Source organism: Pseudophryne corroboree, chromosome 8 (genome assembly GCF_028390025.1).
Source record: "Pseudophryne corroboree isolate aPseCor3 chromosome 8, aPseCor3.hap2, whole genome shotgun sequence".
NCBI lineage: Eukaryota > Metazoa > Chordata > Amphibia > Anura > Myobatrachidae > Pseudophryne > Pseudophryne corroboree.
In genome coordinates, this window is record NC_086451.1 from 454,900,655 (window position 1) to 454,968,290 (window position 67,636).

The 67,636-nt window shown below is 47.5% G+C and overlaps 2 protein-coding genes across 2 annotated transcripts; one reads left to right on the top strand and one right to left on the bottom strand.

Annotated features, from left to right (window-relative positions):
- The first annotated feature begins 9,430 nt into the window (after window positions 1–9,430).
- On the top strand, window positions 9,431–36,204 carry LOC134949618 (zinc finger protein 391-like). Its single transcript, XM_063938316.1, has 5 exons — window positions 9,431–9,526; window positions 11,642–11,758; window positions 12,464–12,625; window positions 13,802–13,892; window positions 32,708–36,204. Exons 2-5 carry the CDS (start codon window positions 11,672–11,674, stop codon window positions 33,697–33,699), a joined length of 1,332 nt encoding a protein of 443 aa, XP_063794386.1. The 5' UTR covers window positions 9,431–9,526; window positions 11,642–11,671; the 3' UTR covers window positions 33,700–36,204.
- A 1,365-nt stretch (window positions 36,205–37,569) lies between these two features.
- Window positions 37,570–38,502, bottom strand: LOC134949958 (olfactory receptor 5V1-like). The gene has a single exon (XM_063938639.1). The coding sequence runs from the start codon at window positions 38,500–38,502 to the stop codon at window positions 37,570–37,572; it is 933 nt and encodes a 310-aa protein (XP_063794709.1).
- Window positions 38,503–67,636: the final 29,134 nt, after the last annotated feature.

The window sequence follows — 67,636 nt, forward strand, 5'->3', positions numbered from 1 at the left end:
GCGGAGCCAGAGCAGCTTCCTGCACCTTCAGAGTGAACTGTTGACCCGGGCTCTTCTTAGAGGATTAGTTGTGCTCTGACCATGACCTATGCCTTGGTGACGCGGCGGTGTGAAATCATAGGTCACGGCCGCCGTGTCTCACCACTCAGCCAGCCAGCCCACCCGCACACACATCTTCCAGTTCCTGCTGCATCCACAGCTTTCCTTGCCCACCCACATCCTCACCTGCCCGACCACCCGCTGCTCAGTATTCGCAGCACTCCACTATGAACAACCCCCGCCACTGAGGGACAGGGAGGAGGACAGCTGACCGGTAGGGGCTAATATTTGTTATTTTATTTCTCCTGTGGGGGAGCAATAGGATTTATGGGGGGAACAATGGCCCTCATTCCGAGTTGTTCGCTCGCAAGGCGATTTTAGCAGAGTTGCTCATGCTAAGCCGCCGCCTACTGGGAGTGAATCTTAGCATCTTAAAATTGCGAACGATGTATTCGCAATATTGCGATTACACACCTCGTAGCAGTTTCAGAGTAGCTTCAGACTTACTCGGCATCTGCGATCAGTTCACTGCTTGTCGTTCCTGGTTTGACGTCACAAACACACCCAGCGTTCGGCCAGACACTCCTCCGTTTCTCCGGCCACTCCTGCGTTTTTTCCGGAAACGGTAGCGTTTTTTCCCACACGCCCATAAAACGGCCTGTTTCCGCCCAGAAACACCCATTTCCTGTCAATCACACTACGATCGCCTGAAAGAAGAAAAAGCCGTGAGTAAAAATCCTAACTTCATAGCAAATTTACTTGGCGCAGTCGCAGTGCGGACATTGCGCATGCGCACTAAGCGGAAAATCGCTGCGATGCGAAGATTTTTACCGAGCGAACAACTCGGAATGAGGGCCAATGTGAATAATTCATGTGGGAAGCAATAGGATTTATGTAGTGAGCAACATGATTTATGTGGGGAGCAATGTGATTGTTTTTTCTGTGTAGGTCAATGTATGTGTGGATTTGTTTTTAACTGGGAATTTCCTACCAGCACCCCAACCACGTGTTGGTAGGAACCCGTGGCGCAGAAATGTAACACAGCAAGGAATTGTGTCAATGCTGGTATTGCTGTAGGATACCGAATTGATGTAACTAGATCACTCTCTGTTATGGAGAGAGTTTCTAGGATGACACAGGGCAGCCTGTAGCGGCGCACAACCTCATCATCTGGCATACCAAAAAGGGTGACATGGGTACGGAAAATACAAGGCCTTGCATGCCTCCATTGCCTTCGAGGATGAGGGGCAGGTTGGGGTTGGACGGCTTCGGAGGCTAGATATGTGGCAACCAGCATCTTGAAAATGAGCAAAAAATGTATCAATACAACATCCAATGTGTTACCAACATTACAACATTTAAATATATGGTACCTCAACCAAAAAAACTTACTTCCGTCTTATAATACATATCTAAATGTAGGACACCAGGAGGCAAGAATTAGAATAAATTAGGCAGAAAGTGAATTCCAAACATATGGCACAAATACAACACACACCCCAAACACTAAAAACACATACTTTGCATGCATATACTTACCTTAAACATACAATTAACACACAAAGATACAAACATGGGAGGTCATTCCGAGTTGTTCGCTCGCAAGGCGATTTTAGCAGAGTTGCTCACGCTAAGCCGCCGCCTACTGGGAGTGAATCTTAGCATCTTAAAATTGCGAACGAAGTAATCGCAATATTGCGATTACACACCTCGTAGCAGTTTCTGAGTAGCTTCAGACTTACTCGGCATCTGCGATCAGTTCACTGCTTGTCGTTCCTGGTTTGACGTCACAAACACACCCAGCGTTCGCCCAGACACTCCTCCGTTTCTCCGGCCACTCCTGCGTTTTTTCCGGAAACGGTAGCGTTTTTTCCCACACGCCCATAAAACGGCCTGTTTCCGCCCAGTAACACCCATTTCCTGTCAATCACATTACGATCGCCAGAACGATGAAAAAGCCGTGAGTAAAATTACTAAGTGCATAGCAAATTTACTTGGCGCAGTCGCAGTGCGAACATTGCGCATGCGCATTAAGCGGAAAATCGCTGCGATGCGAAGATTTTTACCGAGCGAACAACTCGGAATGAGGGCCATGGCTAACTGTAATAATACATTAAAGCATACTTACCTACATTTTAATTCTCCTTTCCGGGAAAAGCCCGGAGAGGAGACGCAGCAGGTGTCTTCGGGGGGCGGGGCCGGACTGTGACATCACCAAGCCCCGCCCCGCATCGGGAAATGCTGCGATTCGCGGGTCCGCGGGAAGGGGGCGGGGCTAAAATTACGCGATTTGCGTAATTTTAACCCCTTCTCCACCCGACGGACCCGCGAATGCGGGAGGTTATCTCTCATCCTGCTCGCATCACTAGGGTGCGAGCAGGATGCGGGAGACCTGCCCACTCTTCCGGGGGTGCGGGGGGCTACCCCAAAAAACGGGAGCCTCCCGCAGCTTCCGGGAGAGTAGGTAAGTATGCATTAAAGCAAACAGGCATCCACCCAAAACACAGCAATCAACATGCACATACTTACCAGCAGATAGAAGAAATGGACAAAAGACAACAACAAAGGCCTCACTTGGCAGAGGAGTGGGGGGGGGAGGGTCAAAATAAAACAATGCACCCTACAGAAGAACAATAATAATCAGGCAATATTTGTATAAAAAACACAAAGGCCCTCATTCCGAGTTGTTCGCTCGTAAGATGTTTTCGCAACGGAGCGATTAGTCGCAAACTGCGCATGCGCAACGTTCGCAGTGCGCCTGCGCCAAGTAAATTTGCAAAAGAGTTTGGTATTTTACTCACGGCCTAACGAAGAAATTTCATTGTTCTGGTGATCGGAGTGTGATTGACAGGAAGTGGGTGTTTCTGGGCGGAAACTGGCCGTTTTATGGGTGTGTGCGAAAAAACGCTGCCGTTTCTGGGAAAAACGCGGGAGTGTCTGAAGAAACGGGGGAGTGTCTGGGTGAACGCTGGGTGTGTTTGTGACGTCAAACCAGGAACGAAACTGACTGAACTGATCGCAGTGGCAGAGTAAGTCTCGAGCTACTCAGAAACTGCAAAGAAATTTCTATTCGCAATTCTGCTAATTTTTCGTTCGCAATTCTGCTAAGCTAAGATTCACTCCCAGTAGGCGGCGGCTTAGCGTGTGCAATGCTGCTAAAAGCAGCTAACGAGCGAACAACTCGGAATGAGGGCCAGACAACACTAAACTCCTCCACCCAAAACACAGCACTCATCAACATGCACATACTTACCAGCAAATATATATATACTGTTGGTCACATTAGAATAAAGGGAAACAGATTACAATTAGAATGGAGGACAACCACCACAAATGTTTTTCAGTACATTTAGTTACTATATTATAAATAAATGATCACCATAGAATTAATTAAAGATAGAAATAAAAAATAAAAAACGTGAGGCGTATGCAATACAATAATTCGCAGCATCCAAAGCGGATAAGCATGAGTTTGCTGTAAAACACAAACATACATATCTTACCTCTCACGCCTTCTCTGCTTCACAACACTCACTCACTCACTTACTCACTCACTCATTCACTCACTCTCTTCTCTCCGTTCCACTCCACTACACTCCACGCAACTCCTCGCCAACTCCTGTATACACCCACAAACACAGGACGCATGGAGCCCGTTTAATTAGTAAGTAATCAAAGTACGTCTAAAAATTGTGTATGCATCACCTGTGCAATTTCCCGCACAAAAAAACATACGCGGGTATAAAAACCCCACACACATGCAGACGCATAAGCCATCACCATCATGGATCTTCTCAGCAAAATGGATGCGGAGATGGCTGAGCTGCAACAGCAGATGAGGGAGGTTGCAGCGAGGAGATGGAGGCTGCAACAGCAAAGTCTACTCCACAGACCTGCCAGTGCAGAGGTTGAAGGAGCAGGAGCCAGTAGTCAAACCCCCCCATCTACTGTTCCCCAAACAGAAGAAGAGGCTGGTGTGAGGGCACTGCCTGAGGAAGATGTGGCCCAAACTGAGGGAGATTCTGGGGTCAATACTCAAACCCAGCAAAGCCATGGCCAAAGTGAAGAGGAAGGTGGTGACAATTTGCAGGCTGATGCATCACAGGCAGCAGCCAAAAAGAGAAAGCACCAGCCCCCATTTTCAAAGAGGTAGTTGGCGATTTTGGTCCTACAAGCCATACAGAAAATACATTATGGGAGCAAAAACATGGGTGCTGCGGCAAAAGACCGCATCTGGAGAGAGATTACTGACCGCATAAATGAAGTTGGCCCAATTGTCCATACCCCACAGGAAGTACGAAGACGGTAAGTACATACTGACACACAATTACAAACACTAAATTATACCAAAAAAACACCAGCCCAGCCACACACTGGCCCCCCCACCCAACCCTCGCTCCCGGCGATTCTGGCGTAAATTGCCTGTCATTGAGTTGAGAACACCAAATTCCATGACGTGATGACCCAGGAGGTACGTGAGATGTCCTTTCGGCTCACTGATCTGACCACCTGTGTTGGGCAAGGTGTGGACGAACTCAGGCTAGGCTCACCTCCTCTGTCCAACAATTCAACAACACAGTTGGACAAGCTCTACAGGCCATCGCTGCCCTTCTTGACCACAGTGTCAAGGAGGCACCAACACCTGTCCCATCCCCTACCACAAGATTCCACTGGGCAGAGCCCTCAAAGGTCACTTCTCAGACCAACCAGTGACCATCCACTTCAGGCGGGGTGAAAGAAGAAAAGGTAATTTCTCTCCAGATGCGGACACATTTCCCAGCACCCATGTTTATTATGTTCCCAAAATGTATTTTCTATGGCTTGTGGGCCCAGAATGACAAACTCCCTCATGCTGAATGGGGTTTGCTGGGTTTTCTTTTTGGTATTCGCCTGTGATCCATTATCCTGTGAACTTGACCCATCTTCCACTTCATATAGTGGTGTGGCTAGTTGGGTTTGGGTATTGTGCCCCGAATCTTCGTAAATTTGACCCACATGATCCTCAGGCAGGGTCATGACACCAGTCTCTTTTTGTGTTTGCTGCCCAGTAGATAGAGGGCCCTGACTGCTGGCTTCCTAATTTCTGCACTGGCAGGCGCTTATTGCTATGCCATGTTTTTATGTTTGATTGTTACAAATTTTAGTTACGAGAAAAGTAAAAGTACTTTATTCAAAGATTCTTTGTGTGGATATTGGGGGTCATTCCGAGTTGATCGCTCGCTAGCTATTTTTAGCAGCCGCGCAAACGCTATGCTGCCGCCCTCTGGGAGTGTATCTTAGCTTAGCAGAAGTGCGAACGAAAGGATCGCAGAGCGGCTACAAAAAAAAATTGTGCAGTGTCAGAGTAGCTCCAGACCTACTCAGCGCTTGCGATCACTTCAGACTGTTTAGTTCCGGATTTGACGTCACAAACACGCCCTGCGTTCGGCCAGCCACGCCTGCATTTTTCCTGCGTTTTTTCGATCACTTCCTGAAAACGGTCAGTTGACACCCAGAAACGCCCACTTCATGTCAATCACTCTGCGGTCAGCACTGCGACTGAAAAGCTTCGCTAGACCTTGTGTGAAACTACTTCGGCCGTTGTGAAAGTACACCGCGCATGTGTATTGCGCCGCAAACGCATGTGCAGAAGTGCCATTTTTTTGCATCATCGCTGCGCAGTAAACATTTTCAGCTAGCGATCAACTCGGAATGACCCCATTGTGTGTTTCTTATTGTGGGTGTGTTTTTTTTTTTTTTGGGGAGGGGGGTAAGCAAAAACTTTACATTACACATATTAAGCTTGGGGACAAACCCCACAATCATTGCATCTCGCCTAGCTCTAAACTTGTCTGTGGCTCCTTACACAATATAATGCCACAAAGCTGTTTGGTTACTATCATAGGCGTGCGCAGAACATTTTATTAGGCGGTGCACCGTCGGAGGGGTGTATTTAGCACCATCTACTGGGCGTGTCTAGCACCACATATTGGCACTCAAAGCAATATAAACATATGCCCCCAGCGGTGCACCTTACTCAATAACCCCAGCGGTGCCAGATACACACTTGCCCCCAGCGGTGCCAGATACACACTTGCCCCCAGTGGTGCCAGATACACACTTGCCCCCAGTGGTGCCAGATACACACTTGCCCCCAGTGGTGCCAGATACACACTTGCCCCCAGCGGTGCCAGATACACACATGCCCCCAGAGGTGCCAGATACACAAATGCCCCCAGCGGTGCCAGATACATATGCCCCCAGCGGTGCCAGATACATATGCCCCCAGCGGTGCCAGATACACAAATGCCCCCAGCGGTGCCAGATACATATGCCGCCAGCGGTGCCACATACATAAATGCCCCCAGCGGTGCCAGATACATATGCCCCCAGCGGTGCAGATACATATGACCCCAGCGGTGCCAGATACATTATGCCCCCAGTGGTGCCAGATATATAAATACCCCCGGTGGTGCCAGATACATATGCCCCCAGCGGTGCCAAATGCATTATGCCCCCAGTGGTGCCAGAGATATAAATACCCCCAGTGGTGCCAGATACATATGCCCCCATTTGTGCTCACCCTCGTCTATCGCAGCGTGCGTCTCTCCTGTGCTTCACTTCACTGAGTCCCTGGCTGTGCACAGCGGCCATTTGAAATATGCCTCTGTCTTGTGAGCCAATCAAAGCTCACGTGCTGGCAGCCAATTAAAAGCCGGTCCGCGAGCTCTGACTGGCTGACAGCCGAGAGACATTGTACATGACTGCCGGAGACGGGGACACACAGTGAGGGGCAGGAGAGACGCGCGCAGCGCTCTCCTCCCTTCAAGTTCAGTGTCAGACTGAGAAGGGAATTGGCGGCAGCAGCAACTGGCGTGCGCGTGTGTGCGGGGGGTGCACCAGGCACCCCCCTTGCGCATGCCTATGGTTACTATGGGCAACATGCCATATTAAAATTAGCTGAGAAGTGTCCGAATTCATCCATGTATTACGTACATCAGCAGGTGAAACATTAGAAGTTAGCCTGCATTATGTGGGTAATGGCCCTCATTCTGAGTTGATCGCTCGCTACGGATTTTCGCAGCGCAGCGATTATGGCAGAAGGGGGCTAATCTGCACATGCGTAGGCACTGCAATGCGCACGTGCGTCGTACAAGTACAAAGATCAGTGTGGTTTTGCACAGGTTCTAGCGACGCTTCCAGTCGCACTGGCGAACGCAGGGAGATTGACAGGAAGTGGGAGTTTCTGGGTGGCAACTGACCGTTTTCTGGGAGTGTTTGGAAAAACGCAGACGTGGCCGGGCGTTTGCAGGGCGTGTATCTGACGTCATTACTGTGTCACTCGTCGCAGCAATCATCGCACAGAATAAGTAACTACAGGGCTGGTCTTGTTCTGCACAAAATGTGTTTGCTGCCGCGCGGCTGCACAGGCGTTCACACTCCTGCTAAGCGAAAATACACTCCCCCGTGGGCGGCGACTATGCGTTTGCACGGCTGCTAAAAACTGCTAGCGAGCGATCAACTCGGAATGAGGGTCAATGTAGTTATATGAGACACAAAACTAAGGTTGGATTATGGAAAACATGGCATGTATGTGGGTGGCCTTTTAAGGAAATAAAATGTGTTTAAACACGTATGCAATGGCCATAGGTTCTACACAAAGCAGACATATGGGACAAAGCAAATACACATGCATATGCTAATTAGACACATGTGTGCTGCTTGTCAGTGTATCCTAATTTGATATGGGTTAACATTTTAACATTTCCTAGGAGTGTAAATGTACATACCGTCTGTGAGAGTGAGACAGCTACAACTGCAGGGTTGAGGCATTTGCTGGTCACCAGCTGCGTTTTATTAGCAATTATTAGCTAGCTACGCCCTGTCAGCCACTTGTAGCAAGAGTTCGCTTGCTCTACGTAGCTCAAACTCTACTCCTGTGCTGCGGACGCTTGTTGTGTAACAGCTACGATCAGCTTTGCAGCGGTGCGAAAACCACACCCGCTACCCTTAGCACACTCCCACAGTAGACACTCACCTTCACGCCCCTTTTTACTAGCCAGCGGAGCCATTCCCCGCACCGACTTCAACACGTCTCTTTGTCGTTGGACCACTGCGAACACAAAAAGCGTTTGTATTTCTGCACATTCGTCGCACGGCTGACTTGCCACATGCACATTGAGTGTTTTGCGCGTGCGCTTTTGGCTAAATCCCGCTGCTTGCGATGCAACGAGCCGCTGCGATCAACTCGGAATGACCCCCATTGTCCGCAGAATGTCAAATTCTTTGCAGGTATTTTGGCAGCGGCCACATTTACTCAGCTGGTAATATATCGCCCACAAGCACAGTGTCCTAGTTGTGAAATTACTATGAAAACAACACAGTGAGCTGTCTGTCTGTTGCAGGCGGTAACTTAACGCGGTCACACAGGGCCCGATTCAGAGGAGGCCGCTAACTGAGCGAAATGTTGGCGGAGTTTGGCGATTATTTGCTACTGCGCATGCGCAAACTGTTTTTTTTAAACCCCTATGGCATATGCACACAACTGTGCTGAAAGTGGAGTGCGCTACTGTGCAGACTCCATGTTGCTGCTCCTCCAGGGAAGCTTCATTCCCTGTACCAAGATGGCCACCCAGGCTGCTACTGAGCATGTATGGGACTAAGGGGGTCATTCCGACCCGATCGCTTGCTGCAGTTTATCGCAGCGCAGCGATTAGGGCGGAACTGCGCATGCGCTGGCGCCACAGGGCGTCGGCGCATCCCCGCCGGCTGAAGGCCGTCGTTTCCTAGCGATCGCCTCTGCCCAAACAACATATGTCATTTGTGTGTTGACCATTGTCATGTTGACCTTTTGAACCTTACGCACTGTCTACTTTTTACCTGCCGACCTAATGCATGTTGACCATATGGCGTTGACTGTTAAGCTAGACACTGTGGACCTATACATTGGAACCTGCGGCTGGGACGGAAAACATATACCCTGCCATGAAGTGCTACAAACTCAGGGGTCTATTTACTAAGCCTTGGATGGAGAGAAAGTACCAGCCAATCAGCTCCTAGCTGTCATTTTTCAAACACAGCCTGTAACATGGCAGTTAGGAGCTGATTGGCTGCTGCTTTCTTGATCTCCAAGGCTTAGTACCTTGACCCCTCTGACCTTAAGGATACTGTTACATTGGCCTCTCACAACTTTGTAACTATTACTTCCACACTGAGTGCGTCCCGTCAGCATAGAGAATGCAATGAAATATTAAATGATAATGATGACATGCTGACATATTACATTATTCGCCCTGCTTCAGTTCCCAGGTGCGCTGCTGCCCTCTGCTGGACAGCTAGGAGAACACCGCTCTTGCCTGCTGCATACGACCCACAGTTATTAATAGAAAGAACTACATATCCCGGCATCCTCGCCGGCAGAGGGAGGTCACATGACGCGCTGCCGCCAATCAGTGCAGCCGTAGAATGAGGTCGCTGCACACAAAGGGCCCCAATACTGCAGCAGCAGGTAGGACTCTGTTATCAGAGTGTACAGTAATAGGGAGATATACTGATGTGTGTGCCGGGCTCTTACTGCTTCTGGCACTGCTCACCGGGCAACATGGGGGAATGGGGAGGCTGAGTGTGAGAGCAGGGGCTGCATGTGTGTGCACAGGATGTATATAGTATTACTGGCTTATATATATGTCCCACTACTTCCCTGTATCATTCTGTGATTACTAGTATCTATCTATCTATCTATCTATCTATCTATCTATCTATCTATCTATCTATCTATCTATCTATCTATCGCCATCGTGTGCTAGGTGCAATTATATTGCATTTCTCTGAATAATGGGCATTTGCACAGTACTACTTCTATCCTGTATGTGCTGAGTAATTCTTAATATCTGATCTTTATGTCTCTAGTATACCCTCTTATTACCTTATGTTTCCAGCATTTGTATGCAAGGTCCAAAAACAGTATAATGTTGGACAGAAACATTAAGGGGGTAAAAGTTCAGAACATGGGGTACACACTAACCCACAGGTTCTCAAACTCGGTCCCCAGGACCCCACACGGTCCATGTTTTGCAGGTCACCTGTAGATTTTTAAAATGTGGCAGTTGGGGATATACAGAGCAGCTGCTGGGTGACATGGAAAACGTGAACCATGTGGGGTCTTGAGGACCGAGTTTGAGAACCACTGCACTAACCTATCATACGTAACATTGTAATAAAACCTAACATCATGAGTGGTGGAACTGCCGTGCTGATGGTAGTGTGGATACTATGGCACTTGGAGGCAATGTCAATCTCCCAAGACCCCAGATATATATTCAGAGCAGGCGCTGAGGCCTCCTCTTACCCTACGCGTGAGTGGCACGTGCAAGTATAGCCGAAACGTGACTTCGCTGCTCATGTGCAAGAACTGTGTCACATACTTAGGAAAGCAAAGGCCTCATGAGGGCGGAATAGCATCACCAGGGCTCCCCACATTGGGCTATAGGGTCCACAATGTCAAGTTCACTCGCTATCAGAGAGTGGAGAAGTGGATAATAAGAAACCAATCAGCTTATAGCTAGCATTTATCAAGTGCATTCTATAATATGATAGGTAGAATCTGATTGGTTGCTATGGGATACTTCTGTCCACCCTCTACTCTTAAGAAGACTTAAACTTATTAGCCTAGATTTGCAGAATGTCCTCCCAACATAGGTAAGATGAGAAGTTACACTGTGCACATTGGGGGTAATTCCGAGTTGATCGCAGCAGGAACTTTGATAGCAGTTGGACAAAACCATGGCCCTCATTCCGAGTTGTTCGCTCGTTGCCGAATTTCGCTATATGGCGTTTAGTCGCTTACTGCGCATGCGCTTAGTTATTTTACTCAAAAGTTTGGTATTTTACTCACGGCATTACGAGGAATTTTCTTCGTTCTGGTGATCGTAATGTGATTGACAGGAAGTGGGTGTTTCTGGGCGGAAACTGGCCGTTTTATGGGTGTGTGTGAAAAAACGCTGCCGTTTCTGGGAAAAACGCGGGAGTGGCTGGAGAAACGGGGGAGTGTCTGGGCGAACGCTGGGTGTGTTTGTGACGTCAAACCAGGAACGAAACTGACTGAACTGATCGCAGTGGCAGAGTAAGTCTGGAGCTACTCAGAAACTGCTAAGAAATTTCTAATCGCAATTTTGAGAATCTTTCGTTCGCAATTCTGCTATGCTAAGATACACTCCCAGTAGGCGGCGGCTTAGCGTGTGCAATGCTGCTAAAATCAGCTAGCAAGCGAACAACTCGGAATGAGGGCCCGTGTGCACTGCAGGGGGCAGATGTAACATGTGCAGAGAGACTTAGATTTGGGTGGGGTGTGTTCAATCTGCAATCTAAATTGCAATGTAAAAATAAAGCAGCCAGTATTTACCCTGCACAGAAACAATATAACCCACCCAAATCTAACTCTCTCTGCACATGTTTTTACATCTGCCCCCCCTGCAGTGCACATGGTTTTGCCCAACTGCTAACAAAGTTCCTACTGCGATCAACTCAGAATTACCCCCACTGCCAGGTGCCACAATCCTCTGAGCTTCTCTGTGACATGAGCAGCTGCTGTCACTAGGTCTGACTGGTGGTGAATGTCTTTCAGAGCCATCGCAGGACACCCCGGAGGCGGCGGATGATGGAGATGACCCGAGACAAGAAACACGTGATAGAGAGGATCTTACATCACGCCATAGACATGGTCTTCCTGCTGACCGGAGCGGTGAGATGTGCTGGAGATATGTTACTCGTGGTTTCACCACCTTTTGGAGTTTGTTTGATTGAGGGTATTACCTGTCAGTGTGCTGCTGACTTCATCTTCGTTGAAGTAGTATTACTTTAGACCCCTGAAGAAGGTACAGCGCTTTGGTATGGTCCCTGAGTGGTTATTTGTTCAGTCGTCTTCATCAAGGGAGTCAATTGAGACCGGCTCCTTTCAGTTAAGCTGCCTTGCTCTAGGTGACACAGGGAGACTTCTTCAGACGTATTGTGCTTCTTAAGCCTGAGGAACACACGTTGTAATGAGAGAAATACAGGGACTGTCCTATTTGATTGGTAGATCAGGAGACTTTACTGTTCAGTTGGGCATTTTAAAAGCAACTACGATGTTGTGTTATGTGAAGACACTGACTAGTCTACATCCGCTCCTCGCACACCCTTCTTGTGGTATGTCTGCGGGCCTCCTAAGATCTGCAGTAGAGTTTTATTGATATATCCTAAGAGCCATGGCTCAGAAGCACAAACCGCCAGGCCTGGCTATGTTTCATGAAGACGTTTTGATTTCTCTGTGCTTGGTGTAGATGACTTTACTATAGTCTCCCTCTGAGAACAGATAGGTGAAAGTGCAGCTGATGAAGCTGTTCTATAGGGAATAGCTGGGATCACTCGCAGTTCCCGTTGAAATTCTGGGTTTGTTTTTCGTTTCCAGGATTATTTAACCATGAAGAGAAATGGGGAGCAGGTCCAAGAACATTTCTCCAAGAGCCAGAAGCGTACGGATGACATACAGGAGAAGCCAGACGTGACCACGCTTATGTTGGAGAAGATAGTGGAACACGCCTCCGTTATCATCCATCTGCTGACTGGAGACGTACGTTGGAAAATGTCACAATAGAACAGATTTGTGAAAGGTAGTTTGTAGGCCTTGGCCAACTTGTAGCAGACATACATGTTACATGGAAATTCTATCCATGAGCTAAGATAGATAGATAGATAGATAGATAGATTCTTAGCAAAAGGTGACTTGGCAACATTACCAAATAAACAGAGGTAAAGATATTTTAAAGTTCTGTTTGGCGACACTGGGGGGTCATTCCGAGTTGTTCGCTCGTTATATTTTTCTCGCAACGGAGCGATTAGTCACTAATGCGCATGCGCAATGTCCGCAGTGCGACTGCGCCAAGTAAATTTGCTATGCAGTTAGGTATTTAACTCACGGCATTACGCAGTTTTTTTCTTCGTTCTGGTGATTGACAGGAAGTGGGTGTTTCTGGGCGGAAATTGGCCGTTTTATGGGTGTGTGCGAAAAAACGCTACCGTTTCTGGGAAAAACGCGGGAGTGGCTGGAGAAACGGGGGAGTGTCTGGGCGAACGCTGGGTGTGTTTGTGACGTCAAACCAGGAACGACACTGACTAAACTGATCGCAGATGCCGAGTAAGTCTGGAGCTACTCAGAAACTGCTAAGAAGTGTCTATTCGCAATTTTGCTAATCTTTCGTTCGCAATTTTGATAAGCTAAGATTCACTCCCAGTAGGCGGCGGCTTAGCGTGTGCAAAGCTGCTAAAAGCAGCTTGCGAGCGAACAACTCGGAATGAGGGCCACTGTATGAACTTGGTCTTGTGACCCCTTAAAAACAGAATTTATAAATATGAATCTTAACAAATATTTAATGAATTTATTTTATTATTCAACGTTCATCATAGTTATGGAAACAGGTGGACGATCTATCTTTATCCAATCTCCATTTGGTCATTGGACTTGGTTATACGTGATACAATTTCATGTTGTAAATTATTTTCAGTTTGGTTAGAACCTATAACCAGTTCCTGTCATGTGCAGTGTTTGACATGTGTCCTTGTATACAGGGGTAAAAGTATCATCTGTTGTAAAGGATGAGGAGGTCACTGTAGATTATAAGGGTGTTACTGTATCAGGTTGCCCATTGCTGGTGTAGACTGTTTCTAAACCATCCTGACATGTCCATTAGGAAACCAAGGACTACCGAAGACTCTTGTGTTGTCTACCAAACCGTCTGTTGCTTTCTAGGTCTTCCTGAAGGAGTGGGAGTTTATAGAAGGACGCAAGGAGGTGTTCAAGTTCGTGACGCTGGAGAATAACCGGCTACTTGGATCTCCGGGTAAGAGCTACGGCCACCGTTGCCGTGATATAGGAATTAAACGCAGTCCACATGCGCAGATGTGAGAAGTAAGCTAGACAGGTTGTACAGTGTATCCCACAGGAAAACACTGGAGTCATAGCATGACTTGGGGGTCTGTTCCTGTCTGCGCTGGGCCGCCCCTGCTGTCGGCATTTCCCTGCAGTGGCTTCCTTGCTCTGTGTATATAGCTGCTGTCTGTGTGGCTGGCAGAGCATTAGATTAGTAGATCTGTATGAAATAATATTTCTCTAACGTCCTAGTGGATGCTGGGAACTCCGTAAGGACCATGGGGAATAGACGGGCTCCGCAGGAGACTGGGCACTAAGAAAGATTTAGTACTACTGGTGTGCACTGGCTCCTCCCTCTATGCCCCTCCTCCAGACTTCAGTTAGAATCTGTGCCCGGCCAGAGCTGGGTGCTTTTAGTGAGCTCTCCTGAGCTTGCTAATAAGAAAGTATTTTAGTTAGGTTTTTTATTTTCAGAGAGCTTCTGCTGGCAACAGACTCTCTGCTACGTGGGACTGAGGGGAGAGAAGCAAACCTACTAACTGCGGCTAGGTTGCGCTTCTTAGGCTACTGGACACCATTAGCTCCAGAGGGATCGAACACAGGACCTGACCTTGTCGTCCGTTCCCGGAGCCGCGCCGCCGTCCCCCTCGCAGAGACAGAAGTCAGTAGCCGGCGGGTTGAAGAAAGAAGACGTCGAAATCGGCGGCAGAAGACTCCTGTCTTCATATGAGGTAGCGCGCCATTGCGCCCACACTAACCCACACACTCCGGTCACTGTAGGGCGCAGGGGGGGGGGGCGCCCTGGGCAGCAATTAAGTACCTCCTGGCAAAAGCAGCATATATACAGTTGGACACTGTTATATGCATGAGCCCCCGCCATTAATTTCACACAAAATCGCGGGACAGAAGCCCACCGCTGAGGGGGCGGGGCCTTCTTCCTCAGCACTCACCAGCGCCATTTTCTCTCCACAGCTCCGCTGAGAGGAAGCTCCCCAGGCTCTCCCCTGCAGACTCACGGTAGAAAGGGTAAAAAGAGAGGGGGGGCACATAAATTTAGCGCATTTAATATATATACAGCAGCTACTGGGTAAACACTAAGTTACTGTGTGATTCCTGGGTCATATAGCGCTGGGGTGTGTGCTGGCATACTCTCTCTCTGTCTCTCCAAAAGGCCTTGTGGGGGTCCTGTCCTCATATAGAGCATCCCCTGTGTGTGTGGTGTGTCGGTACGCGTGTGTCGACATGTTTGATGAAGAGGGCTATGTGGAGGCAGAGCAAGTACAGATGAATGACGTGTCTCCGCCGACGGCGCCGACACCTGATTGGATGGATATGTGGAAGGTGTTAAATGATAATGTAAACTCCTTACATAAAAGGTTGGATAAAGCTGATGCCTTGGGACAGTCGGGGTCTCAGCCCATGCCTGATCCTACAGCGCAGAGGCCGTCAGGGTCTCAGAAGCGCCCACTATCCAAAATGGTTGACACAGATATCGACACGGATTCTGACTCCAGTGTCGATGACGATGATGCAAAATTGCAGCCTAAAATGGCTAAAGCCATCCGCTACATGATTATAGCAATGAAGGATGTATTGCACATATCAGAGGTAAACCCTGTCCCTGACAAAAGGGTGTATATGTATGGGGAGAAATAGCAAGAGGTGACTTTTCCCCCTTCACATGAATTAAATGAAATATGTGAAAAAGCGTGGGATTCCCCCGATAAGAAAGTGCTGATTTCCAAAAGGTTACTTATGGCGTACCCTTTCCCGCCAACGGACAGGTTGCGCTGGGAATCCTCCCCTAGGGTAGACAAAGCTCTGACACGCTTGTCTAAGAAGGTGGCCCTGCCGTCACAGGATACGGCCGCCCTAAAGGATCCTGCAGATAGGAAGCAGGAAAGTATCCTGAAGTCTGTTTATACACACTCAGGTACTATACTGAGGCCGGCAATTGCGTCGGCCTGGATGTGTAGTGCTGTAGCAGCATGGACAGATAATCTGTCTGAGGAAATGGATACCTTAGACAAGGATACCATTTTACTGACCCTGGGGCATAAAAGACGCTGTCCTATATATGAGGGATGCCCAGAGGGACATTTGCCTACTGGGCTCTAGAATAAATGTAATGTCAATTTCTGCCAGAAGGGTCTGTGGACTCGGCAATGGACAGGTGATGCCGACTCCAAAAAGCACATGGAGGTGTTACCTTACAAGGGTGAGGAATTGTTTGGGGAGGGTCTCTCGGATCTAGTTTCCACAGCTACGGCTGGGAAGTCAAACTTTTTGCCATATATTCCCTCACAGCCTAAGAAAGCACAGTATTACCAAATGCAGTCCTTTCGATCACAGAGAAGCAAGAAGGTCAGAGGTGCGTCCTTTCTTGCCAGAGGCAGGGGTAGAGGAAAGAAGCTGCACCATACAGCTAGTTCCCAGGAACAGAAGTCCTCCCCGGCTTCCACTAAATCCACCGCATGACGCTGGGGCTCCACAGGTGGAGCCAGGAGCGGTGGGGGCGCATCTCCAAAATTTCAGCCATCAGTGGGTTCGCTCACAGGTGGATCCCTGGGCTATACAGATTGTGTCTCAGGGATACAAGCTGGAATTCGAAGTGATGCCCCCTCGCCGTTACCTCAAATCGGCCCTGCCAGCTTCCCCCATAGAAAGGGAAGTAGTGTTAGCGGCAATTCACAAGTTATATCTCCAGCAGGTGGTGGTGAAGGTTCCCCTCCTTCAACAAGGAAGAGGATACTATTCCACAATGTTTGTGGTACCGAAACCGGACGGTTCGGTCAGACCCATATTGAATTTAAAATCCCTGAACATTTATCTGAAAAGATTCAAGTTCAAAATGGAATCGCTCAGAGCGGTCATTGCAAGCCTGGAAGAGGGGGATTTTATGGTGTCTCTGGACATCAAGGATGCTTACTTGCATGTCCCCATTTATCCACCTCATCAGGAGTACCTAATTCCAGACGTTGCCGTTTGGGCTCTCCATGGCACCGAGAATATTTACCAAGGTAATGGCAGAAATGATGGTGCTCCTTCGAAAGCAAGGAGTCACAATTATCCCATACTTGGACGATCTCCTCATAAAGGCGAGGTCCAGAGAGCAATTGCTAATCAGCGTAGCACACTCTCAGGAAGTGTTGCAACAGCACGGCTGGATTCTGAATATTCCAAAGTCGCAGCTGATTCCTACTACGCGTCTGCCTTTTCTGGGCATGATTCTGGACACGGACCAGAAGAAGGTGTTTCTCCCGGCGGAGAAGGCTCAAGAGCTCGTGACTCTAGTCAGAGACCTCTTAAAACCGAAACAGGTGTCGGTGCATCGCTGCACGCGAGTCCTGGGAAAGATGGTGGCATCATACGAAGCCATTCCCTTTGGCAGGTTCCATGCGAGGATCTTTCAGTGGGATCTGTTGGACAAGTGGTCCGGATCGCATCTTCAGATGCATCGGCTGATCACCCTTTCCCCGAGGGCCAGGGTGTCTCTTCTGTGGTGGCTGCAGAGTGCTCACCTTCTCGAGGGCCGCAGGTTCGGCATACAGGACTGGGTCCTAGTGACCACGGATGCGAGCCTCCGAGGATGGGGGGCAGTCACTCAGGGAAGAAACTTCCAAGGGTTGTGGACAAGTCAGGAGGCTTGTCTGCATATAAATATCCTGGAACTAAGGGCCATATACAACGCCCTGAGTCAAGCGAAGCCTCTGCTTCGCAACCAACCGGTGCTGATTCAGTCAGACAACATCACCGCAGTGGCTCATGTAAACCGCCAGGGCGGCACAAGAAGCAGAGTGGCGATGGCAGAAGCCAGCAGGATTCTTCGTTGGGCGGAGAAACACGTGCAAGCACTGTCAGCAGTGTTCATTCCGGGAGTGGACAACTGGGAAGCAGACTTCCTCAGCAGGCACGACCTCCACCCGGGAGAGTGGGGACTTCATCACGAAGTCTTCACTCAGACTACAAATCGATGGGAACTGCCACAGGTGGACATGATGGCGTACCGTCTCAACAAAAAGCTACAAAGGTATTGCGCCAGGTCAAGAGACCCTCAGGCGATAGCTGTGGACGCCCTGGTAACACCGTGGGTGTTCCAGTCGGTCTATGTGTTTCCTCCTCTTCCTCTCATACCCAGGGTGCTGAGAATAGTAAGAAAAAGAGGAGTGAGAACAATACTCATTGTTCCAGATTGGCCAAGAAGGACTTGGTACCCGGAACTGCAAGAAATGCTCACAAAGGGCCCATGGCCTCTGCCTCTCAGACAGGACCTGTTGCAACAGGGGCCCTGTCTGTTCCAAGACTTACCGCGGCTGCGTTTGACGGCATGGCGGTTGAACGCAGGATCCTAGCGGAAAAAGGCATTCCAGATTATGTTATTCCTACGCTGATAAAGGCTAGAAAGGACGTGACAGCAAAACACTATCACCGTATATGGCGAAAATATGTTGCCTGGTGTGAGGCCAGGAAGGCCCCTACAGAGGAATTCCAGCTGGGCCGGTTCCTGCACTTCCTACAGTCTGGAGTGACTATGGGCCTGAAGTTGGGGTCCATAAAGGTCCAGATTTCGGCCCTATCCATTTTCTTTCAAAAGGAACTGGCTTCTCTTCCTGAAGTTCAGACGTTTGTTAAGGGAGTGCTGCATATTCAGCCCCCTTTTGTGCCACCAGTGGCACCTTGGGATCTCAACGTGGTGTTGGGTTTCCTGAAATCCCACTGGTTTGAGCCACTTAAGACCGTGGAGCTAAAGTATCTCACGTGGAAGGTGGTCATGTTATTGGCCTTAGCTTCGGCTAGGCGTGTGTCAGAATTGGCGGCTTTGTCATGTAAAAGCCCCTATCTGGTTTTCCATATGGACAGGGCAGAATTACGGACTCGTCCGCAATTTCTGCCGAAAGTGGTGTCATCTTTTCATTTGAACCAACCTATTGTGGTGCCTGCGGCTACTCGTGACTTGGAGGATTCCAAGTTGCTTGATGTAGTCAGGGCTTTGAAGATCTATGTAGCCAGGACCTCTGGAGTCAGGAAGACTGACTCGCTGTTTATCCTGTATGCATCCAACAAGCTGGGTTCTCCTGCTTCAAAGCAAACTATTGCTCGCTGGATCTGTAGCACGATTCAGCAGGCTCATTCTGCGGCTGGATTGCCGCATCCAAAATCAGTGAAAGCCCATTCCACAAGGAAGGTGGGCTCTTCTTGGGCGGCTGCCCGAGGGGTCTCGGCATTACAGCTTTGCCGAGCAGCTACTTGGTCGGGTTCAAACACATTTGCTAAGTTCTACAAGTTTGATACCCTGGCTGAGGAGGACCTTGTGTTTGCCCATTCGGTGCTGCAGAGTCATCCGCACTCTCCCGCCCGTTTGGGAGCTTTGGTATAATCCCCATGGTCCTTACGGAGTCCCCAGCATCCACTAGGACGTTAGAGAAAATAAGATTTTACTCACCGGTAAATCTATTTCTCGTAGTCCGTAGTGGATGCTGGGCGCCCGTCCCAAGTGCGGACTTCTTCTGCAATACTTGTATATAGTTATTGCTTAAATAAGGGTTGTGTTATGGTTGCATCAGGTTTGTCTGATGCTCTGTTGTTGTTCATACTGTTGACTGGGTATGTTATCACAAGTTATACGGTGTGATTGGTGTGGCTGGTATGAGTCTTACCCTGGATTCCAAAATCCTTTCCTTGTAATGTCAGCTCTTCCGGGCACAGTTTCCTTAACTGAGGTCTGGAGGAGGGGCATAGAGGGAGGAGCCAGTGCACACCAGTAGTACTAAATCTTTCTTAGAGTGCCCAGTCTCCTGCGGAGCCCGTCTATTCCCCATGGTCCTTACGGAGTCCCCAGCATCCACTACGGACTACGAGAAATAGATTTACCGGTGAGTAAAATCTTATTTTCCGTGTAGCCCTCCATTAAAGTACTACTCACACGGCTACATCCTATTTTTAATATTACACCGAGCAGCCATGGGAGTGGAAATAGACTCTGGGTTACTCACCTGCTACACCTGTAATTTACACAATAACTCCCACTCGCACTTCCCTATCTTTGTGAAATGAAAACGAAGTGGGCAAAAGATTTCGATAGAAAGAAAGTTGTGATATTTTTTATTTAAAATTGTCTCCAATTTCTCTTATGTCCTAGAGGATGCTGGGGTCCACATTAGTACCATGGGGTACAGACAGGCCCACTAGGAGCCATTGGCACTTTAAGAGTTTGAGAGTGTGGGCTGGCTCCTCCCTCTATGCCCCTCCTACCAGACTCAGTTTAGAAAATGTGCCCTGAGAAGCTGGTCACAGCTAGGGGAGCTCTACAGAGCTTCTTTAGTAAAAGTTTATTTTAGAGTTTATTATTTTACAGGGAGGCTGCTGGCAACAGCCTCCCTGCATCGTGGGACTTAAGGGGGGGAGTAGTGTCCGCCCTGCGGGGTCTGAGCCACTATCTCCGCTGACAGGACACTGAGTTCCTGAGGGGATAGAACGTTCCCCGCCACAGGGGATCGCTCACCCCAGCAGCATGCCGCCACCCCCTTACAGAGCCAGAAGATCAGTGGCGAGTGAGTCACCGGCCCCCCTAGCAAGCGGGGAGCTGGTGTGAAGATGGCGGCAACAGGGTATGGAGCGCAGTACTAACTGCGCTCCGGGGCTCAGCGGTACATAGTGTGGCGCTGTGGGGGGCGCCCTGAGCCAGCGCCTACACCCTACACTGGTCACAAAGCCTGTCAGGGTCCCAGGATCGCTGCCAGCATTAATCCTCAGGCCAGTATAATCTTCTGAAGAGCGGGAAGACAGCGCCATTAAGGGGGCGGAGCTTCTCCTCAGAGCGGGCCCAGCAGCGTTCGGCTCCATTTTCCTGCCTGCAGAAACGCTGTCAGTGAAGAGCAGTCCCTCCAGAGCACCTCCAGCTATCTCTTACGGTACTAGGGGGTTGCAGAAGAGAGGGGAGGCTGTATACAGGCTGTGTATCCTATTAAGGTGCACAGTCAGCGCTTGTTGGGGTCTCCCTATACCTTGAAAGTGCTGTGTGGGGGTTGGCTCCAATCTCTGTGTCTCTCTTGCCATTCTTGGGGGTGAAACTCTGTCTATCCTCCCCAGTGTGTGTGTGGAGTGTTTGGTGTCTCCTTTTAGCTATGTCCAGGGACTCTGTGTCATATGCTGAAGAGGATATGTCCTCTCAGGATGATCTCATTCCATGTAATCAGGATTGCACTGTTTTAGCGCAGATACCAGCAAGGTAGCCTGAATGGTTATCCTCTATCAAATCCACGATTTCTCAGATTTCTACTAGGAACAGAACTCTATGACAGTTTGGTCTGGTTCTGTTACTTCAGGGCCCCCCTCTGTAGGTTCCCATAAACATGCTCTTGCCCAGATTATGCAAGATGACACGGATACCGATTCTGACACGGCAGAAGGTGATGGGGATGTGCTCAGGGGGGCCGCATCTCTTGCTAAAGGGGTGCAGTTAATGATAGAGGCTATTACAGATGTGTTGAATATTGCTGATACAACACCTGAACAGGTTGAGGAGGCTTACTTCACTGACAATAAGAAAGCCTCGCTAACCTTCCCTGCGTCCAAAGAATTAAATGCTATTTTTGAAAAAGCCTGGGAAAACCCGGAGAAAAAATTCCAGATCCCTATTAGAGTTCTGGTTGCTTTCCCCTTCCCCGAGGAGGATATAAAGAAATGGGAAAACCCACCCAAAGTGGACGCGTCTGTATCCAGACTCTCGAAAAAAGGTGGTTTCTCCTGTCCCAGGATCTATCGCCTTAAAGGAGCCGGCTGATCGCAAAATTGATACTACGCTCAAATCCATATACACGGTTTCAGGGGCGATACCACGTCCTACTATTGTCTGTGCATGGATTTCCAAAGCTATAGTAAAGTGGTCAGGCACATTATTTGAGGATTTGAATACAATGGATAAAAGTGACGTTGAATTGTTTTTACGTAACATTCAGGATTCTGCAGGATTTATGGTGGAATCCATGAAAGACCTGGGTTCAATGGCTGCAGGAATATCTTCCATGTCTGTCTCAGCTCGCCGAGGCCTATGGCTGCGCCAGTGGTCTGCCGACGCGGAATCCAGGAGAGGAGTGGAGACCCTACCATACACAGGACAGGCTCTCTTTGGGGAAGCGTTGGGTGCGTGGATCTCCACGGCTACAGCGGGTAAGTCACCTTTTCTCCCCTCAGCTGCACCTGCTACGAAGAAACCTTTTTCTTCGGCTACATCACAGTCCTTTCGGGTTGCTAAAACAAGAAAGGCCAAACCGTCCAACACCTTCTTTAGAGGAGGTCGACCAAAATCCAAGAAATCTGCTGCTACAGGTTCCCAGGAACAGAGGCCTGCTTCAGGTATGCCAAAGTCCTCAGCATGACGGTGGACCGCGCTGCCTGGAGGTTGGGCCGGGAGGGCGAGACTCAGACATTGTTAGGCGCCGCGGTCCGGGACTTCCTCCCGGCCCGGCGCCAAGCAACTAGGGACGCCGAGCGCGCTGAGCCGCCGGGTCCCTAGCAACGCTGGGACGCCGTGCGCGCTGAGCCGCCGGCTCCCTAGCAACACTAGGACGCCGGGCGCGCCGAGCCGCCGGGACCCTAGCAACGGGGACGCCACGGACGGACCGCGTTCCCCGTTGCTGGGTTGATTATTTAACTGTGCACACATGTTTTCTGGTCGTGCAGCAAGGCAGCTGCACGACATTCACTGTAATCAGGCTCTGGACTCTGATTGGAGGATTCCCTGCTAAATGCCTTCTCAGTGCCTCACACAGACGCCGGTGATAGTTTCCTGCATGCTGCTCATGTTGGTGAACGTCTGTTCCTGGTCTGCTGTGCCCGGTCATTCCAGTCCTCTGAGTTCCTGAGTCTTGGTGTTTGTCATCTCATCCCAAGGAGTTCTCCTGGTCCTCATTTACCTGTGACAGTCTTTAGAGGATCTAGTTTGGTTTCGTGAGTGGCGGCTCTGCCGCGTGCTGCGGCCTAGGCCGCTTAATATTGTGTTCTGGTTTTGGAGCATTTGCGGAGGTATCCGCTTCCACAGTCCTCTCCGGTACTCGGCGGTGCCGTGTAGGAGAGTGGACAAGTGGAGTATTTTGGTTGTTCTTTTCCCTGGCGGTAATCCGCGCATACTTTAGTTTTAGGTTTGTTAGTAGCCCCTGGCCTTGTTGTTTAGTTAGAGGGCCCCTTGTTATCACCCTGTCTCGGTTCACTCTTTGTCTCTCATTAAGACCTGAGGGGGCATCACAGTTGGGCAGACGTAATCCGCCCTTCAAACGCAGCTGCCATGGGCCCAAGCAACCATAGTCTTGCAAGAGTGTACTGACAGCACGGGCGAGACAACGGAGATAGGGTGCCAGGGGCTATTCCCATTCCTTTCCCCTTTCCCAGCATTACGTTCTGGCATTCAGGTCCTTTCATATAAGATCACCCCAGACCTGAGTATTAGAATCATAACATTATCACCGGCCCAAAAACTTTAAAAAAAAAAAGAGGGGTTTTAAATTTTTTCCCATTCAGTTTTGGTAAGGGTTTACCGGCTTCATGAATCCGGCAGGGTTAGGACCAAATCCCGGTCAGCTTTTAGTTAACCAAATTCAAGAACTTACTCAGATGGTTCAGGACCTTTCTCTTCGGGTGAGATCACAGGAAGATCTTTTGCGAGCCTCCCCGAGGGTGGTTCCAGAATCAAAGATGCATTTACCCGACCGTTTTTCGGGTAACCGAAAAGATTTTTTTAATTTTAAAGAAGCTTGTAAGCTATATTTTCGTTTAAGGCCTAGTTCCTCTGGTACTGAATCTCAGCGGGTTGGGATTATTATGTCGTTACTCCAGGGGGATCCACAGACCTGGGCGTTTGGGTTAAAAGCTGAAGATCCTGCTTTGTTATCTGTAGACGCCTTTTTTAAATCATTAGGTCTGTTGTATGATGACCCAGATAGAGAGGCGTCAGCTGAGAGTCACCTGCGTGCTCTCAAACAAGGTAAAAATCCAGCAGAGGTGTATTGTACCGAATTTCGCCGCTGGTCGAACGACTGTGGCTGGAATGACCCGGCCCTGCGCAGTCAGTTTCGCCTCGGTTTATCTGAACTTATTAAAGACAGTCTCCTCCAGTACCCCGCTCCTGAGACTCTCGATAAACTCATGGAGCTTGCTATAAAAATAGATTGTCGTCTCCGAGAGCGGAGGGCTGAAAGAGGAACAACTGTTAGGCCTAGTCCTTGTGTTTATACCTTTCCAGAGGACGTCGAGGAGCCCATGCAGATGGGTCTCTCCCGGCTGTCCCCAGAGGAAAGAACCAGAAGATTAAGTTCTGGTCTTTGTTTGTACTGTGGTGGTAAGGGACATATTGCTCGCAACTGCCCGAACAAGTCGGGAAACGCTCTGACCAAGTGAATTGTGAGGGGGTTCACTTAGGTCTGCAGCTTATCTCCTCAAATGACTCTCTCTTAGTCCCTGTTAAGATTTCCTTTGGCAGCCTCAGTTCATTGGTGTCGGCCTTTGTCGACAGTGGAGCTGCAGGATTTTATGGATTTAACTTGGGCTAAGGCCTTAGGCATTCCACAGATACCGTTGGATAAACGTATCACCATGCACGGGTTAGATGGGGGTCCGCTTTCCAATGGGATAATTACTCACCGCACACCTCCAGTATTACTTACAGTAGGACCCTTACATTCTGAAGATATAGAATTCTACCTTACACATTGTTCGGCAGTTCCTGTAGTTTTGGGTCACCCTTGGCTTGCCTTTCATAAACCCACCATTGATTGGCGGTCCGGGGAGATTTCTCAATGGGGTCCTTTTTGTGTTAAGGAATGTATTTCTTTTCCAGTCCGGGTTGCAGCAATCGTCCCAGAGCTTATTCCTGTGGAATATCAGGATTTTGCCGATGTGTTCTCCAAAGGCAATGCGTACATTCTGCCTCCCCATCGGTCCTACGATTGTGCAATTGAGTTAGTACCAGGTGCCACTTTGCCTAAGGGGAGATTATATGCCCTGTCCGGGCCAGAAACCACGGCCATGAATAATTACATTCAGGAAAGCCTTAAAAAAGGTTTTATTAGGCCTTCAAAATCTCCGTTGAGTGCAGGATTTTTCTTTGTTGAGAAAAAAGATGGGTCACTTAGACCATGTATTGATTTTAGGGCTCTGAATAAGATCTCTGTGAAATCTATCTACCTATCTACCTATCCTTTGCCATTAATTTCAGTGCTTTTTGATCAGTTACGCTCCGCCGTGATCTTTTCGAAAATTGATCTTAGGGGAGCTTACAACCTCATCCGAATAAAATCTGGGGATGAGTGGAAGACGGCTTTCAGCACTCAGTCGGGTCACTATGAATACCTGGTGATGCCGTTCGGCCTGTCAAATGCTCCAGCGGTTTTTCAAGACCTCATTAACGATGTTCTCCGTGACTTCCTTGGGAAGTTCGTGGTCGTTTATCTTGACGACATTTTGATATACTCTGAGTCTATGGAACAACATGTTACCCAGGTGCGTCTGGTTCTTCAAAAATTACGAGAGAATCATTTATATGCCAAGCTTGAGAAGTGTGATTTTCACATCACGGAGGTGGCTTTCTTGGGGTACATTATTTCTCCCCAGGGATTTTTCATGGAACCGAAAAAACTCCAGGCCATCCTTAATTGGGCGCAACCCACTAATTTAAAGGAAATTCAGCGCTTTTTAGGGTTTGCTAATTATTATAGGCGGTTCATTCATACTTTTTCTGACCTGGTCGCTCCCATAGTAGCTTTGACTAAAAAAAGAGCAGATCCCTCCAATTGGTCGCTTAAAGCTGAGTTAGCCTTCCGGGCCTTGAAGCAGGCCTTTGTCTCAGCTCCTGTCCTCAGACATCCTAATCCGGAGCTTCCCTTTATTGTGGAGGTTGATGCCTCAGAGGTTGGAGTGGGGGCTATCCTTTCTCAGGAAGATCCGGAGTCTCAGGAGTTACATCCTTGTGCCTTCATGTCCAGGAAATTCTCCGCTGAATCCAACTATGACGTTGGTAATCGGGAATTACTGGCAGTAAAATGGGCTTTCGAGGAATGAAGGCATTGGCTGGAGGGAGCTAGGCATACTATTACTGTTTTTACTGACCATAAGAACCTGCAATATATTGAATCAGCTAAACGGCTTAATGCTCGGCAGGCACGTTGGGCATTGTTTTTTACTCGTTTCAGGTTTATAATCACCTTCAGGCCTGGTTCCAAGAATACGAAAGCTGATGCCCTGTCACGTTGCTTTCTTCCAGTTCACAATAGCAATCCTGTTACTACCCCCATAGTTCCATCTTCAGTCATCCGGGCAGGCCTCACACAGGATTTATTTACTCAGTTAAACCAGCTTCAACACCAAGCTCCTAGACTTACTCCTGCTGGTCGTCTTTTTGTCCCTGAATTTTTGAGAGGCACTGTTTTAACTGAGTTTCATGACAACAAAGTCTCGGGGCATCCGGGTATCACTAAGACCTTGGAGTTAGTCTCTCGCTCAGTGTGGTGGCCTAGTCTTTCTAAAGACGTTAAGGAATTCGTCCATTCCTGTCAGGTTTGTGCACAGCATAAGGTTCCTCGTTCGTTGCCTATCGGGCAACTTATGCCTTTAGCCGTTCCTCTCAGGCCATGGTCTCATATTTCCATGGATTTCGTGGTGGACCTTCCCCTTTCAGCCGGATTGCGAGTCATTTGGGTGGTAGTGGACCGTTTTAGTAAAATGGCTCATTTCATTGCTCTTCCCCGATTACCCTCTGCTCAAGGGTTGGCAGTTTTGTTCCTCCGCCATGTGTTCAGGCTCCATGGTTTGCCCACTGATGTTGTCTCTGATCGGGGTCCACAATTTATCGCACAATTCTGGAAACGTTTTTGTGCCTCTTTGAGGATGAAACTGTCTTTAACATCGGGTTACCATCCACAGTCTAACGGGCAAACCGAACGAGTCAACCAGTCATTAAAACAGTACTTACGCTTGTATTCGGCCAAACTCCAGAATGATTGGTCCGAGTTTCTTCCTTTGCTTATAATAACTCTTGTCATTCTTCCACCAAGGAGTCCCCATTCTTTTCAGTCTTTGGTTTTCATCCTAGAGCCAACTCTTTTTTCCATCATTCTCCAGTTTCCTCGTTGACCTTAACCTCCCATCTCAGAGCAATTTGGAGAAAAGTGCACCTTGCCCTCAGAAAAGCGGCCTTCCGAGAAAAAAAAATTTCTGATAGGCTCCGACGTCCTTGCACTTTTAAGGTGGGAGATAAGGTATGGTTGTCAACTCGCAACATCAAGCTTCGACAACCCCCGGCTAGACTGGGACCCAAATTTATTGGATTGTTTCTTATCATTAAGAAGGTCAACCCAGTTGCTTTTCGGCTACGCTTGCCAAGATCTCTCAGAATTGGGAATACTTTCCATTGTTCCCTGTTGAAACAATATGTTTCTTCCAGCAGATTTCCTCGGAGGACCTCCCAGGGTAGATCTCCAGTGGATGTGCAGGGACAACAGGAGTTCTTGGTAGAGAAGGTGTTAGATTCAAAAGTTTCCCGGGGCCGGCTTTCTTTTTTGGTTCACTGGAAAGGCTATGGTCCGGAGGAAAGGTCTTGGGTCTTGGATAAAGATCTACATGCCCCTAAACTCAAGAGATTATTCTTTCAGGAATTTCCTCAGAAACCTGGCTTTAGGGGTCTGTTGACCCCTCCTCAAGGGGGGGGGTACTGTTAGGCGCCGCGGTCCGGGACTTCCTCCCGGCCCGGCGCCTAGCAACTAGGGACGCCGAGCGCGCTGAGCCGCCGGGTCCCTAGCAACGCTGGGACGCCGTGCGCGCTGAGCCGCCGGCTCCCTAGCAACGCTAGGACGCCGGGCGCGCCGAGCCGCCGGGACCCTAGCAACGGGGACGCCACGGACGGACCGCGTTCCCCGTTGCTGGGTTGATTATTTAACTGTGCACACATGTTTTCTGGTCGTGCAGCAAGGCAGCTGCACGACATTCATTGTAATCAGGCTCTGGACTCTGATTGGAGGATTCCCTGCTAAATACCTTCTCAGTGCCTCACACAGACGCCGGTGATAGTTTCCTGCATGCTGCTCATGTTGGTGAACGTCTGTTCCTGGTCTGCTGTGCCCGGTCATTCCAGTCCTCTGAGTTCCTGAGTCTTGGTGTTTGTCATCTCATCCCAAGGAGTTCTCCTGGTTCTCATTTACCTGTGACAGTCTTTAGAGGATCTAGTTTGGTTTCGTGAGTGGCGGCTCTGCCGCGTGCTGCGGCCTAGGCCGCTTAATATTGTGTTCTGGTTTTGGAGCATTTGCGGAGGTATCCGCTTCCACAGTCCTCTCCGGAACTCGGCGGTGCCGTGTAGGAGAGTGGACAAGTGGAGTATTTTGGTTGTTCTTTTCCCTGGCGGTAATCCGCGCATACTTTAGTTTTAGGTTTGTTAGTAGCCCCTGGCCTTGTTGTTTAGTTAGAGGGCCCCTTGTTATCACCCTGTCTCGGTTCACTCTTTGTCTCTCATTAAGACCTGAGGGGGCATCGGAGTTGGGCAGACGTAATCCGCCCTTCAAACGCGGCTGCCATGGGCCCAAGCAACCATAGTCTCGCAAGAGTGTACTGACAGCACGGGCGAGACAACGGAGATAGGGCGCCAGGGGCTATTCCCATTCCTTTCCCCTTTCCCAGCATTACGTTCTGGCATTCAGGTCCTTTCATATAAGATTACCCCAGACCTGAGTATTAGAATCATAACAGTCATTTCAGTCACGTCTGGGTGTCGTCCGGCCTGGATCCCTGGGTTCAAGATATTGTGTCCCAGGGGTACCGGCTGGAGTTTCAAGATCTCCCGCCTCACCGGTTCTTCAAATCAGGCTTGTCAGCTTTGCTGGCAGACAGGGCTACCCTACAGGGAGCCATCCAGAAGTTGGTGGAGGCACAGGTTATTGTACCAATTCCTCCCCAGATGCAAAACCAGGGTTACTATTCGAACCTTTTCGTGATACGGAACCCGGATAGTTCGGTCAGGCCCATTCTGAACTTAAAATCGCTAAACCCCTTTCTGAGGGAGTTCATGTTCAAAATGGAGTCTCTAAGGGCGGTGATATCAGGTCTGGAGGAGGAGGAGGAATTCCTGGTATCACTGGATATCAAGGATGCGTACCTCCACATTCCGATTTGCGCGCCGCATCAAGCTTATCTACTATTCGCACTGTTGGACTGTCATTTTCAATTCCAGGCCCTGCCATTCGGCCTCTCCACAGCACCGAGGGTATTCACCAAGGTGATGGCGGAAATTATGGTTCTACTCCGCAGACAAGGGGTGAACATAATTCCATATCTGGACGATCTGCTGATAAAGGCATCGTCCAGGGAGAATCTGTTACAGTCCATAGCTCTCACGACACAGCTTCTCAGGGAACATGGTTGGATCCTGAATCTTCCAAAATCACATTTGGAACCTACCAGGAGGTTGTCATTTTTGGGAATGATCCTCGACACGGAAGTGCAGAGGGTGTTTCTTCCAGAGGAAAAAGCGTTGGTGATACAAACAATGGTCCGGGATGTCCTGAAGCCAGCCCGGGTGTCAGTTCATCAGTGCATTCGCCTTCTGGGAAAGATGGTGGCCTCTTACGAGGCTCTGCAGTACGGGAGATTTCATGCTCGGTCCTTCCAACTGGATCTCCTGGACAAATGGTCGGGATCTCAACTACACATGCACCAGAGAATACGTCTGTCGCCAAAGGCAAGGATCTCACTCCTCTGGTGGCTGCAATTGCCTCACCTTTTGGAGGGCCGCAGGTACGGGATTCAGGACTGGATCCTTCTAACCACGTATGCTAGTCTCCGGTTCTGGGGCACAGTCACTCAAGGGGAAACCTTCCAAGGAAGGTGGTCAAGTCTGGAAGCCGGCCTGCTGATAAACATTCTGGAACTAAGAGCCGTCTACAACAGTCTTCTTCAAGTGGCCCATCTTCTGAGAAATCGGGCCATTCAAGTGCAGTCGGACAATGTAACGACAGTGTCTTACATAAACCGACAGGGCGGAACGAAGAGCAGATCTGCAATGTCAGAGGTAACAGGAATCATCCTCTGGGCAGAAAAACACGCGTTGGCGCTGTCAGCAATCTTCATTCCGGGAGTAGACAATTGGGAAGCGGACTTCCTCAGCAGACATGATCTCCATCCAAGGGAGTGGGGACTCCATCCGGAGGTGTTCATGGAGGTTACGGATCTTTTGGGTGTACCTCAAATAGACATGATGGCCTCTCATCTCAACAAGAAGCTTCGGCGGTATTGTTCCAGGTCGGGGGACCCACAAACCGTGGTGGTGGATGCCCTAGTGACTCCGTGGGTGTTCCAGTCGGTGTACGTGTTTCCTCCACTTTCACTCATTCAAAGAGTTCTAAAACTCATAAGGAGAACAAAAGTTCAGGCAATCCTCATTGCTCCAGACTGGCCACGAAGGGCTTGGCACGCAGATTTTCTGGATCTACTGCTAGAAAAGCCGAGGCCTCTTCCTCTTCGGGAGGACCTGCTGCAGCAGGGGCCGTTCGCTTATCAAGACTTGCCGCGGCTACGTTTGGCGGCATGGAGGTTGAACGCCAGATACTAGCTTTGGAAGGGCATTCCGAACAAAGTCATTCCTACCCTGACACAGGCTGGGAAAGGAGTAACGTCTAAACATTACTCTCGCATTTGGAAAAAATATGTGTCCTGGTGTGAATCCAAGAGGTTTCCTATGGTGGAGTTTCAACTTGGACGGTTTCTCCTCTTCCTCCAAGCAGGTGTGGATATGGGCCTGAGATTAGGTTCCGTAAAGCTCCAGATTTCGGCCCTATCCATTTTCTTTCAGAAACAGTTGGCTGCCTTCCCTGAGGTTCAGACCTTTTGAAGGGAGTTCTGCACATCCAGCCTCCCTTTGTGCCACCTACGGCGCCCTGGGATCTTAACGTGGTGTTGCAGTTCCTCCAGTCGGACTGGTTTGAGCATCTACAGAAGGTTGAGGTCAAGTTTCTCACGTGGAAGGCTGTCACTTTGTTGGCCTTGGCTTCTGCTAGACGTGTGTCGGAGTTGGGGGCTTTGTCATGTAAAAGCCCTTACTTGATCTTCCATGAAGATAGAGCTGAGCTCAGGACACGTCCGCAGTTCCTTCCGAAGGTTGTGTTGGCATTTCATATCAACCAACCTATTGTGGTGCCAGTTGCTACTGACTCCCCAATTTCATCAAAGTCCTTGGATGTTGTACGGGCTCTGAAAATCTATGTGAAGAGGACTGCTCGTCACAGAAAATCGGACTCTCTACTTGTCCTGTATGATCCCAAGAAAATTGGGTGTCCTGCTTCTAAGCAGACGATCTCTCGCTGGATCAGGTTCACTATCCAGCATGCGTATTCTACGGCAGGCCTGCCGTGTCCTACGTCTGTTAAGGCCCACTCTACTCGTAAGGTGGGTTCTTCCTGGGCGGCTGCCCAGGGTGTCTCAGCTTTACAACTATGCCGAGCGGCTACTTGGTCGGGGTCGAATACGTTCGCAAAGTTCTACAAGTTTGATACTTTGGCCTCTGAGGACCTGAAGTTTGGTCAGTCAGTTCTGCAGGAGCCTCCGCGCTCTCCCTCCCGTTCTGGGAGCTTTGGTACATCCCCATGGTACCAATGTGGACCCCAGCATCCTCTAGGACAGGCATGTCCAACCTGCGGCCCTCCAGCTGTTGAGAAACTACACATCCCAGCATGCCCTGACACAGCTTTAGCATTCTCTGACAGCAAAACAGTGTCAGGGCATGCTGGGATATGTAGTTTCACAACAGCTGGAGGGCCGCAGGTTGGACATGCCTGCTCTAGGACGTAAGAGAAAATAGGATTTTAATTACCTATTGGTAAATCCTTTTCTCGTAGTCCGTAGAGGATGCTGGGAGCCCACCCAGCGCTTCCTGATCCTGCAGTGGTTGCTTAGTTCAGTACTGCTTAGTTCTTGGTAAGTAATATTGTTCAGCCGTTGCTGATGTCTCAAACTAGTTAGCTTGGTTTGCCTTGTGTGTGAGCTGGTGTGAATCTCGCCACTATCTGTGTAAAATCCTTCTCTCGAAGATGTCCGTCTCCTCAGGCACAGTTTCTAGACTGAGTCTGGTAGGAAGGGCATAGAGGGAGGAGCCAGCCCACACTCTCAACTCTTAAAGTGCCAATGGCTCCTAGTGGACCCATCTATACCCCATGGTACTAATGTGGACCCCAGCATCCTCTACGGACTACGAGAAAAGGATTTACCGGTAGGTAATTAAAATTCTATTTTAAATGGTATTTACATCTGATTGTTAATTGGCCATGATATCTTCACAGATCCAATTACCTGCGCGCTGTCACCTGTCACGCAGGCAGCTCTCTGTTGATTGGCTAGAGCCTATTCCTACGTCAATGATGTCATATTTCCTGGTGAAGCAATAAGCCTCTTTATCATAGTCATTAATTGAGTTCACGGATTGGCTGCCTTCACCTCGCAGAAGATTAACGGCCTTTAATCGGGAGAAAATAAGTGTACTTCTTAATAAGGCAAATTAATGGTCTGCATACTCGTGGTTTCATTTACAGCATGGCGGCCTTCGCTGTATGTGGGGGACAAACCCGCTTTAATTTTGATATCTGGTGATCTGGCAATTACATGTTTTGTGAGATGCGTGTGAGCCCAGGCATGGAATAGTGGAAGTTTTATAGGTTGGTTAAGTTTTAATCTTGGCTGTAAAGGAAACCAGTGCATTGACTGGAATAGAACATAGTTACATCAGAGTTATGCAATAACATATTTATTCCCTCTCTGCAGACAGTGAGGCCTGGCTACCAGTGGAAGGTCCATTTCACAACCATCACCCTACAAAAGGCTGGTTTACCAAAGATATAATTAGTGAAAAGAGAACTGCAGCCCAGAACAGGACAATCACCCTGAAGAAATCAGCGGTGGAGCTAGAGTGTGAGAGACGGAACCCAGCCGACTCTAGGTCTAAACGCAACCAGTTTGTTTCCAGTATTGGTGATAGCGACGCTTCTGAGATCATCATTAAAGAAGAAGCCATGGGCGATGAAGGCGAGAACGCTCTGGATCACTGTGCAGACGAAACGCAGCAGAAAATCTATGAAAATCACCGAGACTTTGTTTGCTCTATAAGCGGCCAAATAATCTCCTCTAACTCTCATTTGGTCATCCATCAGAACAGACGGAGGAAGGAAGGAGGGCATGTGTGTGGGGAGTGTGGGAAAGTCTTTTCTCGGAATCTGCACCTCACCATCCACCAACGGACCCACACCGGAGAAAGGCCGTATGGGTGCAAGGAATGCGGCAAGCGTTTTACCTCCAGCTCCCACCTTGTGAGCCACCAGAAAACCCACACGGGAGAGAGGCCGTTTGTCTGCGGCAGCTGCGGGAAACGTTACACCCGCAGGTCGAACCTTGTTAGTCACCAGCGGACCCACACTGGGGAGCGGCCGTTTGTGTGCAGTGACTGTGGCAAAAGCTTCACCCACCGATCACACTATGTGGATCACCGCAAAATGCACACGAACGGTGGTGCACATATCTGCTCTGACTGCGGGAAGTCTTTTACCCGTAGCCTCCACCTCGCCATTCATAAGAGAAGCCACACGGGAGAGAGACCTTTTGCTTGCACTGTGTGCGGTAAGAGTTTTGTCTGCAGTTCGCACCTTGCCAGTCACCAGATGATACACTCTGGGGAAAAGCCGTACTCGTGCGGAACGTGCAGGAAGAAATTCACCTACAGGTCAAATCTTGTGATGCACCAGAAGACACACGCCGGGTAGCAGAGATACCAGTAGATTTCAGTTCAGACCACGGAATGCCACAGGCGTGTCCAATACAATATTTCAAAATAATACATTATTCAAATGAGCTTTTCAACATCAGTGATATATTCCTATTGACTACACTTTATTGCAGGCTTGGCCAGCCTCGGACTCTCCAGCTAATGTGAAACTGCAAGTACCAGCATGCCCTGCCACAGTTAGGGAATGCTAAAACGTTGGCAGGCATGCTGGGATTTGTAGTTTCACAACAGCTGGAGAGCCACAGGTTGGCCAGGCTTGCTTTATTGTATTAGGGGGAAAAAACACAAATATGTATAATATTAAACCTCCACGGGCATTAACACATGACTTCAGTATTGGGCAATAAAACACACATTTACTTTCCATTCTCTGCTTTTGCAGATAACAATCTCATTCTCAGGTTTAAGAGGAAACAAAGTACTAGATGGGCCAAGGGGTTCTTATCTTCCGGCAAGATCTATGTTTATGTCTTATGAGGAAACAAAGGTATTTTGGGGCCCATTTATCAACGAGTGATAAAACGCGTGAATGATAAAACTCGTTGCGTATGATGGTGCTCCAGCCAACCAGCTCCCAACTGTCATTTTTCACACACATGACCGTTGAGAGCTGAACACGACAGTTGGGAGCTGATTGGCTGGAGCGCCATTTATCATATGCAACAAGTTTTATCACTGGTTGATAAATGAGCCGCTTTGTGTTAACAGAGTGTGTTAGCAATTTGCAGAGTTCTGCACTTACCCTATGAGCAACTAAATAGTTTTCTCAGGAAATTAAATGAATTGATATCCAAAGGAAGAAGTCGTACAACTGTTCTCAACGTTAGTTATTCTGTACATTGTTTTGGTGTTTTTATTGTCATTTTGTATCTATAAAACCAAAGAAATTTGAGAGAGACATGTCCAGCATCTAAAGTCTGAGAATGGGCCACAGTCTGAAGTTACACGTACACGTACAATATATAACACGAGGTGTAAGTGCTACTTCCTGGTTATTTAAACCCATTGACGTCCACCTGTCTGGAACAGTACAAAATGTAGTCCGATGGTTTTGACAGCTCTTTTCGTTTCATATGTTTAGAATGCTAAAATCAGCTTTTCATCTTTCCTGTCTGGCTGATAACAGAAATGTGTTTGTGTATTCCTCACACGTTTCTAAAAGACTGGACCTTTCCGGTTATGCCGATGAGACCGGACAACTGTCGTGCGATCCCGCTAATGACTAGTTAGGCAATAGGAAGTTTTTAATTAGATTAAATGGGTCATCATTGGGGTGAAAAAAGTGGGCCAAAACTACCCCAAAACAATTTTTTTTAGATATATTTGTATGCACCCCAAATGTAACTAAATAATTTAAATTTAAAACCAATTTAAAAAAAAATCTTTTTCTTAATTTTTTTTTTTTACAAACTTTTTAATTGGGTTCAAATGACATCAAAATAAGCGTTTTTGTTTTTTTTAGGCCACCCAAATTTAAAATATTTAAATTATTTTTTTTAAAGTGGTCTCTTTCAACTTTTTCATTTTATTATTTTTTATTTTATTTCATTAAATGAAAAAAGTTTGCTGTTTTTTATAAATTTAAAAAAAATGTTTTTAAAATATGTTCAATTCAGCCATTGTAAACATCTTTAAAGCTCATATTTTTTTTATTTTTAATTTTGGGACAGTGCTTAAAATCTATTATTTTTTTACTGATGTACTCGCCCCTGCTGGTTTCTGTACCATATGATTCAAACATATCTGACGACAGTGATGCATTTGTCAGTGTTTTTAGCAAATGTTCACTAGCAATAATTATTGTTACAGAGAGTAGAAGCTGTAAGACAAGCTACAAGGATCAGTTTTTCTCATGTCTCCATTTTTGGAAATATCTCTTCTTTTATTTTAAAACAATTGTCTAACTATCTATTCTCCTTAATGGAATAAGGAAACATGTCTTCGGCTCACAGCAGAATAAATTATGTTCATTCATTAGATAATCAGCGTGAATATATTTGGCATTCCCGGTGCTATCTCTATACAAATACTGCCTTTTTTATTTTCATGGTTTTTTGTTTAAATAAAAAATAAGCTTTTAATCTTACTTAATTGTTCTTCCAGTGTTTCTCAAAAATTGACTAAATACTAACAAATGTTTTACGCAGGATTTCTGAACATCACAATGAAGGAAAAGTGTATTGCCAAATTGTTCAACGTAAATTTCTTGGGCCGTTGTACATGGATTATTTTGCTGTAATATTATCTTGTACCTGTGTCTAATATGCTATTTTTTTTTTAATGAAACATAAAGAGCGGAAGTCACACAAACTACGTTGTTTTTTTAGCTTTTTAAAAAACTAAAAGTGTTACGAATCTTCTTAATTCCGTTATATTCACGAAGAAGGTTATTAAATAAATATGTTAATTTGTGTTTAAACAACTTGTAAAAGAGAAAAGTAAATATTTTATTTATAACATGGAACTTTAAATATTTGTTCAATATGTGTATTTTTTTATCGCCCTGTCAGTTTTTCTTTAATAAAATTGTGAAAATATGAAAAAGTTATATATTTCTTTTTCATCCAAATATAAAATAAATTCCTTATAAACAGCTGCACAGTCGGGTGTGATACAGGATCCCGGCAGTCACAGGGCCGACACCGGCATCCCAACAATTAGAATGCTGACGGGGGCAGGGTAATTATTATTTGCCTAGCCCATACCTGTCACCTGCCAGCTTTGTTGGATGAAAAGGGCGGGGTCTTCTGGAAATTGGATGTGGGCTCACCTGAAATGGGTGTGGTTTAGGCGGCATTGGGTGTGAATTATGCAGATCAGAGTTGTTGGCAGATATTCTAGTTATCTTTATTTTCCGCCAATCCCCAATAAGTGTATGAGATATACTGGATCAGGTCATCGTGTCCATAGTAACCTCTATATATATATATGTAAATTAAACACCCTATTACAACAATGAATATATATTCAATAAAAAATAATGCTCAACTTCACTCTTAAGATATGATAATGCAGGGATAGTACATTTGTTTATACTACATTAACTTACAGTACATTATATACCCCCCAAGTTTAAATGCTCAGGTCTTCCGGTTAGACCTAGAGTCTGCATCACAACATAATGACAGCACCAATGGAAGTATTGGGAGGGAGCATCCTCCTGCGCCTCCTACACTAACATTTACCGTCACCGCGCTAATGGCTGCAGGAGGAAGCACAGGTGATTGCTTGCTCATTGTGCCCCTTTCTCCTACTGTCATAGGCGATGATCACCAAATGGGTGGGATAGGGAGCCATGCCAGTATGTGAGCTTAGACCCTTGTACCTGTTATCTCTGAATTGTTCTGCCTGAGAGTCTGACCACAGGTCATGGGAGGGTGGATCCTCTTTACAGATGGATGTGAGACCCTACAATAATATTTTCTCAGATCAGTTCGGTAAAATAGCAAAACCTGCATTAAAAACATGGGCGTACTGTATATGATGCATCCCGAGTAACACATTAAATAAATGTAGATGAACAACTTAATCTAATGTTTGCTTCATCCTGCCCACCTATGGTAGAACTGGCAACAGTGGCACTGATTTATGACCGCACTGGTAAATATCAATGGTTTTTGCCCTTTGGTTGAATTATGCAGACACACTTGTCCGTTCTTGAGTTTCTCCGTCCCTACAGAATGTGCCTGTGCTCAAGATGTCCAGAATTCTTATTTACCCCATCTCTTGTAGCTCTTCAGACTCACAGAAGGTGATTGCTTTGAAAAAGGAGGCTTAGGGTCATAACTAAGGCTATATGTGAGACATGATGGTGAATGAGTTTCAGCAGAAAACGTCTTTTACATCACTATGTCACTATTTTTAGTTTCCTCCTGAGTGCTGATTTCACGTCTCTATTCTTTAAGCTGTAGATCAATGGGTTGAGCATGGGGACAGCCGCTGTATTAAAGAGAGAGAACAGTTTGATGAACTCCAGGGAGTCCGACGAGGTCGGCCTCAGGTACTGGCAGATAAGGGTGACATACAGAACGGTGACGACTGTCAGGTGTGAGGAGCACGTGTAGAAAGCTTTGCGTCTTCCAGTGCTAGAACGGATCCCCAGTATGGTGGAAATAATGAACACGTATGGTGTGATGGTGAGAGTGAAAGGGGTAAGGCTCAGCAGCAGTAGTCCTTCGATAAAGCTCAGCATCTCCAAGGTGGAGGTGTCGCTACAGGAAAGACTCAGCAGCGGCACCAGGTCACAGAAGAAGTGATTGATAATGTTGGATTTGTAACAGGAGAACTGTGTTAGCAGCACAACATATGGTACAACTTCTACAAAACCCAAAGTCCAGCAGACAGTGGCTAGTAGAGTGCAAACTCTGGGGTTCATGAGTATGAAGTAACGCAAGGGGTTGCAGATGGCCACGTATCGATCGTAACTCATGGCTGCTAATATCAGTAGTTCACTGCAAGCCAGGCAAGAGAACACATAGAACTGGACTATGCAACCAAGGAAAGAAACTCTCCTATCCCCTGATACATAGATTGCAAGGACCTTATGAAGACTGACGGTGCTGGATGAAATGTCCAAGGCGGACAGGTTGCCAAGGAAAAAGTACATGGGAGTGTGGAGCTGAGGGTCCAGGCAGACCAGGAGAAGAATGGTCATATTGCCACCAAGGGTGATGAGATAAATGAGAAGAACCAGGAGGAAGGTTGGAAGCTGCAGTTCTGGAACGTCCGAGATACCTCTAATAATGAAGTAGCTCCACGTCGTTTGATTATTCTGTTCCATATAGTCTACAGAATCCAGTCTGAGATCAACCAGATACTGTGATTGTGAAGATAATGTTTGATAGGAAATTACAGGATGATGCGGATTAAAAGCTTCTCCGATAAGCATGAGGGAGGAAGTCTGATTATGTTTCAGTCAGCTATTAGGAAGGATCTAATATGTATTTTCTTTGTTCATAAAATGATCAAAAAATACCTTTGATTGGTTTGCAAATTTCTTGCAGAAACTCTGTACCCAGAATCAAGGCCTTTGTAATAATCCTAGAGACAATGGAAACATCATATTATTATTATCCTTTCTTTATATGGCACCACAAGGAATCCGCAGCGCCCATTACACAGTACATAATCAAATGAGCAAACAAGAAAACAGCACTTACAGTACAAGACCATATAGGACAGGTATAGAAAACCCGGGGATAGGTGCCATCAAAGGGAGTATGGAGTATAAGATAGTGTACGTAAGAAAAGGAAAGGCACATGAGGAAAGAAGTCCCGGCTCTTGCGAGCTTACAATCTAAAAGGTGAGGGGCTAACAGTCAAGAGTGACAAAGAAGGGGTAGACAGTGAGCATAGACAAAAGGGTTAGGATGAGATTTGACTGGGTTTGGTGAAGAAGTGGGTCTTTAGAGCCCGTTTGAAGTTTTGTAGAGAGGTGGAGAGTCGGATGGGGAGAGGTAGACCATTCCAGAGATAGGGAGCAGCACGTGCAAAGTCTTGTAGGTAGGAGTGGGAGGAGGTAATCAGTTGGCAGGAGAGACGGCGTGCATTAGCAGAGCGAAGAGGATGGGTGGGAATGTAAAGAGAGATAAAGTCAGATGTAAGAGGGAGAAGAGTGGGTGAGGAATTTGTAGGTGAGTGGGAGAAGCTTGAATTGGATTCTGAATGGGAATGGTAGCCACTGAAGGTCCTGCAAGAGAGGGGATGTGGATGTCGTATGTTTGGTGAGGAAGATGAGACGGGGGCAGCAGCATTGAGGATAGATTGAAGTGGAGAGAGGCATTTTTGAGGGAGGCCAGATAGGAGGAGATTGCAGTAGTCCAATCTGGAGATGACCAGTGAGTGGATGAGGGTCTTAGTAGCATCCTGGGTGAGAAAGGGTCTGATCCTGGAGATGTTTTTGAGATGGAAATGGCAGGTTTTTGAGAGGTACTGAATGTGTGGTTGAAGGAGAGGGAGGAGTCAAGGATTACTCCAAGATATCGCACTTGGGGGCTAGAGGAGATAGTTGTGCCGTCAATGGATAATGAAATTGTGGGAAGTGAGGTTATGCGGGAGGGAGGGAAGATGATCAGCTCAGTCTTAGACATGTTAAGTTTAAGAAAGCGCTGGGACATCCAGGAGGAGATAGCAGAGCGACAGTTGGAGATATGAGTGAGATATAATAAATAGCAAAAATGCAAAACTGTATTGAAAGCAAAACATTAATAATAGAGATACCCAGCATTCCCTTCCAGTGCTAAAAGATGGCATGGGATGTAAATGAACCAGAAAGGAGGGCCGAGCCACTTGCAGATACACAAAGTTGTGTGAGGTTGCTACAGCACGTGCGATCTTTGCTAAGGCTTGCTTGATGAGGCCAAGTGTGGATCTGCGTGGGACTCGGAATAGGGCCCAGGAAGCTCAGCCCCAGATAGGTAGCAGGATGGCAGTCAACAAGAACGATACAGGTTGGCAAAACCTGGCATTTCCTGGGACTGGACACATGAAAGGGTATGAAGAGCACCCTCGGGTAGGTATTAGGATGACAGTTTTTGAAATTGGCTATATCACGCCCAGATGGCAGCAAGCTGATTGGCTAAACATTTTACCTACAGCCAATATGTACTTAGCTTTGATGAGAGGTGGAATGTTCTTGCGCTACATACACGTATGAGTATTATGAACAGTTTCCACAGTGACACACAGTTACGGCATTAGGAAATGGACTTGGTTGTTTGAATAACAGCTTTGCTCTGTCCATTCCACACTTTGTTTTGGGGATGTTGCCTATTGAATCGATGACGTATGTAGGGTAGAGCTATGTCTTAGTTTCTGACAGAGTAGCACCAGATAGATGGTAGGATGTCACAGACGCAGTTGGCTGAAGCCCAACACTTCCTACCAGCATGGTGCATTCGGTGTCAGTGGAACAGACCGAAATCGTAGCAGCTTCAGATAGCACAGTGAGCAAAGCCAACTATGAATTACAGTACTAGGATAGTACAGGTAGTGGATGCAGATATATTTGTTCTTAGAGCAGCAATACATATATATATATATATACATATATAGGGCCTAGTTCAGAGATTTACGTAAACTTGATGTATAAGTACATCTCATGTTTTTGTATCTGCGAATGTCGCTTGCAGTGCCCCAAACCCTGCAGCATGATTGACATGTTATTTTCGTTTGGGGATGACCACGGGCAACATTACAGAAAACAGTAGGGGGGGGGGGATGTCGGCCCCATTTGTCAGGCATACTGAACCAAGTGTCTATGTCCTTGGAAACAGCTTCACTGGCCTTGGCTGCGACTCAGATGTCTGATGTACCTGCAGATGAGCCGAAGCTGCATTCTCATCGGATTACAGAAGCCTGACAGAGGCGTTTATCTACCCAAGACGCTTTTGTGGCATTAGCATATTATCACACAGCTACTGCTGAATATAAAGACAAATTACATAACAAGGAGGAGGTGCCTAGACGATCAGCCTCCAGCCTCTACTTACTTGGACCTCACAGAAGCTCCAGGTGCCGTGACATGCTGGATCCATTATACTATTGACCCGTCACGACAATGCCCTTTTCTAGGTATGGGTGGGGGCTGCCTATCTTAAACGCAATCATTATCATCCTGTTCAACTTGTTCTAGCGTAAGACATCATAACTAGTTTTATTATCACCTCAGCCATCACCACCATCGAGTTTAGGGTAGCACAGTGGGGAGCTTTCAAGGTAACATGCATTATTAAATCATTCGCCATTTCTGTCTGGTTGAGAAATTGGGGGAAAGTTGCAAAATGGTCTTCAGTGTCCGATCATCTCGTGGCCAACCTTAGAGTCTCCTCAGCATTACACTCTTTGGAGGACAGAGCTATACTGATGAATACAACATTTCAGAAGTTGATTTTGGTTGGTCCTCTTTTTGCCAGCAGACATTCTGCTGTATCCGTTACACCGCCAGTTGTGTTAAACGTGTCCATCCTCCGATCCTTTTCTTACACATAAGGATGGTGTATGGGATATTGGCTGGGGAGGCACACACTGACTGGTGATATATTAATATGCTATTATACTCTATTGTAAGTACTGCCGTGTATGGGAGATGCCTGCTACAATCAGTGGGGCACTGATATATAATCAATCCAGTCACACTGACGGAGGGGTGTAATAATGGTTATTATAAGGGACAGGGGCCTACTAGCTGCTACAATCAGTAAGGAGGGGGGGGGAGAGGCACTCATATATAATACAGTCAACACTAATGTGATTGGGTGTAATAATAAGTATTATAAGGTATTGGGTGCCTATATTATATATCAGTGCCTCCCCCCACGTTTCCTATTAGTAGGTCCCCCATTAATACCCATTATTGCACCCCTCAGTCAGTGACTATTGATTATATATATCACTGCCTCCCCCCTCCTCACTGATTGTAGCAGGCACTCATATATAACCAATACAGTCACTGATTGAGGGGTGTAATAATGGGTATTATAAAATGCTTTTATAAATGCAGTCAGTGAGTAAGGTGGGATAATAATGAGTATTTTAGGCAATGGGACTTGCCACAATCAGTAAGCCTGGGTCACTCATATACAATGCGGTCAGTTAGTGGGGGTGTAATAATGGGGTATGGGGACCGTCTACAGTCAGTGAGGGGAGCACTGATCTAACATGCAGTAACTCAGGGGTGTAATAATGGAAATTAGAGGTGACGGGACATAGGGGGTCATTCCGAGTTGTTCGCTCGCTAGCTAGCTGCTTTTAGCAGCATTGCACACGCTAGGCTGCCGCCCTCTGGGAGTGAATCTTAGCTTAGCAGAATTGCGAATAGAAATTTCTTAGGAGTTTCTGAGTAGCTCGAGAGTTACTCCTACACTGCCATCAGATCAGCCCGTTTCGTCCCTGGTTTGACGTCACAAACACACCCTGCGTTCGGCCAGCCACTCTCCCGTTTCTCCAGACACTCCCGCGTTTTTTCCTGGCACGCCTGCGTTTTTCCGCACACTCCCAGAAAACGGTCAGTTTCCGCCCAGAAACACCCACTTCCTGTCAATCACACTCCGATCACTTCAACGATGAAAATACTTCGTTCAGACATGAGTAAATCTACTAAGTTTTGTGCTAAAATACTTAGCGCATGCGCACTGCGTACCATGCGCATGCGCATTTTTGCCTTAATCGCTCCGTTGCGAAAATCGGCAACGAGCGAACAACTCGGAATGACCCCCATGGTGCAATCAGTGATGGGGACAAGTAATATACAGTAATAGAATATAAGGATGAAAAACAGCAAATAATGTAAATGGGAAAAAATCAGGAATGAAAATATAGTGCTATGGATTGTCTGGGGGGAAGGGAGGGGGCCCTAAATCGGCATCTGGCTTAGGGCCCCATGAGGTCTAAATCCACCTCTGACGGTTGGCTTGCTTTATTCATTAACTCGTGATTTTGACCAGTTCTGTGTTGTATTTCAGCGAGTGTCTTTACTCACCTTATTCACAGCCTGAGATGTTAGGGGCATACTCAATTGGGTGAGAGATTTTAGAGGCTGAAATTAACGGGTCTATCGTGCCAAATTTGGAATACCGCAGCTATGTGCCCTCAAGATAATTCTGCTATACAATTGAAAAAATTGTGTGTGATCCTTTTTACTTCAAAAACCCAAAGGGTTTAAAAAAAAAAAAAAAAAGGGTGGAAATCAGGCTGTACCCTAAAAAAAGCCGAATTAATAAGATATACCAGTCTGTTAGTGCTTGCCCATCTAGGGTGTAATTCAGACCTGATCGCAGCAGCAAATTTGTTAGCAGTTGGGCAAAACCATGGGGGTAATTCCAAGTTGATCGCAGCAGGATTTTTTTTAGCAATTGGGCAAAACCATGGTGGTCATTCCGAGTTGTTCACTCAGTAATTTTCTTCACATCGCAGCGATTTTCCGCTAACTGCGCATGCGCAATGTTCGCACTGCGACTGCGCCAAGTAAATTTGCTATGCCGTTAGGTGTTTTACTCACGGCATTACGAGGTTTTTTCTTCGTTCTGGTGATCGTAATGTGATTGACAGGAAGTGGGTGTTTCTGGGCGGAAACTTGCCGTTTTATGGGAGTGTTTGAAAAAACGCTACCGTTTCTGGGAAAAACGCGGGAGTGGCTGGAGAAACGGAGGAGTGTCTGGGCGAACGCTGGGTGTGTTTGTGACGTCAAACCAGGAACGACAAGCACTGGCAGAGTAAGTCTCGAGCTACTCAGAAACTGCACAGAGAAGTCTTTTCGCAATATTGCGAATCTTTCGTTCGCAATTTTGATAAGCTAAGATTCACTCCCAGTAGGCGGCGGCTTAGCGTGTGCAAAGCTGCTAAAAGCAGCTTGCGAGCGAACAACTCGGAATGAGGGCCTATGTGCACTGCAGGGGAAGCAGATATAACATGTGCAGAAAGAGTTAGATTTGGGTGGGTTATTTTGTTTCTGTGCAGGGTAAATACTGGCTGCTTTATTTTTACACTGCAAATTAGACTGCAGATTGAACACACCCCACCCAAATCTAACTCTCTCTGCACATGTTATATCTGCCTCCCCTACAGTGCACATGGTTTTGCCCAACTGCTAACAAAAATCCTGCTGCGATCAACTTGGAATTACCCCCATGTGCACTGCAGGGGGTGCAGATAACACGTGCAGAGAGAGTAAGATTTGGGTGGGTTATTTTGTTTCTGTGCAGAGTAAATACTGGCTGCTTCATTTAAATAAAATTGTTTTGGATAAGTTTTAATTACATGTTCTTGACCTAATTTAGTCATAGAAAAATCTGGCAATTTCTGAGCAGTTTTTGGAAAAAAAACTTGTTTAAAAATCATAGAAAGCAATTTTGTTGAGTAAATAAATAATGCACTTACTGTACTTTTAGGGGTGCTTAAAAATTCCTGTTACAGTAGCTATATTTTGTTTGTTGCCACTTATTTCTCTTTAAAAAAAAAACATTGGTAACTCCCACCTGCAATGTTTAAAACACCTGTTCTATCCATAAGCTCCGCCACGTACCTGTCTCACATATTTGAACCTATTATTCTGCACTTTGCAGAATATCACTTCGAAAATGACATGTTATTATGTAAGTAAATGTAAGTAGGTTAATTGAAAACTTCTAAATTGTCTGTTTGGGGTTCTGAACCAAGGCCCTCATTCCGAGTTGTTCGCTCGCTAGCTGCTTTTAGCAGCTTTACACACGCTAAGCCGCCGCCTACTGGGAGTGAATCTTAGCTTTGTAGAATTGCGAACGAAAGATTAGCAGAATTGCGAATAGAAATTTCTTTGCAGTTTCTGAGTAGCTCGAGACTTACTCTGCCACTGCGATCAGTTCAGTCAGTTTCGTTCCCGGTTTGACGTCACAAACACACCCAGCATTCGCCCAGACACTCCCCCGTTTCTCCAGCCACTCCCGCGTTTTTTCCAGAAACGCCAGCGTTTTTTCACACACACCCATAAAACGGTCAGTTTCCGCCCAGAAACACCCACTTCCTGTCAATCACACTCCGATCACCAGAACAATGAAAATTCTTTGTTACGCTGTGAGTAAAATACCAAACTTTTGTGGTAATTTACTTGGCGCAGACGCACTGCGAACATTGCGCATGCGCAGTTTGCGACTTATCGCACCGATGCGAAGAAAAAGAACGAGCGAACAACTCGGAATGAGGGCCCAAGTACTGACATTTTACCTTAACATAATGATTTATCCCTACTTTGCACCTTGCCTGTGGTTGGGAGATAACAGCCACATTTAACCCTATAAAAATTACCAAGGCTAAATTTCTAGCGCCCAATTGAATATCAAAAAACCCTGTAACTTTCCCAAATTTCTCACTTCGCAGATTTTATTTTACCTGGGATAAACCATGTTGCAATGCAAGAACTATAAATACATGTATTATGTTTGCATGCAGGGTAAATACTGGCTGCTTTTGCATGTAGCCCACACATGCTGGGCAAATGTAATGTTACACTGCAATTTAGATTTGAGTTTGGACACACTCACCTCACATCTAATCACTCTGCACATTTTACCTCTGCCCCCCCCCCCACGCCTTTTTTTTGCACAGTTACTTGTTTTTTTTTGTGTTGTTGTTTCCCTCCTTATACAGAATCAGCCCCTTTACAGTTTATAGGGTCTGATTCAGGTAAAAAGTACACAACGGGGCAAAACCGTGGTGCACTGCAGGTGGGGTAGATGTAACATGTGCAGAGAGAGATGTTGGTGGGGTGTGTTCAAACTGAAATCTAAAATGCAGTATAAAAATAAAGCAGTCTAACATGTGTGGGCTACATGCAAAAGCAGCCAGTATTTACCCTGCACAGAAACAATATAACCCACCCAAATCTAACTCTCTCTGCACATGTTACATCTGCCCCACCTGCAGTGCACATGTTTTTTTCACCTGAAAATAGCATAAACGTCCATAAAAATAAGACGCAAATCACTTGCCAGATATTGTTTAACCAGTTAAAAAATGTGCTGGATTTATTTCATCCCCATCAGATGTATAAACATCCATAAAGGTGTATTGATTGCTTACTGCAGTGGTTTCCAAACTTTTTTGAATAACGGCGCCCTAGAATATCAGAATTTTTTTCACGGCACGCCTAGGCTGCACTATTGAGAAATTTAGAAAGAAATATTACATTAAGTAGATCACGTTTATATGTTATCCTTAGGGTCAGTTGTGTGGTGAGGGACAAGATTTGCTTCTGTTTGGTCACATATTTTATGACTGGCAGCCACCAGCACTGGTTTTGCCTATTATATTGACCATGAATAATTTGAATTGGTCCTGGACCACCAACCCAGGGCACCCCTGCAAGTGTCCCGAGGCACCCCAGGGAGCCACGGCACACAGTTTATGAACCTCTGGCTTAGTGTATTGTGACGCATAATCTATATAAAAGCCTTTGGAGGAGATGTATCAATGATTGGAGAGAGATAAATTAGGGACGTTGCCCAAAGCAATCAATCACTGTCTGCCATTTATCTAGCACAGGATTCCAAACTCGGTTCTCAAGAAGCACTAACAGGTTACACAGCAAGTGTCCTATACAGCCTATTTTGGCAATTTCAGTTGTAAACTACTTGCCACCATTTCAGATTAGTTTTCCTCTAAATTTGCAAGTTGTATTACAACAACATGGTTCGGCCTCAGAATTATCCATCTGCACATTACTAGAGATAATAGAATGACTTCAGGTTACGTAGGTCACATACCTGCTACTGGAAGCGCTCACTGTGATTCCACGCTCTCTGCACAGAACATGGATTTAATAATCTCCCAGTAAGTCTCCATAGACATCAAAATCCCACAAGACCAATTGTTTTAGTAACACATTAACTGTAACACTACAGATACAATGCTAGAACTGGGTGAAGACAAACATTGCTCGTACATATTGAAAATAAGCAGTTTTGTTTCTATAAATAGATTTAAGTAACATTATCCATTATTTGCCCAATTATATTTCATTTCCATAGACTCACATTCCTGTGCAGGGGCGGATCCGCCAAAGACAATGGAGGCAGCCACTGCCGGGCACCAGCTCTGAAGGGGCCACCTCTCCTCCATTGTCCCAGAATGCTTTCTCCATCACCTAATTAGTGCCCACAGCTGACGACATGGTTGCCAGAACAGGGCGGTGGGGCAAGGGGGCAGCTTGCCCCCTCAAACATTTGAGACAGCGGCGGTCTGTACTGGCTGGGTCACGTGGCAGTGTCCGGACTGTGATCCCCACAGCCTCTTCCCCACAGCCATTATCTGCCTTCCTCCGGGTCATTCCTCCCCCCTGCACCCAGCCAGTGTGTGGCAGGACATGGGCTAGCACCATCTGTGAGACCAGCCCTGTGCCCTTCTCTCCTGCCACCTCACACGTTCCTCCCCTCTTCTTCCCCCTCAGCTCCACCACTCTTGTCCTTCTTTCTTCCCTCTTAGAACCCAAAGGGCTTGCTGTGCTGTCAGCCGAGCACTGGGAGATTCAGAGCAGCCTGCACTCAGCCCGTCCTCTCATCCTCTACCTGTCGCAGCCTGTCCTCTGGCCCCCTACCTGTCACAGCCTGTCCTCTGACCACCTACCTGTCACAGCCTGTCCTCTGACCACCTACCTGTCACAGCCTGTCCTCTGACCACCTACCTGTCACAGCCTGTCCTCTGACCCCCTACCTGTCACAGCCTGTCCTCTGGCCCCCTACCTGTCACAGCCTGTCCTCTGACCACCTACCTGTCACAGCCTGTCCTCTGACCACCTACCTGTCACAGCCTGTCCTCTGACCACCTACCTGTCACAGCCTGTCCTCTGACCACCTACCTGTCACAGCCTGTCCTCTCACCACCTACCTGTCACAGCCTGTCCTCTGACCACCTACCTGTCACAGCCTGTCCTCTGACCACCTACCTGTCACAGCCTGTCCTCTGACCACCTACCTGTCACAGCCTGTCCTCTGACCACCTACCTGTCACAGCCTGTCCTCTCACCACCTACCTGTCACAGCCTGTCCTCTGACCACCTACCTGTCACAGCCTGTCCTCTCACCACCTACCTGTCACAGCCTGTCCTCTGACCACCTACCTGTTACAGCCTATCCTCTGGCCCCCTACCTGGCACAGCCTGTCCTCTGACCACCTACCTGTTACAGCCTATCCTCTGGCCCCCTACCTGGCACAGCCTGTCCATTGATCCCCTACCTGTCACAGCCTGTCCTCTGACCCCCTACCTGTCACAGCCTGTCCTCTGTCCCCCTACCTGTCACAGCCTGTCCTCTTACCTCCTACTTGTCACAGCCTGTCCTCTGACCACCTACCTGTCACAGCCTGTCCTCTGGCCCCCTACCTGTCACAGCCTGTCCTCTGACCACCTACTTGTCACAGCCTGTCCTCTGACCACCTACCTGTCACAGCCTGTCCTCTGACCACCTACCTGTCACAGCCTATCATTTGACCCCCTACCTGACGCAGCCTGTCCTCTTACCTCCTACTTGTCACAGCCTGTCCTCTGGCCCCCTACCTGTCACAGCCTGTCCTCTGGCCCCCTACCTGTCACAGCCTATCATTTGACCCCCTACCTGACGCAGCCTGCATCAATATCTGAACGAGAGTGGTAACAGGGTATCGGGAAATGGGCTGTAACTGGATGGCAAGTACTGAGTCACATAATACAGCTAATTTTTATAGGGATGACAATGCCAATTCAAATTACACCACACAGTAGCATAATCTCATTCACATTACGCTGCATGTAGGGCCCTGATTCATATTACACCACATACTGATGCCCCTTATTATGGTTACATCACTCAGTAGTGTCCTTTATTCACATTGCACTACACAGTGGTACCCTCTATACATGATATGCCACACAGTAGTGCCCCTTATATACACAATGTCCACAGTAGTGCCCCTTATAAACAATTCCCTCAGTAGTAGTACCACTTACATATAATGTAGTGCCCCTTAAAAATAATGGCCACAGTAGTGCCGCTTATACACATAAAATATCTGCCTCAGTCACTCCAGCAGCTCACTGCCTGTGTCCCTCCAGCAGTTCCATGCCCTGTATCCTTCCAGCAACTTCCCCACCTCTCTTGTCCCTCCAGCCCCCTGCTCCTCTTCATGGCTCTTCTTCACTTGCAGCGGTGACAGCATGACATCACATACGCTGTGCCGGAAAAAGAAGCCACTGGAACCTGATGAGGGGGATGAATGCTGTCCAACAGACACAACATGTGTGAGTACCAGGAGGGTGGGCTGTAGATGGAGGAGGACCATGGAGCCACCAGGACCTGAGGAAGGGTGTGTTGGCTGCAGCTCATCAGTAACACTAGCGCCATCTGCATCATCGATTAACGTTGGTGATGGGGTGGGCTTTTCTGTTGGAATTACTGTGCAGGGCAATGGGGGAGGTGGAACTAGTTCCCCCTACCATTACAGGTGGTGGAACTCAATTCCACCTTGTTCCCTCCCACTTTAACCCCTGCCTCCTGGTGATTGGGATGAAGTCACACCACTGTTCCTGCACAGCCTATATTTCCACAATATTTCCACTGTACATGCAGAGGGATATGTGTAGTGTACCATTCTACCTTATGAAGTGTTTCCATTCATAAAACTAGATGGGATTGTGATCAGAATGCAAATCTGGCCTACCATCATTTTTGGTCCCCCCTTTAATTAAGAGGACATGAAGTTGTCTTACGTTCACATTTCTCTAAGTGCGAAACATAAATTCAAAAAGATGTAGAACAGAGAGCAAGCACTACTTCTTTTTTGTGTGCAAATTAATATTTATTTAATTTTTTTTTTCGAAATACAAAGATCATATAAAGCATGACGTAGGTATAGAAGAAATCTGCAAGACATATACAATATAAAAACAAATAGAAAATCGTTTCACTGTAATGACATGTAACATAAGACACATCAAACATTTCAAAGCAAAACATTTTAATAAAATTGATCAGAGTCTGCATAGAATATCCAAAACAAAATAAAACAGGAAAGAGAAGAAGGAGAGCAGAAGGAGAGAGAAACAGATAGAAGAGGAGAAAGGTTACTCAGAGAAAAGAGAGAGAAAAAGAGAAGGTAGATATAATGATTTAGAGAGATTCTCTCCTCCCAACCCCCAGGGCCAAAGTGGGTCCCCAGGGAACACCTGAGAACTATGAGAAAGTGTTGTAGCTCCTAGTAAGAAGACTTATAGTGGGTGGATTCTTTATAGACCAGCCAGGGATACCATGTAGCTGTAAAGGAAAAGTTTCTCATTTCTAATGTTGAAATAAGATCTTCCATTGCCATATAGTGTTCTAGGCGGGCGTTCCATTCCTTCATACTGGGAATCACATCTAACTTCCAGTGTACAGGGATAATTGCCTTAGAGGCACTTAGGATATGGCGAAGTAACGATTTCTTAAATTGAGATCTGGGTCTACGTGTAAGATTTAAGAGCCAAAAGCTAAGGCAAAAGGGCAGATTCTCTCCGAGTATAATGTTAGCTACTTCTACTACTTTGCGCCAATAGGGCTGAAGAAGGGAGCACTCCCACCATATATGTAGCGGGGTACCAACCACCATCTTACATCTCCAACGTATTGGGTACCCCGTGGTAAATTTTAGCTAATATATTCGGACAGCGGTATCAGCGCGTGAGTACTTTGTAATGTGTTTCCAAAACCATAACATTGGCAGAGGATGAGAAAATGTTACTATAAATACCCTCCCAGTCATCTTCAACTACTAAACCTGCGAGATCCAATTCCCAGTCTTTGACAAATTTAGGTTGGGAGGAGAATCTATGCTCTATTATCCATTTATAAAATGTAGAGAGGGTATGACGGGGATAAGTGTGAGAGAGGAACAGTTGATCAAACAAAGTCACAGCCCATTTACCTTTCACAGGAGAGTAAAAGGTCATTAGAAAATGTTTAACTTGAAGATACCTCCAGATTTCCTTACTCGGTAGATTCCATTTAGTTTGCAGCTCAGGAAAGCATATTAAGCCTGATGTGTCCAGCAACTGGTCTACTCTCCGGATACCTCTATCTCGCCAGGGCTGAAACGACGAGGAATGGCATCCTGGGGGGAATTCAGGATTCTCAAACAGTGGTGTAAGTGGGGAAGGGGGTGCTGAAACATGGGGAAGAACACGTAACTGGCGCCAACATGTAAATGTGGGACCAGCAAGCGTGTGCAGCACCCGCGGGACTTTAGAGAACCATGGGGAGTCTGAGTGGAGAGTGGGAAGTGAGGCAAGTTCAATATCTAACCATTGTTTTCTGTTCGACTCGTGACTCCACTCCATTACTCTTGTAAGGAGCACTGCTTGATAATAGGAGAAGAAATGGGGTAGTTGAAGCCCCCATCTGGTGGTCACGCCTAAAAAGAATCTCATGCTTAAAACGACCTTTGGCCTTTTTGTATTTGTTGGTCCGAAAGGACTGTATGTGAGAGTGATGTGTCTTTTTCGCCGGTGTAGGAGCATAAGGCAAGAATGTCGACTTACCTGCGGTAGCCGCCGAGACTAACGCATCCAGCCCATCACCAAACAAGGCCTCACCTTTATACGGAAGAGCCTCCATATTTCTTTTGGAATCTGCATCAGCATTCCACTGGCGAATCCACAACGCCCTCCGAGCCGATACTGCCATGGTAGCGGTTCTTGATCCCAAGAAACCAATATATTTCATGGATTCTAGTACGTACGCAGCAGCGTCTTTGATATGACCTAACGTTAGGAGTATCTCGTCTCCATCTATTGTGTCAATGTCTAATGACAAGTTTTCTGACCACTTTTCAATAGTACTACTCACCCACGCACAGACAATGGTAGGCCTGAGTAGTGTCCCATTGGCCACATCAATAGATCACCTCACTCACTTGCGGTCTGTCGGCTCCTTAAGTGAAGCCATTCCAGGCGCAAGGAGAAACACCTTTTCACTTTTATGACAAGGCCCTGTCTAAAATGCGGGGTGACTTCCACCTTTTTTGGAAAAAGGTAAGCTGCCTGAATTCCTTTTGGGAATCAGAAATTTCTTTTCAGGTTAAATCAGACTCCCTCCAAGAGACTGTTCCTGAGGTGGAGGGAAAATTACATTACTTCTTGATTAAAGTAAACCCTCTCCTTGTGGTAAAAGAGGGGGCTTCGTAACTTCTAACACCTCTTTATAGCTAAAACATGTTTTGAATGCTTTTTTGCTAACTTAGGACCTATTCCCCTGGAATCACTAGTGTCGATACAGGAATCAGAGTCCGTGTCGGTATCAGTTTGTACTACTTATGTAAATTTGTATGTGACCTAGAAAGGTCCCTGTGGATGAAAGGCAGAACTATTAAAAATCACATCTTCAACAGATTATTTTCATTTTCTGTATGAGATTCAGTCCAACCTCTTACTGATATGATTCACACTATCATGTAACCTTTCACCCAATCAGGCTCTTGGTGTCATATTACACCTCTGTGTCCCTAACATGTCTCCACAGAGTTCCCTGCCACAGACATGTCACACACGTGCAGAACCACACCACAGGCACTCCGGGATTTATAGGGGACAGACCCACAGTAAAATCTGTCAGAGGGACATAGATAGGATTTTGCCAGTTCACAACCCAGCGCCAGTAACACAATGTCTGTGAGCACAAAATGCCCACTGACATTCAGCGCTTTTATAATGTTAATCACACAATTATATACCACCAAATTCACTGTGGCCCCCCTGTTTTGCACCCTGATACTTGTTCAGTAGTGGAGGAGGACCAGTGTTGTCTCTGCAGCCTGAGGAGAGACAGAAAATGGTGCTGAGCAGTGTGCTAGCTGACTGTGGAGGTAGCTCCACTCTTCAATGGTGTGTTTCCCCTCAGCTTTTATGAGGTAATTTTTTACACTGGCGGGGGTAGGACTGTGCCTCAGCAACTTATGCTCCTTATTTATGCCAGTTTCCATAGGTTTTATGCTGTTCAGGGCGCCCCCCGCGCCCTGCACCCTGCAGTGCCTGTGTATGTGTGGGCAACATGGCGCGTTGCGCTCCCGCCAGCCGCGCGGTACCTTTAGCCGTCACTTTCTTGATTGAAGATCTGTCTTCTAACACTCACCTGTCTTCGGACTTCTGGCTCTGTGAGGGGGGTGACGGCGTGCTGTGGGAGTGAGCATCTAGGCATGGCTAGTGTTCAGTTCCCTTCAGGAGCTAATGGTGTCCTGTCAGCCAGAAGCAGAGCCATGAAACTCTTTAGGAAGTTGGTTCCTACTTCTGCCCCCTCAGTCCCACTAAGCAGGGAGTCTGATGCCAGCAGATCTCCCTGAAAATAAAAAAACCTAACATAAGTCTTTTCAGAAAAACTCAGTAGAGCTCCTCAGAGTGCATCCAGTCGACCTGGGCACATTTCTAAAACTGAGGTCTGGAGGAGGGGCATAGAGGGAGGAGCCAGTTCACACCCAATGAAAAGTCTTTAGAGTGCCCATGTCTCCTGCGGATCCCGTCTATACCCCACGGTCTTGATGTCATCCCCAGCATCCTCTAGGACGTATGAGAAATGTTTTTGTACCGCTCGGCTGAACATGCGGTCTCACTCTTGCAAAGCGAAAATACACTCCCCCGTGGGCGGCGACTATGCGTTTGCACGGCTGCTAAAAGTAGCTAGCGAGCGATCAACTCGGAATGAGTGCCAATATCCGGTGATTGAGCCATGGATTGTATAGGCGTGTACCCAGCTTAAGGGTGTAACTCTCCTCCTTGCAATTATTTACCTAGGCTTATCGTGTGTTACAGGGAGGATGGAGTGTAATCACTAGTAAAAAGTGTGAAGCAAAATTAATCAAAAAAGTAATTTAAGCTAATTCAATGTAAAAGAGAAGGATTAATAAAAGGTCTTCATTGTATATTTTAAATCTGAGATATACAGGACATGATAATCGGGTGTAGCATGTCTGACCGGCGGACAGGAGACCGCCGGTCAGCATACCGATGCTAGGATCCCGGTGGGGAGGGGAGAGTGTCTTGGACACCCACGAGTGGAAATATTCCCTGTTGTTCGGTTTGCCGACCTTTGGGATAGTGAGGGGGCGGGATGTCGGTGGAGGTCATGTGACCATCGGTCTCCCGACCGCCAGTCACATGAATACAACCCTGATAATCATTGGTATATACATATTTTAGGACCTTTCTGAATGTCGCCCATTGAAGAGGCACGTGGAGCTCATTTTATTTTGTGATTCCAGCACAAATTTGCAAGATCACTCAGCGATGATTCACTGAAAAAATAAAAAAGATATATTTGCCGATTTCATTGAATAATAGAAAATATATAGTTGAGTTTAATTATGTGATTATGATTATACAAAGTCAAGTTATTTAAAGAAAAAAATAAATTACACAACCCAACTAAACAAATTTTGTTTAGTTGCCAAGCAAGAATTTAGGGTATTTCGCGGTTGCTGAATTGAAAAATGAAAGTAGTTTTTGTATTTTCTCTAGTTCCTGAGATAATGGGGTAAATTTACTAAGATGGGAGTTCTATTTAAGGGGGTCATTCCGAGTTGTTCACTCGCTAGCTGCTTTTAGCAGCATTGCACACGCTAGGCCGCCGCCCTCTGGGAGTGAATCTTAGCTTAGCAGAAGTGCGAACGAAAGATTAGCAGAGACAAAAATAGACTGAGTTTGTTACCAGGCGCCACTTATACAATATGGCACAATGAAGATGCAAAATATCAGAGTATGGTACAGGCTGTACTTTTGACCCCTTTGTTCCAGTGGGAGATAGACTGTTCCAGTGACCAGACGAATGCACCCGACTGTCCACCCGGGAGGACTACTGTGGTGATTATTCAAACAATACGCTTTTGTTGAGGACTGTTTCACACCAGTTCTCACATTATTCTGGTAATTGTTACATCTACAGCATCTCTAACAGAACAGGGGAACATAGCATTGTTTTTCACTGTGTTTTACATCTTGTGTATGTCATTAAAACAAAACTGTACTACACATGATTTTTATTCATTCTCTCCACATGCGCTGAGACCAATACATGCAACAGTGGGAGGAACCTTTTTGCGGATTCATTATCAGGAACGTACCATGCTCTGATATTTTGCATCTTCATTGTGACATATTGTATAAGTGGCGCCTGGTAACAAACTCAGTCTATTTTTGTCTTTGTATTCACATGTTCCTGGGGAGACACTTATTTTGACTGTTGTAGTGTCCAGGAAGCCTTTTGCGCAGTTGAGGGTATAACCTACCATTCTGTTTACCCATTACGAAAGATTAGCAGATTTGCTACTAAATATTTTCTTGCAGTTTCTGAGTAGCTCCTGACCTACTCCTAGATTGCGATCAGCTCGGTCCAGTTAGTTCCTGCTTTGACGTCACAAACACGCCCTGCGTTCGGCCAGCCACTCTCCCGTTTCTCCAGACACTCCCGCGTTTTTCCCTGACACGCCTGCGTTTTTTAGCACATTCCCGTAAAATGCTCAGTTACTACCTAGAAACGCCCCTTTCCTGTCAATCATTCACCGATCAGCAGAGCGACTGAAAAGCGCCGCACGAACAACAGCAAAACTGCTAAGTTTTTAGTTAAATAACTAAGCGTATGCGCTCTGCGTACCATGCGCATTTAGCAACAAATCGCAGCATAGCAAAAATCGTCAACGAGCGAACAACTCGGAATGACCACCTAAGATGGGATGTTGCCCCTAGCAACCAGTCAGATTCCAGGTACTATCTTCTAGAAGGTGCTAGATAAATGAGAAGTATAATCTGATTGGTTGCTAGGGGCAACATCCCATCTTAAATAGAACTCCCATTTTAGTAAATTTACCCCTGTCACAACTGAGGGCCTGAGCTGTCGGGAGGCAGCCTCAGTTGTAGGGGCTGAGATGTAACGGAACCTGGGAGGTTGTATCAGACCCCTAGACATGTAAGTAACATGTAGAATAACTGCCCGAAGGCGTGACCACGACAACCAGGATAAAAGTCAATGATGTTTATTATGACAAACTCCGTAACACAGCAGCAGTAAAGGAAACATAAAAGTCAACAGAGGATAAATACAATTCCTGGGTACTACAGGGTGGCAAGGGCCACAGGCACTGGTAGTGTGAGACAGTTCTTATAATCTTCTAGTTGGAAAGTCCTTACCAGGCCTGACTGTAGCAATGGAGAGAACCCAGGATCGTACCAGCGGGTGTTCCAGGAAAGGCTGGGCTGCTGAGGATAAAACGGCTGCTGTGGATACTGGCTGGAACCAGACTGTTGTTGGTACGGAGTGGATACTGGCTGGAACCAGTTAAATAATAAACGAACTTGAGAGCGATGAAATAATAATGAAGTTTGGAGTTTGAGAGCGGTGAAATAATAATACCGGTGGAGAGTGGTAAACTGCAGAAAGGACACCGGCCCTTTAAGAGAAGCTGTACACTGCTGGAAGCTGGGCTGGAAGCAGGTGATCGATAATGAAGTTTGGAGTTTGAGAGCGGTGAAATAATAATACCGGTGGAGAGTGGTAAACTGCAGAAAGGACACCGGCCCTTTAAGAGAAGCTGTACACTGCTGGAAGCTGGGCTGGAAGCAGGTGATTGTTGTAACTGGAAACAGGTGAGTCCAGAATGGATCGGAGAGTCAGGCTACACCGCAGATGGAATGCTGGTGCGGGTCTCTATAGCAGAAGTCTGGAGACAGGAGCTGGAACCTGGAAGACAACCACAGGAGAGAGACAAACTGGAACTTGGTTAGACAACCAAAGCACTGACGCCTTCCTTGCTCAGGCACAGCTTACTTATACCTGCAGCAAGGAAGGGGTTGGCTAGGCAATTATGCAAATCAACAATACAGACAGCAGATTGGTGGAAATGATCAGATGACAAAATCCAAGATGGCTGCGCCCATGCAGACACTTGGAGGGAAGTTTGGTTTGTAATCCATGTGAGAATTGAAACAGTAATGGCGATGCCGGCCACAGGAGACAGGAGACGCCAGACTGACAAGCGCACATTTAACCACGCGGGCACAGCGGAGGCCGCGGCTGATGAAATCACCACTCTGACATTCTGCATGTGGAAACTCAGGAACAGCGGGATCCGGTCCTGGAACGCTGAGCCAGCCTTAGGAGGCATCTGAAGGGTAAGTAATGGCGTCCAGATACCCGGATCGTGACAGCACCCCCCCCTTTAGGAGTGGCCCCAGGACACTTCTTAGGCTTTAAAGGAAACTTTGCGTGGAAATTTCGGACCAAGGCAGGAGCATGGACGTCTGAGGCATTGGTCCAAGAGCGTTCTTCAGGACCATAGCCCTTCCAGTCAATGAGGTATTGTAACTGACCGTAACGGAAACGTGAGTCCAAAATCTTGGCCACCTCGTACTCGACTCCCCGTTGAGTCTGAACTTTGGGAGCTGGAGGAAGTGCGGAATGAAACCGATTCAGGATCAGCGGTTTCAACAAAGAAACATGAAATGTCCTGGGTATTTTCAAGAAGGATGGTAACTGTAACCTGTAGGCAACAGGATTGATGACTTGTTCAATCTTGAAGGGTCCGATGTAGCGAGGTGCAAATTTCATGCTGGGAACTCTCAACCTCAAATTCTTCGTGTACAGCCACACACGATCACCCACATTGAGAGCAGGAACCGCTCTACGCTTCCTATCGGCAAACTTCTTATACCTGAATGAGGCTTTAAGCAGGGCTGCGCGGACGTTCCTCCAGTTATTTGAAAACTGACGCAAGGTGACATCCACTGCTGGAACAGAAGTTGCGGGAAGCGGTTGGAATTCTGGGACTTTAGGGTGGAATCCATAATTAATGAAGAATGGTGTAGAAGAAGATGAGGAATGGTATTGATTGTTGTGGCTGAACTCGGCCCAAGGAAGGAGTTGAACCCAGTCATCTTGAGAGGAAGACACATATATACGGAGGAAGGCCTCCAAGTCCTGATTCACCCTCTCGGTTTGACCATTGGTCTGAGGATGGTAAGCCGTGGAAAACTTTAACTTGACTTGGAGGGCTTGACACAAACTTCGCCAAAATTTGGCTACAAATTGTACTCCACGATCCGAGATGATCTCTTCAGGAAGACCGTGAAGTCGGAAGATCTCTTGTATAAACACTTGAGCCAACTTGGAAGCTGACGGAAGACCGGTGAGAGGGATGAAATGTGCCATCTTGGTGAACCGGTCAACTACCACCCAGATGGTATTAAACTTGTTGCAGATAGGTAGATCGGAAACAAAGTCCATCGACAAATGGGTCCAAGGTCGACGGGGAACAGATAATGGAACCAGTTGCCCCGCAGGCGACTGGCGGGAGACTTTGTGTTGGGCACACTTTGGGCAGGAGGCAATAAATTCCATAACGTCCTTCTTCAGAGTTGGCCACCAGTAGGACCTAGAAATAAATTCAAGGGTTTTTTGAATGCCTGTATGTCCAGCAAAACGGGAAGCATGGGCCCAATGCATGAGCTTCTTCCTTAGAACTGGCTTAACAAAACTTTTCCCTGGTGGAGGCGTAGAGTCCATCCCTACCGTGGAGAATGCCAACGGATTAATAATAGGATGCTTGTCTGCAGACTCGGACTCATTTTCTTGCTCCCATGAGCGGGAAAGGGCATCGGCCTTACGATTCTGAGAACCCGGACAGAACTGGAGTTTAAAGTCAAACCTAGAGAAGAAAAGTGCCCATCTGGCCTGACGAGGATTCAGACATTGTGCGCCTTTGAGATATAACAGATTTTTGTGGTCGGTAAGTATGGTGATTGAGTGGGAAGCTCCCTCCAACAGGTATCTCCACTCCTCCAGAGCGAGCTTGATGGCTAGCAACTCCTGATCGCCAATGGCATAGTTGCGCTCAGCTGGGGAGAACTTCCGGGAGAAGAAACTGCAAGGATGTAGATGTCCATCTTTGGCCCTCTGGGATAACACTGCTCCTACTCCAACGGAGGAGGCATCTACCTCTAAGATAAAAGGAGAGTCAGTGTCGGGCTGTTTCAGAACTGGTGCAGAGATGAACCGTTGCTTCAGAAGGTGAAAGGCCTGTGTAGCTTCCTCGGACCACTTGGACGGATTAGCACCTTTCTTGGTTAATGCAGTGATAGGTGCCACAATGGTGGAAAAGTCTCGTATAAATTTTCTATAATAATTGGCGAACCCTAAGAACCTCTGGACCCCTTTGAGGCTTAAGGGTATAGGCCAATTCTGGATTGCTTGGAGTTTCTCAGGATCCATCTCTAGTCCGGAACCGGACACAATGTAACCTAGAAACGGAATGGTTTTAACTTCAAACACACACTTCTCCAAATTACAATAGAGGTGATTGACACGGAGACGGGAAAGAACCTCTTTTACCCAGAAACGATGATCTTCGAGATTATTAGCAAAGATGAGGATGTCGTCTAGATAAACCACGACATGGCGGTACAAGATGTCCCTGAAAATCTCATTCACGAAGTGCTGGAAGACTGCTGGAGCGTTGCTCAATCCGAAGAGCATGACGAGGTACTCATAATGTCCGTCACGGGTGTTAAAGGCGGTCTTCCACTCGTCACCCTCACGGATTCGGATGAGATTGTAGGCACCCCTCAAGTCCAGCTTTGTGAAAATAGTTGCACCACTAACTCTATCAAAGAGCTCGGTAATCAGGGGTAAAGGGTATCGGTTCTTGACGGTAATGTCGTTCAGACCTCTGTAGTCGATGCACGGACGCAGACCACCGTCTTTCTTCTTAACGAAGAAGAAGCCTGCGCCGGCTGGAGAAGAAGATGGTCGGATGAAACCCTTCGCCAGGTTCTCTATGATGTACTCTTCCATGGAGTGTGTCTCAGGCAGAGACAACGGATAAGTTCGACCTCGCGGTGGAACCTTCCGTGGAATGAGGTCGATTGGGCAGTCCCATTCTCTATGAGGAGGAAGGATATCAGCAGAGGCTTTACTGAACACGTCCGTGAAGTCTTGATATGGAGGAGGCGGAACATCAGATGACCTGGGGAAGGAAGAACAAACAGGAAGAACTTTGGCTAAACAAGTCTCAGCACAGGAGGGACCCCATGCCAGTATTTGCGTAGTCGTCCAGTCAATTGATGGGTTGTGGAGACGGAGCCATGGAAGGCCTAAAACCACTGGATGTGTGGCTCTTGGAATCACTAAAAAAGAAATATACTCAGAATGAAGAACTCCCACTCTCAGACGAACTGGAAGAGTCCTTAAGGAAATGACTGCGTCAAAAATCTTGCTGCCATCCACGGCAGTCAAAGAGATGGACGAGGACAGTCTCTCGGTGGGTAGGGACCACCGTTTAACATAAGCTTCGGTTATGAAATTCCCAGCTGCTCCGGAATCAAGGAGGGCAATGACGTTCCTGTAACGTTGAGCAATTTGGAGCGACACTGGGAGGTTACAGTCATGAGGAGATGGAGAGGAGATCATTACTCCTAGCCGGCCCTCTCCTTGGCGAGCTAGGATCTGGAGTTTCCCAGACGTTTGGGACAGGCATTGATAGTGTGCGACGGAGCTGCACAGTAGAGACAGAGAGACTCAGAGAGACGTCTTCGGCGCTCAGCGGGAGATAGACGGGAACGACTAATTTGCATAGGCTCATCCTTGGATGGAGATGGTTGACGAGGAGGAGGAGCAGAAGATTTAGGAGTAGATGATCTTCCTCGCTCGGTTGCTCTCTCTCTGAAACGTAGATCAACCTTCGTGCAAAGAGAAATTAGCTCATCCAACTTAGAGGGCAAGTCTCTGGTAGCTAACTCATCCTTGATGCGTTCTGATAAGCCATGCCAGAATGCAGCATACAGGGCCTCGTCGTTCCATGCCAGTTCGGATGCCAGGATTTTAAACTGTATAAGATACTGTCCCACAGTACGTGTTCCCTGGCGTAAACGGAGAATCTCAGATGAAGCAAATGTTATCCGGCCTGGCTCGTCGAAGATGCGCCTGAATGTAGCTACAAAGTCAGTATAGGAGGATAGCAGGGGATCAGACTTCTCCCATAAAGGTGATGCCCAGTCAAGGGCTGAGCCACTGAGAAGGGAGATGATATAGGCAATTTTGGTACGGTCACTGAAGAAATTGCCAGGTAGAAGCTCAAAGTGGATTTCACATTGATTGAGAAATCCCCTGCAGAACCTTGGAGATCCATCAAATTTTGCTGGCGTTGGAAGATGAAGATGTGGACTGGAAATGGGTAAGGTGGGTGGGGTTACAGCTGGTGTCACTGTAGTGGACGCACCGGACGTGCCAGGTCCACGGAGGGTCGTTTGAATCCCATCCAGCCGTGTAGAGAGATCCTGGAGACAGCGGATGATGTGGCCCTGTGCAGCCTCCTGATGTTCAAGTCGGGCTGCCAGTTCTTGCATCGGCCTGGTCGCTTGATCCTGGTCTCCGGCTGGATTCATTTGGTCAGTGCTTACTGTCACAACTGAGGGCCTGAGCTGACGGGAGGCAGCCTCAGTTGTAGGGGCTGAGATGTAACGGAACCTGGGAGGTTGTATCAGACCCCTAGACATGTAAGTAACATGTAGAATAACTGCCCGAAGGCGTGACCACGACAACCAGGATAAAAGTCAATGATGTTTATTATGACAAACTCCGTAACACAGCAGCAGTAAAGGAAACATAAAAGTCAACAGAGGATAAATACAATTCCTGGGTACTACAGGGTGGCAAGGGCCACAGGCACTGGTAGTGTGAGACAGTTCTTATAATCTTCTAGTTGGAAAATCCTTACCAGGCCTGACTGTAGCAATGGAGAGAACCCAGGATCGTACCAGCGGGTGTTCCAGGAAAGGCTGGGCTGCTGAGGATAAAACGGCTGCTGTGGATACTGGCTGGAACCAGACTGTTGTTGGTACGGAGTGGATACTGGCTGGAACCAGTTAAATAATAAACGAACTTGAGAGCGATGAAATAATAATGAAGTTTGGAGTTTGAGAGCGGTGAAATAATAATACCGGTGGAGAGTGGTAAACTGCAGAAAGGACACCGGCCCTTTAAGAGAAGCTGTACACTGCCTGAAGCTGGGCTGGAAGCAGGTGATCGATAATGAAGTTTGGAGTTTGAGAGCGGTGAAATAATAATACCGGTGGAGAGTGGTAAACTGCAGAAAGGACACCGGCCCTTTAAGAGAAGCTGTACACTGCTGGAAGCTGGGCTGGAAGCAGGTGATTGTTGTAACTGGAAACAGGTGAGTCCAGAATGGATCGGAGAGTCAGGCTACACCGCAGATGGAATGCTGGTGCGGGTCTCTATAGCAGAAGTCTGGAGACAGGAGCTGGAACCTGGAAGACAACCACAGGAGAGAGACAAACTGGAACTAGGTTAGACAACCAAAGCACTGACGCCTTCCTTGCTCAGGCACAGCTTACTTATACCTGCAGCAAGGAAGGGGTTGGCTAGGCAATTATGCAAATCAACAATACAGACAGCAGATTGGTGGAAATGATCAGATGACAAAATCCAAGATGGCTGCGCCCATGCAGACACTTGGAGGGAAGTTTGGTTTGTAATCCATGTGAGAATTGAAACAGTAATGGCAACGCCGGCCACAGGAGACAGGAGACGCCAGACTGACAAGCGCACATTTAACCACGCGGGCACAGCGGAGGCCGCGGCTGATGAAATCACCACTCTGACATTCTGCATGTGGAAACTCAGGAACAGCGGGATCCTTTCCTGGAACGCTGAGCCAGCCTTAGGAGGCATCTGAAGGGTAAGTAATGGCGTCCAGATACCCGGATCGTGACAACCCCAATGAATCTAGGGAACATAGCCATAATGCGGAATGGAATGGGAATCTACCGGAACATTCTAGGACAGCGGTGGCCAACCCGCGGCTCTCGAGCCGCATGTGGCTCTTTCTTTATTGAGCTGCGGCTCCTGCCTCTTGCTCCCTAACACTGGACGTGCGGCAGCAGCAACTCCCCCTGATAGAGACAGAGATTGCTTTATCTCCACCTCTGCACTTACAGAGGATGGCCGCCGCGGCCGTCCGTGAGCAGGGCAGCCTCCCTGCTCCCCTTTCTCCACCCCTGCCCGTCTTATGGGAGAGATAACGTCTCCCAGCCACCCCCAGCCCATCCACAGTGTCCTGCGCTGCAAAGAGACGCAGCATAGGGCGGGAAGCAGGATGGACAAGAGGACAGCTGGCCGGTGGATGCTGCTGCAAACGTAAGTGTAACACACTCTTTCTCTCTCTCTCTCTTTGTAAAAGGGGACTCTGCCTGCCATAAAGTATAAAATGGGGACTCTTGCCTGCCGTAATGTGTAAAATGGGGACTCTGCCTGCCGTAATGTGTAAAATGGGGGCTCTGCCTGCCGTAATGTGTAAAATGGGGACTCTTGCCTACTATAATGTGTAAAATGGGGACTCTGCCTGCCGTAATGTGTAAAATGCAGACTCTTGCCTGCCGTAATGTGTAAAATTAGGACTCACCCCCAGTGTAACTAAAAATGGGTGTGTGACACATGGTCATGCTCCTACAAACGTCATACTGAAGGTGGGCGCACAAAAATGGGGCATGGCCTTGTGCTAGTTAAGCCACGCCCTGTTTTTGGGCATTCACACTTTTGTTGCACGCATAATATCAGCTCTTTGGCTTGACTACAGATATTTTTCAGCTCTTTGCCTCTGACTGGTTGGCCACCCCTGTTCTAGAAGGTGAGACACGCAATAATATTCTAGGGGCGGTAGAGATACGCAATAATATTCTAAGGGCGGTATTCAATTCTTTTCACCCTTTCCACACCCATTCTGTTTCTGCTGATGGGCTTGCTACCTCCGGAGTAGCGAGGCGCCCAACCCTTTACGCAGCTAAACCTGATTACTATGGGTACGATATGCGCAATAACGGGGAACACTTTAGAAAGGAGATTTGGCGTGATATATCATTTGAATACCACCCTGTGGGCTGTGTTCAATAGCTGTCGGAAGCTGCCGTCTTGTCGGAAAGACGGCAGCTTCCTACAGAAATAGGTCGGAAGGGGTTCCGACCTATTCAATAGGGGCTGATTTTTTCTGACAAGTCGGAAAACACGTGGATTGGCGGAATAGCCACCGATCCGTGTGCTTCTGTCGGAAATGGGGCCAAATCCGACAGGTTTTGGCCCCCTTTCCGACAAACTCAATCCGACTTGAAAACAAGTCGGATTGAGGTGAGGAGACAAGCGGTGCTGCGGACAGCGGGGGGAGCATAGATCGGCGGCCGGCGGGGGGAGCTGGCTGCGGGGGGACATGTCTGCGGCGGTGGGGGGAGGCAATGTAGGGAGAGAGGTGCCTGGTTGTCCCCTGGCCAGGCACCTCTCTCCGTGTGTGTGTGTGGGGGGGGGGGGGTGTAGTATGGTATGCAGGCGGCCGGGCTTCCGGTGAGCAGCATACCGGCGCCGGAATACCCGACCGCCGGCATACCGACAGCTGGGCGAGCACAAATGAGCCCCTGACCTAGTGGAGGCTATTAAGCTGATTCTCCAAATAGATGATAAGATCGAGCCCACTACTGCGTCTAAGAAAAGTTCAAACGTCAGAAGCTTTCCACATTCTGACTATTTAATTGACATACGTCAAGAATCCAGATCATCTCCAGGAAATAAATTTTCCCTGTCTAAAAAGATGCTAGCTTGTTATCCTATCCCTGCGGAGTTGAGTAACAAGAGGGAAACTCCACCACCGGTGGACTCTCATGTCGCCCATCTTGCGGTGTCATCTACTCTGCCTGTCACCACTGTCACCTCACTGAAGGAACCGACATATAAGCGTGTGGAGGGTTGCCTGAAGTCTATTTACTCCCTTACAGGTGCTGTACATAGACCCAATATGGCAGCCTCCTGGGCTGCAAAAGGAATTGAAGCATGGGTTCAGGCAATTGAGGATGAGCTGCCTCAGGATTTTTCTGACACTGTCAGACAATATCTGTATTATATTACCAAGGCCTCCCACTATATTCAGGAGGCGGCCTCTGAGGCAGGTGATATGGCGGCCAGGGAGTCTACTACATCTATCCTGGCTCATCGAATTCTGTGGTTAAGGTCCTGGAAGGTGGACCTGGACTCCAAAATGACCTTGGAGATGCTCCCTTTTAAGGGAGACATCCTTTTTGGGGAGGATCTGAACAAGATCATGACTGACTTAGCGACTGCTAAGACTGTGTTTCTCCCAAGTACTAATCCTTCTGTTCCGAAGGCTAAGAATACCACTTTTTGTTCCTTTCGACCTCCAGTGAAAGCAAAAGGTCAGACGTACCCGAGACAGGCTCGTGCTTCCAAAACCACTAAGTCCAAACCTAAACAATCCTGGGCTACCCGTCAGCCTGCTTCCAAACAAGTCAAGCCTGTTGCATGACGGACGGGCCTCCCCTTGGGAGACCCCAGGGTGGGAGGCCGACTTCTGCAGTTCGTCCAGGTCTGGTTAAAGACCACTTCGGACTCCTGGGTGCGGGAAGTTGTCTCTCACGGGTACGCAATCTCTTTTAAGAAACGTCCCCCTTGCCAGTTCTGCTCGACGGTTATCCCTTCGGATCTGTTGAAAGTGCAAGCTCTACACTTGGTTGTGCAATCCCTCCTGGACACAGGAGTGGTAGTGCCGGTACCTCTGTCCCAGAGAGGCAGAGGATACTATTCGACCCTGTTTCTAGTTCCGAAGCCAAATGGGTCCTTCCGGCCGATACTCAACCTCAAATAATTTAACAAATTTGTGAGAGTGTCCAAATTCCGTATGGAAACTGCACTCTATTGTACTGGCCATGGAAACCGAAGACTATATGGTATCCCTGGACATACAGGATGCTTACCTGCATATACCTATTGCCATATCGCATTAGCAATATCTGCGGTTTGATATTGGCAACCTACATTATCAATTCCAAACTCTGCCATTTGGACTGGCCACGGCCCCTCGGATCTTCACCAAGGTCATGGCCGTGATGACGGCCCTTCTCCGCCGTCAGGGAATAAGGATCCTGCCGTATCTGGACGACTTGCTGATCCTGGCAAACTCCCAAGATGTTCTCCACAGTCATCTGGAACTGACGGTCCAATTCCTACAAGCCCACGGGTGGCTCATCAACTGGAACAAGTCCTTGCAGGTCCCTGCTCGGAGCATGGTGCACCTGGTGGCACTGCTGGACACACGCAGCCAGAGATTGTTTCTGTTTCCAGAGAAAGTCCTGAAACTTCAGGACAGGATCAGATACTTCCTCTCTCGCCCAAGAGTGTCGATACACTCGGCGATGCAAGTACTGGGCCTCATGGTGTCGGCTTTCAACATGGTAGAGTATGCTAAATTTCAAGTGGGACGGCCTGCCTCACCGGATCAGGTCTCAAATGATCTCCTTGACTCCGGAGGTTCGTCTGTCACTGAGCTGGTGGCTACAGGACCATCAGTTGTGCAGGGGCCATCCCTTCTGGATCTCCAACTGGGTCCTCCTGACAACGGACGCCAGTCTGCGAGGTTGGGGCACGGTGTTTGAACAACACTCTCTCCAGGGTCGATGGACCAGGGAGGAATCTCTCCTCCCGATAAACATTCTGGAATTGTGAGCAGTGTTCAATGCGTTGACACTTGCCCTGCCTCTGGTACAGAACAGGCATGTTCAAGTACAATCAGACAACGCCACCATGGTGGCATACATAACGCCACCATGGTGGCATACATAAATCATCAAGGCAGCACTCGAAGCCGCATGGAAATGATGGAAGTGTCAAAAATAATTTGTTGGACGGAAACACCATCTGCCAGCAATATCGGCAGTGTTCATTCAGGGAGTCCTCAACTGGGAAGCGGATTTCCTCAGTTGTCAGGACGTGCACGCCGGAGAGTGGAGTCTTCATCAGGAAGTCTTTCAACTCCTAGTGGACAAGTGGGGCCTACCAGATGTAGACTTGATGGTGTCTCGACATAATCACAAAGTTCCGTTCTTCGGATCAAGGACAAGGGATCCTCAAGCAGCATTCGTGGACGCACTGGCAATTCCATGGAACTTTCAACTGCTCTACGTGTTCCCTCCAGTGCCACTCCTGCCCAGGGTTATACGGAAGTACAAGCAAGAAGAAGCTTCTAGTCGCTCCAGCGTGGCCCAGACGGCATTGGTTTTCAGACCTGCAGGGTCTGTCGATAGAGCATTCACTTTGACTTCCTCAATGCCCAGACCTCCTCGTTCAGGGCCCTTGTGTCTACCCGGACCTGGCCAGACTGGCTTTGACGGCGTGGCTCTTGAAGCTTGCCTCCTGAGAGCCAAAGAATTTTCCAAGGCGGTTATCCAAACTATGCTAAAGGCCCGCAAACCGGCTTCTGCACGGATTTATTATAGGGTCTGGAATTCTTACTTCACCTGGTGTGCTGCTAAGAATTACGATGCTTACAAGTTTAGTACTTCCAAGCTTCTGGATTTTTTGCAACAAGGCTTGGACTTAGGACTTCGTCTGGCC

Excerpts from the sequence above, each read along its gene's own strand:
- LOC134949618 (XM_063938316.1), top strand. The coding sequence starts at position 11,672 with ATGATGGAGATGACCCGAGACAAGAAACACGTGATAGAGAGGATCTTA. Across the intron at positions 11,759-12,463 it reads TCTTCCTGCTGACCGGAGCG|GATTATTTAACCATGAAGAG; the intron begins GTGAGATGTGCT and ends TTTCGTTTCCAG. Across the intron at positions 13,893-32,707 it reads CCGGCTACTTGGATCTCCGG|ACAGTGAGGCCTGGCTACCA; the intron begins GTAAGAGCTACG and ends CCCTCTCTGCAG.
- LOC134949958 (XM_063938639.1), bottom strand. The coding sequence starts at position 38,502 with ATGGAACAGAATAATCAAACGACGTGGAGCTACTTCATTATTAGAGGT.